This window comes from Pinus tabuliformis, chromosome Q (genome assembly GCF_031772625.1).
Source record: "Pinus tabuliformis cultivar Carrire ecotype Pingquan chromosome Q, CPIR1, whole genome shotgun sequence".
Taxonomy (NCBI): domain Eukaryota; kingdom Viridiplantae; phylum Streptophyta; class Pinopsida; order Pinales; family Pinaceae; genus Pinus; species Pinus tabuliformis.
The window spans coordinates 568,206,407-568,278,495 of NC_142296.1; positions in this window are offsets into that span (position 1 = coordinate 568,206,407).

The window sequence follows — 72,089 nt, forward strand, 5'->3', positions numbered from 1 at the left end:
GGTTGGGGATGTTCGAGTTTCTTATTGGTTTTAAGATTTTGAGTTTTTTTTGAAATAATTTTTTTATAAAAACATTTTGTAATCTCAAGGCTTAAAATTTGAGTAAACATGGAGAGTAAAATAATTTTTTGAAAAATAAGAAAAATGATGATATCCATAATGTAAAGAAAGGAAAATATGGGGAAAAGAGATTAAAACAAAAAGAATTGACCACTGAAGTTGGAAATAATGATTTTGAATTAAAGGTTTTGCATCTTAAAAGTGATGTACATATTGATGAAGGGGGATGAACTCTAGCTTTGATGAGAAAGAACATATATTTGAAGGGAAAATAATAGATGAGGATTATACATCAAGGATTCTAAAACTAAATGGTAGTTGTTGTGGTATCCAAATTGATGATGCTTAGAGTACATTAATCTAACCAAAATGGAAATGGAAGTGTTGGGGTCCAAAATTTGTAGTTGTATTATAGAAAAGCATGTTGGTAGATTTTTAGGATTTTTTTTTTAAATCACTTAGTCATAGAACAAGATCCAAAGTTATTTGGCTTGATAGAGTTCATGAATTTAAGAAAGGCCATCATATTATTGTGTGTTAAAAATTCTAAAAACGAAAAAGTTAAATTGGAATATATCTAAAAACATAACTATGGCAATCAAGTCATTGCAAAGATCATAAACATCCAGTGCCAAGGCTTCATCTATTTCCAGACATGTAGTTGTTGATACACCAACAACTTCAAAAAAATGTTTGTTGACACACATGATAAGAATAGTGGGAACCTCACCCAAGACATTGTACAAACATGAAAATTAAGAATGCCTTTAGATGTGAATGATAAGCTTACTTATTGGTTCAATATTTCTAGGCACCCCTACAAAGAATACTTCCATAAGGTGTCAAGAACTATCGTGCATGAGTATTTGATGGTGGATTCTTCATGAAACACTTCTGAAAAATAAGTGAAACACTACTATAATCTATGTACTCGTGCATTGTAAAAATACCTGTCAAAATTGAATAGTTTGTTAGGATATTCCGACACATAGGAAATAGTTAAGTATAACTTGGTCTAGTGTAGAGTTAGGTAAAGTGTGTTTCTTTACTATGTACTTTTGTAACTTACAATCCGATGATCACGATATGTTCTAGACATGAAGTGATCCGACGGTTCATTCTCTCCTCGGTAGTACCGACACTTGATCCGTGGCTTAACACCCGATTGGTCCATGATCTCTATTTAAAGAGCATGGAGGGTCATTTGTAGGGTAACCGTTCATGAGAGAAGCTTATGTAAATTTTCATTCTTTTATTAATAAATTGTTTGGAGTGGCTACGTTGGCTCAAGTTGTGGATTGTTTCCCTCTTTGAGGGTTTTAACCACGTCAAGAATACTAGTGTATTGATTTGTGATCTGTTTGTGAGCGATGTCCTTTGGTGTTCTGTTTGAGGAACTTACCCTGTAAATTCCTACATGGTATCAGAGCTATTTGAGGGCCGCATCCGTTGGTGATCCAAATCTGAAGCCGATACAACTGCATCCAACTGTCGTTTCCTAGATCTACTGTTTCTGACTACTTTCGGGCTGAGAGGGCTGCTCTATTGTGTTAGGAGCATCTGTTCCAGTCAGGAACCCCTTTCATTTCACGCGAAAAGGTTTCCGGTAGCCCTAGATATGTCATTTTTAAGATCTGGAGGTATACAATCTTTATTTGCAGTTCTAGCTATTCATCTCTCTGTTTATTTCGGTTTATTTAGCTCTCTACTTTTTATTACCGGATCTATACCTTTCATTTATGCGTATGCTCTTTGCCCCGTGACTCTGTGCGATCTGGGCAAATCAGAAACATAAAGGAAGGATTTCTCTCATGCGTATGCTCTTTTCCGCCGCGCCTTAGTGTGTTCTCAGAAAATCAGAAACATTGAGGAAAATATTTAGTTTTTGGCTAAAGCTAACTTCAAGTTGTAAGGTTTGTTTTTTCTTGTCTGTCCGTGTTGGGTTTTGTGGTTTTTGTTTTGTAGGCCAAAAAAGAGCTTTTTCAAGTAAGTATGCACCCAAAGCTTAAGTGACTAAAGAAAAAAAACCCCTCTTCTTTTCAAAAAATTACTAACCTTTTAAGCTAGCTCACTTGGTCCAAAGTTACTTTATGAGAATAGAGGTCTTGAGTTCAAGTCTTTCTTTTTGTTGAGTTACTTTCAAAAAGCACACGTAACTTATGTTTTAAAGTTACTTTATGTAAAAAGAGCTCTGCAACCCTAATGGCCAGGCGGTACTTTGCCCCCAAAAAACTGCAGACTGTTGAGAAGCTCCAGACCCAAGACACTAGGAAACAGAGTGAAATGAAATAGGAGGAGAGGGGGGAGATATCCCATCCTATCGAGACGTAGCGGCAGGAGAATTATGCCAGAATACCATCAACCAAAAATAGGCGGAAGAAATAAATAGAATGTCAGGACCAGTCCTCAGAGCGAGATGGTAGGTAGGTAGCAGAGGTAAATGTTTACCATGTGAGACAGAGAAACCAAGATTCATCATACCATGAACAAACTGGAGTGATACAGAAGTTATATGAAAGACCATTCGCTAATATGCAAGTCCATTGGACTATGGCCGACAGAAAAGGGCCTCACCAAATGGATTCAGCAAAAATGGCAGCCTCGAGGCCATATCGAGCTCAAGATGGGAGCAAGAGGCTTCTTCATGATAATATTCTCGAACCTGTGACAAAGAAAAGGTATTTGAAAATGGTCCTTACTTTCATTATAATGTTTGAATTTTTTATGAGATACTGGAAGAATGTTGTGACCCAAACAAGGAAAAATTTTTGGCAGCCCCGGTGTGGGTTAGGTTATTTGGCCTCCCAATGGACTTCTGGGACCCAGAGATACTAGAGGGCATAGGAAACACGATAAGAAGATTTTTCAAAATAGCAGAAACAACTAAAAAAGGAAGATATACCTCATATGCTAGAATATGTGTTTATATGAATATAGCTTAACCCATCCCAAACACAATAGAACTAGAATACCATGAAGAGGTATGGAAGCAAACCCTAGACTACGAACACATCCCATTCAGATGTAGAAGATTTCATGAGTATGGCCACCTATTTAAGGAGTTCCCACTGAATATAGAAGAGGAAGAGAACAAGCATAAACAATAGAGGAAAATCAAGAAGACAAGGACATATTTCAAGAAGTGAAAAGCAAAAGAACACAAGTAAGGGAGAATACTAGCGGGGGGAAAAAAGAACAACAAGCCCAGCCAAGCAGAACAAACAACTTCGAAGTACTACAAGAAGAAGAAGAAGAAAACAACGAGGTCCAAACAATGGACTATCAGGGGGAAAAAGGAAAGGAAAGCATCTCGAGTTAAGGAAAACTAAAACCTAAGAGGAAAGCCCAAAGCGAGCCAACAGAGAAGGAGGAGAAGGGAGACAGAGAGAAGATGGATAACACTACAATGGAAATAGATACAAGTAGGGGAGAAGAACTAAGCATGGAAGAAGAGGTGCTGAGGAAACTATTGAATGAATGGAGACATCTAGATGAGCGATTCATTCCAAAAGACCAAAAACGACTATACAGAGAAACATTCCAGCAGTATCAAGTTAAACAGGGGCAGGGGAAGGTGGAGATGGCAGAAAAACTGGGGATGCAATAGGACAACACCCAAGACTGCCCCAATAAAACGAAATGTGGAAAGAAAAGAGGCCGAAGAAACCTATAGGAATCTATACAGATTATGAGAGAAATACTAGTGAATACAGGGAGGGTATTATCGCTATCGGCGGTATTTCACCAAATAAACCAAGTAACCCAATGATAATCACATCCTGGAATATAAGAGGCCTTAATAGTAAAGGCAAACAAAGACACTTAGTGGAAAGGCTAAGAAAAGAAAAACCTCAAATCACGTTGCTATAAGAAACAAAAATCACAGGAGGGAGAATGGAGGAAATCCTAAATAAAATAAAACCAAGGTATGAATGCATGACCATAGATGTGAAAGGTAGTGTGGGAGGCATAGCAATACTGTGGAACCCAACAGAGATCACAGTGGATTATTGGATAGGCATGAAAATAATCCTCACAGGGCGATTCCGGCTAATTGAAAACAAAGAATGGTTTCTAGTCTGCAGTTTATGGCCCTCATATTCCAGTGGAAAAAGGAATATTCCTCCATCAAATAAAACAACTAGGAAAACTTCATGAGGAAAAACTATGGCTGATAGCAGGGGACTTCAATTTGATAACATCAACATAGGAGAAAAAAAGAGGTTTGCAAAGAGAAGAGCTGAAAATAGAGAGGTTCAAGGATCTTCAAGAAGAATTAAAATTGGTAGACATCCCAACCATAAATGGAAAATATACGTGGAACAATAGAAGGGGAGGGAGTAGACGGATAACCTCTAGGCAAGATAGATTCTTGGCAACATAACACTTCATTAGAAAATACATATTCTATGAAGCATCAATTCTTCTGTGTTTAGGGTCAGATCACTGGCCTATTAAAATTGAAATCACAATGAATCAAAAGAATCAGAATAGACCCTTTAGGTTTGAGGCATTCTGGCTAAGAGAACCCACCTTTATAGATAAAATGAAAGAATGGTGGATAGGGAATGAGAAAGAGATATGAGGAAGAAACCAAATGCACACCTTTCAGCTCAGACTAAAAGACCTAAATGGGAGGATAAAGAAATGGAATAAAGAATAATTTGGTAACATACATAAGGATCAGGAGACAATTCAGACAAATATGAAGCACATACAATAGCAAATAATCGAGGAGGGTAGAAGTGAAGAGCTTGAAGAAGAGGAGGGGTTGTTGATAAACAAACTGGAGGAAAGGAGACAACAAGACGAAATTACTTGGAAACGAAAATCAAGAATCCAATGGTTAAAAGAAGGAGAAAGAAATACAAATTTCTTCCATAAAGCAATGGTACAACACAGACAACAGAACAGAATCTTCTCCCTATTGGATCAACAAGGAAATTGGCTCACACAAAAGGAAGAAATGGAGAATCTACTAGTTCAACATTTCAAAGGGCTTCTAATAGAACCAAACATTAGAAGGGAGGATAACATTAACAAAATTAGTCAACATATCCCTAAATTGGTGAGCAGAGATCAGAACCTGGCTCTACTAAGAGAAATAACTAAAGCAGAGGTGGAAGAGGTAATTAAAAACATGGCAAAGTACAAGGCACCAGGGCTAGATGGATTCACTGCATAATTCTTCCAAGCAACCTGGGACTTCTTAAGTGAAGACATAGTGAAACTAGTGGAGGAGTCCAGATGCACCAAAATAATGCACCCGACCCTGAATTCAATATTTCTAGCCCTGATCCCTAAGACAGAGCACTCGGAAGAACCACAAGGGTTCCGCCCAATAACACACTACAATGTCATATACAAAATCTTGGCTATAATAATGGTCAACCGACTGAAACCCATACTACCTGGCTTGATATCTCAAGAGCAAATAGGGTTTGTCAAAGGCAGATAAAAAATAGACGGCATAGTGGTGGCACAAGAAGCAATCCACTCCTTACAAAAATAAAAAACCAAAGGAATGCTGGTAAAATTAGATTTGGCCAAATCCTACGATAGACTGAACTGGGAGTATCTACAAAAATAATGAAGGCATTCGTCTTTGATGAAAGATGGATAAGCTGGGTAATGTCAATGGTAACCACTTTAGTTCTGTCAATTTTTCTCAACGGATCCCCTATAGAGGCCTTCAACACTACCAGAGGGCTCAGGCAAGGTGACCAGTTATCGCCCTTCTTGTTTATCCTAGCAACATAAGGTCTAAGAAGATATATAAAAGCAAAAGTCTGTAGTGAACAATATACAAGCCTAAGACTCTTGTGGAATGACCTTCCAATAACCCACCAGCAATTCGTAGACGACGTAATGCTATACAAACAAACATCACTCAAGGAAGCCAAGAAAATTATGGAAATCCTCACAGATTTCACGAGTGCTTCAGGGATGGAGATAAAAAAAAAGAAGTCAGATATCTATTTCTTCAACACCCCAGTACCCTCCCAAGCTTTCCTAGCAAGGTCCATGGGATTCAGAATAGGAAATTTCCCTACGAAGTATCTAGGAATTTAGCTAAATGACCAGCAGAATAGAGTGGCTAATTGGAAAATCTTGTTGGGAAATATCCAAAGGAAAATGCAAAACTGGACATTCAGAATGATGAACATCCAAAGTTGTGTAATACAGCTAAAATCAGTATTACAGTCCATCCTGATATACCAACTGACTAGTCAAGTGACCCCTAAAACAGTTTGCCAGAAAATGGTAGACATGCTCAAAAAATTCTTATGGCAAGGACCCAACATGGTAAAAAATGGGCGCTCCTATCTTGGAGCTAGCTCAAAAAACCCCTAAAAGAAGGAGGACTTGGACTCTGTGACCCTTACATTTTGAATCAGGTAATGGGAGCAAAGCTGTGGTGGAGATGGATACAGGGAGGGGTAAATCTTTGGAAAAAACTATGGGGGAGAAAGTATGACATGCCTAGGTCCCTCGAAGGAAAGATGAGAATCCAAAATGATAAGAAAGGCTCTGCAATATGGAACCTAGCCAGTGCTAATAGGAATCTGATAAAAAACCATAGCTTCTGGGAAATCAGAGGAGGAGACAAAGACAACTTCTGGGAAGAAGCATGGCAACAGAGGGAAAAACTCAACAGCCAGCGGTATCTAGCAAAAATCCACCAATTCATCGATCTCCATGGGGGAAACACAATACAAAAATTCTGGTGCTTAGAACTAGAAGGATATTGGAGAAAGTGGAAACAATAACAGGATTGGCCAGAAACGTCAGAAACACCCCAATGGGAGCTTTATGAAAAGGAAATGGCAACCAGGAAAATAACGATAAAAGAAGGATCAGACATCCTAAGATGGGGCCACAGAATCAAATGAATGTTTACAATAGGAGTTGGTTATCAATTAAAATAAGAACACAATAGATATCTAGAAACAAATAAATTGGTAAGCATATGGAAAGTAAAAACATGGCCGAAGATTGATTTCTTCATTTGGATCCTGAGCCACGAGCGAGCATTAACGTGGGACCAACTGAGAAAAAAAGGAATGCAAGGCCCATCGATATGTGTCCTATGACGAGAACATAAAGAGACAATGGAGCACCTCACCAATGCTTCCAAATACAATGATAACCTGTGGAAACAACAACATCAACTTTTTGAAATCAGTGACAAGAATCCAAATAACATGCAAACAATAATAGAGAACTGGAGGAAAAAACCTTACCAGAACACGATCCTAAACTGAGCTTAGAGACTCTAACTAGGATTTGTCCTGTGGAATATATGGAAAGAACGAAATAGATTGATCTTCAAGGAAGAAGGAAGAGAAAAAGCAGAAAATTGAAACCAGATAATCCAAAACATTAAAGAGATTATTCTGACAGAAAAATGGTTCGAGGAGGACTAGAAAACTACCCGAAGGAAGAAAAGATAATGACCCGCCTGAACCTGAAATCAAGCATGCTGCATACATCTTCTAGGAAGCACCACACCATCAAAGAGGAGGAAGTAAACCAATTCAGAAGATCACAGAAGAAATTCATCAAACTAAACTTTGATGGCGCTGCAAAAGGGAATCCTGGCGAGGCGGGGATAAGAGGGGTATTCAGAGATGACAGGGGGAGGACACTCAGAATCTAAGAGATGGACTGTGAAAACACGAAAAATAATGAAGTAGAGATCCATGCCCTAAAAAAGGGTTGGAAATTGTGATAAGAGAGCAATATAAAAAATTACAGGTAGAAGGCGATTCGAAAATGGCGATTGAAATAGTAAAAAGGCTACAACAAGGAACTCAGTGGGAGAAGATCAGCCAAAGTTGGAGAACTGCTTGGCTGGTATAGGAGATCAACAAATTAACCAGACATATAGAATACATCCTTCCCACACACGTATGAAGGAAAGGCAATGCGGCAACGGACAACCTAGCAAATTGGGGAAGTGGCGAGGTAGGTAGAACTGTATACATAAATGCGGAAGAACTATATCAAATAGAGGAGATGGAAAACTTAGTGAAAATCCTGGAAAAAGACAAGGAAGGGGAGGGGAACCCCCGATCGGGGTGTAACACAAGAGAGGAAGTGGGCTAGGGGAGATGGGACCATGAGGAGGGAGGAAGCGTCCAAGTGAGCGAAATGACAGGCGAGGGAAATGGAGTGAGAAGACAGGGGCAACGACAAATGGATGGACAGGGTAGGGAAAGAACATACCCCGAGAGAAGGATGGTAGAAACAAATAAGGAGGACAACGAGGATGGGAGGGGGGCTAGCAGGAGGGCAGGCAGAGAGATGCTAACAAGTGGCAAGGCGAGGGATGAGATCATACGGCAAGAGTAGCCGGGAGTTAGTGAGTATTAATGAGAGGAAGTGGAAGTCAGGATGGAGGGTCATCATTCCAAGGTGATGACGTAGGGATTAGTTAAGGTCATAATGGTAGACAGGTGTACGAAAAAGGAAAGGACAAAAAGGGGAGGGGAATAAAACATAAGGGAAACCAGTCCATAGACAGACGTATGCAGAGGGAGGAGACGAGAACCAGAGAGAGGAAAGGTAGTTGAAGAACAATGTTGTAGGTTGTAGATGGAAGCGGAACCAATTCTGTGAGTTGGTATGTTGATCCTTTGGCCCTCAGATTCTTAAGGCATAGGATGTCTTTCTGCATTAAACTAGGAAACTTGTTCAGGTTAGGGAATGAGTCTGGTCAGGAGGAACCCAGGAATTCCTAGGACCCTGGTTGGTCAAAAACTGTAGAATGTGTAATGAAAATCTTGGGGAGTAAGTTAGGAGTGGAGGGGATAGCATCCAGGAATGGAGAGGTCTCCAGCAGGGTTACCCCATGAAACGAAATGCGAGAGCGCGAGGCCATAAGGAATCCTATTGGGGACTCCGTGATAAAACCAAAAGGAAAAAACACAAAACCTCAGAGAGCAATTAGAACCGAGAAAAGAGGGAAACATGGAAAAAAAATTCCACTAGGGGCAAAAGAGAACAGGTTCACGCATCTGAGGCCTAGACCCTGGAAAACATCCCCATGACCAAGACTCCCTGAGATGCAAGGAACAATAAACCAACCTACCCTGGAGGTGATCCTAAGTGGATGCCTCTATCGTGTTTCTTGAGTGATGTATGTTGTTGAGAGAGAAAAACGATGACAAGAGATGTAAGAATTATAAGAACCCATAACTATGAGATGAGATGGGAAATTCTAAAAGAAATCTTGAAAAGCACTAGTTCTGGCACTAAAAGGGATAACAAATGTGACACAGGTAAATGGGAATTGTTTTGATGTTTGCTCATTATCAAACTGATAATTGTAATGGTTATGTGATAGGTCTCACCTCACATTACGCCCAACATCATGAGGAGGACAACAAACAGAAAGAAGTAGTCGGTAGTAGGTATGTAGATAAAATGGTGACCAGGAAGAGCAAGAGAAACAAAAAGATGATAGAGGGGGTGAGCAACTCAAACAAAGAGCAAAGAAACAGATGGAAAAACTCTGGATGTGAACATATGAAAACCCTCATCGACGCCTACATGGCAGGGAACCCACCAAACATTAGAGCCCAAATTTCTGGATGGGAGCTAGAACTAAACGACAACATAAGGAACCAAGACATCCCCATGGAGGAATGGGAGAGCATGGTTCCGGACCCAGAGAACTCTCGAGGATGACACTCTCTCCTCAGACAGACAATACAACAGTATTGGGTCATGAAGAACGTGGTGGCATGGGCCATGACTCTTAATCAGGAACAAGCAGCAAGCAGAGGACCAGAGGTAAAGGAGGACACCAAGGAAAAGGATCTCGTCAGGGCAGAACTCCTCAGGGAGATTGCAACAGTCTAGATACAAACTTACAGAAACAACTTGGCATTGGGGAGAATTGAACAAACACTTCAAGACATGAAGAGGAGTGAGATGCTCGGCTCCAGTGCCAAAGCGCCAGCCCCAGTAATATCCTTAGACGAGGATTGAAGCAGAGGTCCAGTACATTTTTGATGAAATTTTATGATGAACAACTTTTACTTGTTTAACTGGAACAATAGTATAGATAGTAAAGATAATGTTTCTATATGGATAGAGAAAGACCTTTTCAAATTTTGGACATGGTTTAATGCAGACAGGTGGCTATCTGGTGTCCTTCGGGCAGGTAAGCCACCTGGAACAAATGGAAGATCTGATTTTGAATAGTTAATATCAATAGAGGAAGCACCATCAAGTTTACAAAAAAAAAAGTTAATTTATGTAAAAGTGTTCTCACCCATTATAAAAAGTGAGTCACTTATAATTTTAAAGTCTCTTTATCTTTTATTTAAGTTACAATTTAGTGGGTAGCTCATAAAGTACCATTGTAAAAGTGAGTCACATAAAATCTTTTTTAAGGTGAGCTAATTAGATTAAGTTTGGAAGGGGGGGGGGTGGATTTTTTTAAATATAAAATTATCATTCATTTCCGCACATTCACGCACTTCGTCGGGACTTCAACAAAATTTCTTCAAAAAGCCATAACTTCTTCATTCAGAAGTCATTTTCAGAGCTGTTTTTTTGAATTAGCCTAATTTTTCGAGATATTTCCATTGGAACACTTAGTTTCAGCATCTACAACTTCAGTTTATGTTAAAATGGAAAGTCCATCCCAAGTTATTATTGACAACACCAACTATTTCCAATGGTGGTCCTACATTGTGGATTTACTTAGAAGTAAAGGTATTTACAGAATAGCCTCAGGCTAAGAAATCAAACCTCAATATGAAGATAAGGCAACCAAATGAGAAAATAGGAAAGATCAAGCAAGTGGGTTGATAGGGATGTTTATTTCTCCAGACCTTAGATTCCATATCGCAAAACTTGATACCCCCAATGAAGCAATGAAACAACTCACTAAATTTTTGGAATTAAAAATGAAATTATAGCCCATCAACTTGAAAATGAGTTGCTTACATTGGACCCCAATAATTTTTCTTCCATTGAAGATTTTTTGTCCAATTTCAAGACCCTTAGATTTCTCTTGGAAGGTGTTAAGGTTAAGAAAGAAGATGGTAGCCTTATCTATTCCATTCTTACTAATTTGGGACCAACCTACTTTGTGTTTGTTTCCACCTTCCATTCTACTAGAGAAGCATTTATTTCCCAAGGACAAGACTACAAGTCCCCCTCTTTTGATGCCTTTTGTGATTCTTTAATAAGAGAACAAGAAAAGCTCTTATATCTTGGTCTTCTTAATCTTGGAAACTCTTCTAAGAAAGCCTTAGCCTCCCAAAAACAACCAAATTCAAAGAATCCTAAGAAGCAGTATCCTACAAAGAATGGTCCTAAACCAAACAAGGGTCCTAAGAAATTTCAGTCTTAAAATGAAAAATCATTTCAACAAAATGATAAGGAAAATAAAAACAAAGGGAAGAAGACTGATAGAAATTGCCACTTTTGTAATTGAGATGACCACTTAGAATCCAAATGCTTTAAGAAGATGGAAGCCTTGGAAACATCAATGAAGAAGCATAACATCCATTTGGAGCACTCTTCAACTTCAACTTCATCTTCAAGAATAAAACTTTCCGCATGTGGTTGTCAAACATATCAATCTGGTTATGCACTAAATGTATCTTCTTCTTCTCATTCTCATGAGTGGCTCATTGATTTTGGAGTTTCTTATCACATGGCCAAAAACAAAGCCATGTTTTCTTCTTTAAATGATTGTAACACCAAAAATATATATGTTGGTGATGATAGATATCTTAGTGTTGTAGGGACTGAAACTATTCATCTAGACAATGGTTAATTTAATGATGTATTATGTGTTCCAACCTTATCCTGCAACCTTCTACCTATGTATTAGATAACTCATTCAGGTGAAGGTAAAATTGTTGAATTTTCACCTCACGATGTTGTAATTAAGGACCTAAGAGATCCTAGACAGATTTTAGCTACTGGCATTTCTGATGATTCTACAAGGTTGTATAAGTTTAACAACTTTGGGTCATCAAATCTTCCCTCGGTATTTGTTGCTCATAATGATGAAGTGAGAAAACTTTGGCATGAGTGATTTGGTCACTTAAACTATTGCTCCCTTTAGAATCTATGTAAAGAAAATATGGTGACAGGTCTTCCAATGGTATCTTGCAGAGATGGTGTTTGTTCCAGATGTGTACTCGAAAAACATCATCGGGATAGTTTTGAAAAATGTGCCTCTTCACACACCTCAGTCCCTTTACAGTGTGTGCATAGTGATTTATGTGGTCCACTTCCAGTTGTTTCATTCTCTGGCTATAATTATTTCTTAACTTTCATTGATGATTTCTCCAGACGCACTTGGGTATACTTCTTAAAACTCAAGAGTGAAGTATTTAACATGTTGGCCTTTGTTGAAAAACAATCTGGATATCAATTTCTTAAGCTAAGATCTGATAATGGCGAAGAATATGTTAACAAAAAATCCATCAACTTTTGCACTGAGAATGGAATCCAAATGCAACATATTGTTCTGTATACTCCACAACAAAATGGTGTAGCTGAAAGGAAGAATCACACCTTAAAGGAAATGGCTAATTGCATGCTTCAATATAAAGGACTTAGTCTTAATTTTTGGGCATAAGCAATTAACTATGCAAATTACATAGTAAATCACACTCCTACTAAGGATTTAAAGAATATCACTCCAGAATAAGCATGGAGCTCAATTAAACCAGATGTAAGTCACTTTCGTGTTTTTGGAAGTGAAGCATGGGCCCATATTCCAGATGAGAAACATAAAGCTTTAGAACCTAAGAGGGAAAAATGTATTTTTGTTGGATATTCTGAAGATGTCAAAGGATATAGACTTATTCCACTTAAGTCCAAAAATTTTATCATTAGAAGAGATGTAAAGTTTGATGAAAATATATCAGCCTACAAGCCTAGTTCAGCGGATGTGCCACCTCTCTCTATCCCTTCTACTTCTGAAAATATTTCTTCTTCAGATGATGACAACGAGGATGACAATCCATCCCCACCTTCTCAGGATCCTCCTTCAGCTCCTCAGCTTCCAAAATGGGTCCATGCTACTTGGGATGCAGAGGTTCTCTTTCCAGTGATCCTATAGATCAACGACGTACATGTTCTCAGTTCGATAGAGCCTCTTCTTTACTGGCTCAAGCTTCAACGAATTATGATCCTGACACTTTTGCAGAAGCTTTAGGGCATCCAGATTGGGATGCAACTATGAATGAAGAATATCGTTCATTATTGGAAAATGATACATGGGATCTTGTTCCTCTTCCAAAGGGACGAAAACCTGTTAGATGCAAAGGCGTTTACCGAACCAAGTATGGACCAGATGGAAAAGTTGATAAACATAAAGCTCATCTTGTTGCTAAGGGTTTTTCATAAGTTGAAGGCATTGACTATACTGAAACCTTCTCCCCTGTTGCCAAAAATGAACTCTATCCTCCTTGTTCTTTCCCTTGCTGCCTCTTTCAAATGGGAAGTCCATCAAATGGATGTTAAATCTGCCTTCTTGCATGGGGACTTGCATGAAGAAATCTATATGGAACAACCTACTAGCTTTATACAAACAGACTCCAGCCTTGTATTTCGGCTTAAGAAATCCCTTTATGGTCTCAAGCAAGCCCCTCGAGCTTGGTATGCTAAAATGGATATCTTTCTTTTAGAAACTGGCTTCTCTAAGTGTCATTCTGACAATACTGTCTACACCAAGAAAGTGGGCAAGTCTCTTATCATTCTTGTTCTTTATGTTGATGATCTTATCCTTACTGGTAGTGATACCAACCTTATAAACCATGTGAAGTCCAGCCTTAAAAATAAGTTTGAAATGACAGACTTAGGACACTTGCATTATATTCTTGGTCTTCAAGTCTTGCAATCCAAGGAAGGTATTTCCCTTTCCCAGTCCAAGTATGCCTGTGATCTTCTACGCCATTTTCACATGGAAGACTATAATCCAACCCTTTCTCCCTTTCAGTCTGGAGCCAAACTTTCAGTCACTTGTACTTCCTTGTACTAGTATAAGGTAGCATCAACTTGTGTATAAGGTAGCTACTTGTGTATGACCCATACTCGTCTTGACGTTTCCTTTTCTATTGGACTTATTGCTCGATTTATGCAAAACCCATGTGAAAGTCATTGGAAAGTAGCTAAAAAAATACTTCATTATGTTCGAGGTACAGTTCAGTTTTGGATTCATTACAGTGCAGAAGCATCTCCTCTATTGGTTGGTTTCATTGATTCCGATTGGGCTGGTGACCCCGATGATCGGAAGTCTACTGCAGGTTATGTGTTCACTCTTGGTTCTGGACTTATTACATGGGATTGCAAGAAACAAAGTTCCATCTCTCTTTCTTCAGCAGAAGTAGAGTATCGTGGCGCCGTAGAAGCTAGTAAGGAAGCCTTGTGGCTTTGTTAGGACCCGTCAGAGTTTGGTTTTCAACAACAAAAGCTGACTACACTTTGGTGTGATAATCAAAGTGCCATTCAACTATGCAAATATCTAGTCCAACATCAGCGCAACAAACAAATTGCACTACACATGCACTTCATCATAAAGCTCATTCATGAACATGTTCTTGAAGTGCAATATTGTTCAACAGATGATCAATTTGCAGACATCTTTACAAAAGTTCTCACAAAGGCGAAGTTTACTAAACTTCGATTTATGGTTGGAGTTCAAGAACTTGTCACTAAGGGGGGATAGGCTCTAATGCCTCCTTCGTTCTCCTATTGTGTCATATTTGTACATCCTTCAATCCTATCCCAAGTTGTTCTTAAGGGGGATGTTAGGATATTCCAACACATAGGAAATAGTTAAGTATAACTTGGTCCAGTGTAGAGTTAGGTAAAGTGTGTTTCTTTACTATGTACTTTTGTAACTTACAATCCGACGGTCATGATATGTTCTAGACATGAAGTGATCCAACGGTTCATTCTCTCCTTGGTATTAACGACACTTGATCCGTGGCTTAAAACCTGATTGGTCCATGATCTCTATTTAAAGAGCATGGAGGGTCATTTGTAGGGTAACCATTCATGAGAGAAGCTTATGTAAATTTTCATTCTTTTGTTAATAAATTGCCTGAAGTCGCTGCATTGTCTCAGGCCATGGAATGTTTCCCTCTTTTAGGGTTTTAACCACTTCAAGAATACTAGTGTATTGATCTGTGATCTATTTTTGAGCGGTGTCCTTTGGTGTTCTGTCTGAGGAACTTACCCTGTAAATTCCTACATAGCTAACAATGAAAAAATTAGATTTACCTAGCAAGATTGTTTTAAATTTTTTCTTTAAAAATAAGAAAAATATTATTGATTATCGTATACATGATACACATCTTTTTCAACAAATTTTTGATGTAATTTATAAATCATTTAATCAACGTTGGTTCAAATTCAATTAATGTTGGATATCATAAACTAGTTGGGGTGGTTGGTTTAAATCCTTGCAATCATTCTATTGGTTGAGATGCTTTTATAAGAGAATAAATAATTGACATTTGAATTTTTTTTGACACTGAACATGGAAAGGAAGAGCATGATAGGGGCATGTGTAAGACAAGCATTCCATAGATTCCAAAAGGGCCACTCCAATGAGTGATTTATGGCATACAATGATGTCACTCTCTTGGGAGAATCAAATTTAAGCCATGAAAATAATCAAAGGTCTAGTGATTTGTGTCGATATATTTTGTTTATATATTTATTTTGAACTTGACCCTTTTAAGTTTGTATATGTTTAAATATAAGGTATTTTGGAATATCCAAGTAAAAAATGTCAGTATAATTATTGCATATGATGCTAGCACTTTATATTAGATTAGGAATTTGCATAATATTAAGACAAATAATTTTCAAGATGTCTTTACATTTGATAGGACGAAGCAATTGTGCTTTTTTCAAATTGTAAATATGAGGTAAAATCCATCAAGGTGTACAAAAGAATAATTGGAAATTATGTTAAACCTTGTAAACATATAAATTTGAATTGATGTAGGAGCACCTTTGGGGATTGAGAAATTTCATATCTACTAAAAATGTTTCCATTTCAACATCAATTAGAAAAATAATTATCTACTTGATAAGAACCCTTCAACGTTTTCATTTTTTTGGAAGTTGCATTAGTGGCCATTTTAAGCTTCACTTCAAAAAATGGTTGTACTAGCAGTACCCTTTTTTTAGGGTTAAAATTAGAGTGTTATAACTATGCATTGTAATGTTGCTAACAAAAACCTTAAAATCAGTCCCTAAATAAAAAATTGGTGCTACTAGTATACCACCCTTACTTTTAGAGGTTAAAATTAAAATTTGTTTGGAATGATGACCTTAGGAATTAGTATTGTGAAAAAAAATATTAAAATCAACCTTTGAATTGAAAAGTAGGATTACTAGTTTCCTGATGGGGGTGTCAGGCTATGGAAGACACCTTGTCATGTGACAAATTCCAGATATGCAATGTTTAAGGTTGGGATAGAAGGACATCAACCCCTCCACCACGCCAAAGTTAATACCACTTCACTTTGCTTGTGTGAACTGCTCAACTTCACCTGTGTACAATCGCTTCGACGTGATGGAACTGCTCCTCCTCTCATTATATTCCATCAATTGTAAAACTCTCTAGTTGTCTAATGTCTCTCTGTGTAGGGTGCCCCCCTTGTTTTGGGAAGTTTTAGTGTCTATGGATAAGCTCTTAAACCCCTAGACTAGTAGCTAAGTCTAGAACAACAGTTTAAATAGTTCTCTACTTTTCCTATGATCAACAGATTAAATAAGAGGCAAAGAAGCCTACTTGTAGCCTTCACTTTCTCCTTATCCCCCTTGACTGATTCTGTCGCTCCTGTCTGTACTTAATCCACTTGAAGATTACCTGCACACAGACAGAAGACAACAACCAATCAAAGCATATGATAATGATCTATTGATTAAACATAGCATGGAATCAAGTACATGATATACATATGCAAGCATAAATGAATAACGCAAGCATATGGAAAAACCTTTGAACACTTTATTAGTAAAAGGAAGAGTTACAACCCATTGCTTGATTCAACATCACTCCTCCAGTTCAATCCCATCCTCTCCTCATAACAAGCAAGAAATTTTGACATCAATACAATACTTGAAATCAACTCAAGTCTCATACTAACATCATCTCCCTATAATTCAATAATTTCCAACCCCTGATCACTTAGATGAGTGGTACTTTTATAGGTGAATGAAGGAAGTTATGCCATAAATGGTGATAATGAATGCCCTCCCAAACTTAGAATTTAGTTCCATGGAGGAAGGGATAAGGGATTGATGTTCCTTAACTCCCTTCCTCATCCAAATACGAGCTCAAAGGAGTAGATAGGTTTGAGAAACTTCTAGAGGCATCCAATGGATAAGGAATCTTTCAAACCTCAATGGAAATTCGCTCAAATTTGCCCAGCACAGGCCAAAGAGGGACCAAGTGCGCTGCATAGCATCTTGTCAGTGTATCGTTTGCATTGTAGCGCACCCTAATGAAGGCCTACCTGTGTTGATCTTCTTAGAGGTAGTTTCTAGATGATTTTGGTCATGAAACTTCTTGGGAAGCTGGGCATTCTGATGGTTGACTTCTTTAGGGCATGTAACAACTGAATTAGGGTTTGCTGGGCCCTAATAGTACTGATCTGTAGGTTGGGGTTGATGTGCCCAAAGTGAGAAACCTGCCATTGATGTATGCAAGCCTCAAGGTATTGAAGGGGTGTTTCTAAGTCAACTTCTTGGATAATGTGCTGATGTTGATAAGAAGCAACTCGTCGTAGGAGGGCCTTGATATATCCCACATCAACGAAACAAAACGAGGTAAATGATTTTGGAGATAAAAAATCGACTGACGAATGACGGTCATGAAAATGAAGGTTTACGGTATTACAAAGGATGAAGTTTGAACTGAATGACTTCTCTTGAACATGTCGACGACACTAAGATGAATTGGTAGCATTGATCCAAAACAAAGTAATGGATGGTATGATAGACCATCGGTGTGATAACCATCAAGCTGAATGACCCAACCCACATAGTCACGGTGATGAGGTGAAAGTGTCATGTTCAAGAGCGAATTTATACCATAAAGTGTTCTCCCCTTTTTCCAATTTTCCCCAGTCATTGCTGACCAATACCTGTTTATTTTTAATCAATCTTGAGGAGGATAACATATGGTTGTTGTATAATTTCACCCTTCGGGTGAATCCATCGCTATTTGATGTTTTAACGAGTCTAGCAAAGGTGAAACTCGGTCTTGTCTACATGGACAAGTTTGTCGCTACTTGATGTTTTTAACGAGTTTAACGACAAAGATAACTCGGTCCTTTTCATGTTTAGGGAGTTTGAAAAGGGACGAAAAGGAAACTTGACAAGTTCTTTTTCATAAATTAATCTCTCAAGTCTGAAAAAGCGTAAAATAATACAAGAGAGATACCATTTCCAATCCGTTAACGAGCTGGAAAGGACAAGCACTCGACAATCTTTTCATATTTAGAGAGTCTAAAAAGAGATTAAAGAAGACTCCACTTTAAGGAACAAGTGGTGTCTAGGGTAGCAACTGGTTCCGGTGATGTTGGAACTTCTCAAAACATGTTGATTGATGTGAAGAGGCTGGCTAATAAGACCACTCATTGCAACTGTTCCTCAAAAAAGGTAAAACAACCAAATGAAAGCGTATGATCGGCCAAAGAGATGGTGGTGATGGAATGAAACAACCAAGGCTCAAAAGGCTGATAGAATGGCAATCACAAGGGTTAAAATGGAAATGGGTTCATTTTTACACAAGCTTGAACCATAGGGAACTATGCTTGGATTCAGTTTCATGTTTATACAAGCTTGAAATGAAAAACTATGCTTGAATTCAGTTTCATGTTTACACAAGCTTGAAATGAAAAAAACTATGCTTGAGATTGGTTTACATGCCCCTAGCATGATGAAAGGGAGAGTCTCCTGTAACTAGATGGAAGTCGTTGTGGTGAAGCAGGACAGTTATCCAACACCTTTTTGGCTTCGTCCAGATAGGGACAAAGGTGAATGGGGTGATTCCCTTCACATAACCTACAGGGAAACTTAACTTTACCACTAGGTGCATGCCCCCCAAGCTTCATTACATTCACCTAAGTAGACTACTCATGGCTATGAGGTGGATGGAATGAAGGTTCATATACGAGATCAAGTGAAAGGCTCGACTGGGATTTTACGAGATCTAATCAAAGACTTGACTTGGAACTTGGGACCTTGTTTCATTCTTTAATGAGCTTGACACAAGACAAGGAACTTTGCTCTGGGAGTTGTTTCATTTTTTTAATGAGGTTGACACAATAAAAGAACTATCCTCATATTCCTTGGTTTCATTTTTTAATGAGGTTGACACAAGACAAGGAACTATCCTTGTAGACCCGTTTCATTTTTTAACGAAGTTGACACAGTAAAATAACTATCCTCATACTCCTTGTTTCATTTTTTAACGAGGTTGACACAAGACCAAGAACTATCCTCATGGGAGCTGTTTCATTTTTTAACGAGGTTGACACAGTAAAAGAACCATCCTCATATCCTTGGTTTCATTTTTAACGAGGTTGACACAAGACAAGGAACTATCCTCATACCCTTTGTTTCATTTTTTAACGAGGTTGACACAAGACCAGGAACTATCCTCATGCTCAATCACAACTCATAAGAGGTCATGAAGGAGAGATCTGGTTCCAATGCCCCCAGTACATGATGTACAACATCACTGAATTGATTGTCATTTGATGCAAGTATGGAACATGTTGCCACATAATTAACCCATGGTGGGGATGATACCATTGGTACAAAAGGACCATTTAGGGAAGATGGTTGACTAGGAGCCATAATTGGACTGGGAAATGAAAGCTGGTCAATAGTGACAATTCTGCCTTCATGCGGGAAACAAATTACTCGAAAGAGTGTTGAAACAATAGCTCCCATTCCATAAACATAGTCGTGCCCAAGTAGTAAGTTATAATCTAAAGGGCTTGGGACTACCATCACATTCAAATAAATGATTTTTCCTCCCAAAGTAATGGGTAACCGAGGGAGGATCCCTAATGGTTGACTGGTTCCTCTGTTAAAAGCCAACAGATTTTGGGTAACTGGCGCAAGCGACGACAAACCGAGCGCTTGCCAAGAAGTTGAGGAAAGGATGCTCACTGATGCACCTTCATCTATAATAGTGTCGAGTACAATCATATTACAAACTTGTACTATGATCTAGAAAGGCACATAAGAAGGAAGACGAAATCCTGCCAGTCGGTTCCAATCAAAGGAAGTGACTAGACTACTTAGAGGGGGTGCGGTAGAAACGGGAGGATTAACCCCTTGAGTTAAGAGAGTGGGAGGATTTTCTTCATATCTTGATGGAACAGGAGGACTACCCCCAAGCTCATTATAATCTGAAGAAACAAAAAGAACCTGAGTGGTATCATTTTCACTCTCTTCGGGAAAGGTACGATTCGCTGAAGGTGAAATCGGGTCAACTATTACCTCGACCTATTGATTTGGGTAGGGTACAGACTCAGAGGATTCACTTTCAGAGAGAGTGGGTTTGACCGACGGTTGATTTGAGTAAGTCAATTCATCAACTAGTGAAGGATTAAGGGATAGTCTCCTGTAACCAGATGGAAATCGTTGCGGTGAAGCAGGATGATTATCCAACACTTTTTTGGCTTCATCAAGATAAGGACAAAGGTGAATGGGGTGATTCCCTTCACATAACATACATGGAAACTTAACTTTACCCTTCTTTCCATGAACTTTACTACCACTAGTTGATGGTGTGTCACCAACATGATCTCCAGAAGTTGATGACACAGGATGATTTGAACGAGAAGACCATTCTTCTAAGATCCAAGGAATATCAGGACAATTTCAAGAAGATGGTCTCACGCACAAAGTTTGCATGAATATCAAACTTTGTGAGGCTTGATGGACAGTTTCTCAGCAGATGTTGCATTCAAAGCAGTGGTTGCTTGGTTGCCCCTCTACTGAATTTGCTTCTTCTTCTTCTTCTTCCCTTTCTTCTTCTTTTTAGCCACCTAGTTACTAGTACCAGTACTTTCACCAGGAAAAGAGGAAGAAGGGGAGGAAGAAACAACCAAGGAAGAAGGCAAAGGGTCAACTTTAGGATCAACCGGAGTTTGATTTTGTCCAGTTGGAGGTGTACTCGATTGCGAAGAAATCACGAAATTTTGAATCAAGGAGGTTGAAAACAACCATACTGGCAAGCCAATGGTAAATCCCAGGAGGGAAAATGTAGCCATATAAGGAGCACCAATATTTTCAAAAGGAGGAAAAGGACTAGGATTACCATCAAAAGGAATTCCTTGATCAGTGGATTCTGGATTTGTCGCCATATGTTTCAACCTAAGATCAACTAAGGACCGAGCGTGGAGGATGTTATCCGTGGTCAATTAATTTTATTTTAATCAAAGTAACATAACAAAACAAAAGAGGGATAATCTAGGCAAAATGTTTACCAAACAACTGTGAACTACAGAATACCTCCCAGTGAACCGAGAAGTACAGGCAGGCAATCTCCCCGAATGCTATGTTCGGTGTATCACAGTGTACAACGCAGCCAACTTGGTTACCTAAGGATGGATAGCAACCTAGAGTTGTCCTCCCATGTATACCCGAAGGTACGTGGAGGTCCAGTCTGTATAAGCGTTGTCTAATGCAAAACCGCACAGTGAGAGCATTCCCATATACTTTACGTACTGTAACACCGCCCTATATACCCAAAGGTACATGGAAGAGATACGATATACTCATGTACGTGGAATGAGGTATCACATTCGGGATGTATTGCAGACAAGTTAGCGACAACTGCTTTGTTTTACGACGTCGGAACACGTCTCTAGCCTAGACCTCTAAATGTTTTTCATTTGGTGACAATGCTCCATTAGGTAAATTTAGATAAATTTTAAGTTGATCTTCTTTAGAATTTTCCTTTCAAGGTTCACCATGTGATGTATGTTTTCAATTCCTAAAATGCAACTAATATGATAAGCATTCTTTCCATTCAATTTAACAATGAAAATCCTAGCTACTAGGGATAGAGCAAACAAGTACTTTTTGATCAATCAACAAAGAGCACAAACTAGATGCAATTCCCTAAACCATTCCTTTCAAGCATTCACAAACTTCAACATGCACAATGCATGTTTTTCTTTTCAAATCCCTTAAATTTATGATAAACAAAAAGGAAATATGCACAATCGATCAAAAATCTCTTTTCATAAAAATGACGATTTTGCGACAATTTCTTTTCAGGGAAAGGAAGAATTTACGACACTTTCGATTTCAAAGAAATGAGGAATTACGACACTTTCAATGAAAATACAAACCATATGCACATATAAATCAATCGATCTTTTATGAATGAAGACTTTACGACAATTCAGTTTTCGAAGGAAAAGACGACTTTACGACACTTTCTTTCGAACAAAGATTAATCATATGCACACATCAGTCAATCAATATTTTATGAATGAAGAATTTATGACAATTCAATTTTTGAAGGAAAAGACGACTTTACGACACTTTCTTTCGAACAAAGATTAATCATATGCACACATAAGTCAATCAATCTTTTATGAATGAATAATTTACAACATTTCAATTTTCGAAGGAAAAGCTGACTTTACGACACTTTCTTTCGACAAAGATCAATCGACCAAAAACTAACTTTGACTATTGACTGATAATGACAATGAAAACATTAAAGAAACATTAATCAATCTAATCAAAGTAGGGCCGGCTAAGGAGATGAAAATATTGTTTTCAAAGATAAGACATCATTGATATTCAACAAGCAAGCAATCAGAAGAATTTTAGCAAAAACTCAATCCAAAGGTGGGAATTTAACCTAAGGTTGATCAGCATAGGTCAAAGAGGGGCTAACTGCACTGTAGAGCACTGTCTCTCACTAAGGCCTGTGCTGATTTCACTGTTTTCAAGATTGATCAACACAGGTCAAAGAGGGCCTATCTGCACTGATTAGCGCAGGCCAAAGAGGGCTAAACTCTCTACCGGGTTGAACTCTCTGGTTGACTAGCATGAAGGTTGATCGATTTGCTTGCAGGCAGTGCAACTTAAAATGGCTTGCTTGGTGCTTCTGTGTTGTTCTAGGTGGCATTCGATTGAATCGATGGCGAGGTGATGGTCTGGCTGTCAGAGGGGAATTCGGTCATCAGAACTTCAACAAAGCGACTAAGTGTGTGAATGAGTGAAAGATGCATACGTGATCTTGCAAACACACACTTACATGACTTGATGATGAGATGACTCAAACCATCCAGACACACATACTCAACATCACTCACCGACGATGTGAGAGATAAGCGTGACAGTTTTGATTGATCATTGGTCGAACATGATGACACTTGCACGATAGTGAATTTGACCTTCTGTCGCTCCTCTCCGTACTTAATTCGCTTGAAGAGTACCTGCACACAGACAGAAGACAAAAACCAATCAAAGCATATGATAATGATCTATTGATTAAACATAGCATGGAATCAAGTACATGATATACATATGAAAGCATAAATGAATAACACAAGCATATGGGAAAAACTTTGAACACTTTATTAGTAAAAGGAAGAGTTACAACTCATTGCTTGATTCAACATCACTCCTCCAGTTCAATCCCATCCTCTCCACATAATAAACAAGACATTTTGACATCATTACAATACTTGAAATCAACTCAAGTCTCATACTGACAACATCTCCCTATAATTCAATAATTTCTAGCCCCTGATCACTTAGATGAGTGGTCTTTTTATAGGTTAATGAAGGAAGTTATGCCATAAATGGTGATAATGAATTCCATCCCAAACTTAGAATTTAGTTCCATGGAGGAAGGGATAAGGGATTGATGTTCCTTAACTCCCTTCCTCATCCAAATACGAGCTCAAAGGAGTGAATATGTTTGAGAAACTTCTAGAGGCATCCAATTGATAAGGAATCTTTCAAACCCCAATGGAAATTCGCTCAAATTCGCCTAGCGCAGGCCAAAGAGGGACCAAGTGCGCTGCATAACACCCTGTCAGTGTATGGTTTGCATTGCAGCGCACCCTAATGAAGGCCTACCTGCACTAATCTTCTTAGAGGTAGTTTCTAGATGATTCTGGTCATGAAACTTCCTGGGAAGCTAGGCATTCTGATGGTTGACTTCTTTAGGGCATGTAACAATTGAATTAGGGTTTGATGGGCCCTAATAGTATTGATCTGTAGGCTAGGGTTGATGTGTCCAAATGGATCTGTAACACCCCTCTCCTCTTGCATCTTCTTCGGCTCCTGGCCTAAGGCAATCGTCCGTTTTGTGTGCCTTGGGCATTCTTCAAGCGACGTTCTCTCGCCTGCTCCTGCTGATTGAGAAAATTTCCCTCTTAGCTCTTCTTTGGAGGATGCGTCTTCTTTGGTTCTGGCTTGCTTTAGATTCATTTCCTTTTGCTCCCAGGGTTTCTCTCCTTAGCCTCTTGGGGGATGCTTCCAGAGTGCTTTGTGTCAGACTTTTGATTCTTGTCTTCTTAGTTCTGGTTTATGGGTGGTGTTGTAGCTCTCAGGGTGGAGGTTTTGGTTTCAAGGTGGCGCTGGACTTCAGGGCTTCTCGCATCCTGGCTCTTACTTTCCTGGATTTCTGGACTCAATTCACTCTCCGGTGCTTTGTTACGGCTTTGGTGTCGGTATCGAATTCAAGGCCTTGCCTTTCAATTTCATCTTGGGTATCTGCTATTTTCTATCTGGCTCTCTCCCCTTAAATATCTTACTTCAACTCTGGTCCAACTTGTCTCTAATCGGGCGGTAAATTCTCAGTGGTGGTAATTTTTTTGTTCGTTTCCTCTTCCCTTCGATCTGTAGTAGGGTCTGTTTGGTTGTGGGTGGTAGGTGGTAGCATTATGGGTGTCTCTTTTTTTTCAGATCTATGACTTCCCTTTGAGCTCCATCAAGAATCCCAATCCTCGCTCCTCGCTTGTCCTTGCTACGAAAAATCTTAAAGGATCTTTCACCCTCATTGGGTCTCGGGGTGGTTTCATATTTGTTCAGGGTGGGAGCTCCAGGCGGTTTGTGGGTCCTTCGAGAGGCATTGGTTGTGGGGGTCATGTAACCTGTGGGGGTCACATTTCTTCCATTGCATCTATGATGGGTAACCGTCGTCAGATGGTTTCACAGTTTGGTCGTGGTGCAAGCGCATGTGTCCATGGGTAGGGACATCAACGTGTTACGATACCTCGATGTTGCATCAACCAAGGACGTTCGGGGTCTTTGGGTCGGGCACCTTCCAGGAGGCCAAGACTCTCCTCAATGATCCTTGAACTGGTGCAATTTGTCTCTACTTTTTTGGACGCCCTTGATCAATCTCGTAGGGAGGAGCATGAGGCCATCATGGCCAAACTTGAGTAGCTTCAGTACTTCTAGTGCCATGTTCGTGAAAGGGTGGTAGTGGTTTGGCACGGGCATAATTTGCTGATGGAAAAGGTTGAAAAACTGGAAACTTGGCTTGCTCACTTTGAGCACCATGTCAATTGCATGTATCACCCTCCACCTCCCCTAGGTATTGGGCCAGAAAACCCTGGTTCAATTACCTCTGATGGCTGAATATGTTCACTGATGTGTTTCTTGTTCTTTTAGTTTTCTGGAATGTTATACCTCTCACGCTCTAGACCTCTCAACTGGAAATTTTTCTTTTTGTATGTTTTATGTTATCACATTGGTCAACAAACCTAGTCGAGGTGAGATCATATGCATTTTGACATCCTTGTATATGCCTTTTCATTAATAGAAGCTCTTCGACTTACAAAAAAAAAGTAGGATTTCTGTAACACCTTTTATTTTCTAGAGGTTAAGATTACACTTTATTTGAAATGATGACATTAACAATTAGTATTATTCAATAAAAAATATTAAAATCAACCTCTGAATTGAAAAGTAGCATTACTAGCAATTCCATTTCTTTTTTCGAGCTTAAGATTACAATTTTTTTGAAACCATGGTATTAACAATCAATATTATCACAACCAAACCTTAAAATCAATCTCATATTAAAAAGATATGGGGTTAAAATTACAACTTATCTGAAACCATGACCTTAACAATCAATATCATTACAAATGAAATCATAAAATCAATTGTCAAATAAAAAATGTGTTACTAATAACACTTTTTTTTTTTTTTTAAATTGCATCATTTTTGAAATAATGGTCTAAAAAAACAATATTATTAGAAACAGAATCCTGGAAAATGAAGATGGTGGGTTATGGGGAAAGGATGGTTGGTTGAGATGTGAGGGGAGGGGAGAAAGGAAGGGTGGAGGTTGGGGGGGCGGGGGGGGGGGAAGATAAATGAAGAGTAGAGGGGTACTTTTCGGAATCTCTACCCCTTGTTCACCAACTTTAGTTCATTTATTTTTGTTTATTTTTTAATTATTTTTAGAAGTTTATTTTTATTTTGTCCATGTGTGTGCGCATGTATGGACAAATGAGAGTTTTAGATTGGAAGTTATAGTGGATCCTTTATAGGAGCTGATGGGTATTTCATAGGATCCTCTTGAAGAAGTTGATTTTTAGAGGTCCTTGATGGTATGTTGAGGCTCAAGGACAACCATGCATGGAGTTATTGATTCTAGTCCCTTGGTTAACTTTCATGAGTGTAGTTAAACTTTATGATTCAATGTCAAAGTGGGTCCTTCTACTAGTGATAGGGAATGTTACAAGGTTGTCATATAATTTTTTTATTTGCTTTAGGATTCATATGTATTTGCGAGGAGCTCTTATACAAGATCAACTGCTACTTATGGTTGTAATCTCCTTCCATTTATATTAATGCAAATAATTCGTTGTTTTCCTATATGTGATGTTGTTATTTCACTTATTTCAATACTATGATGAATCCTACTTTCCTTCTTTCAGAAGCACTACAAAATGCATTCTCCAATTTCCTTTTCCTGCTCATGGCCTACACTCAAACTTACGGTTGTTAGTGCTAGTCTAGTGCATGTCACATGAAGCAGAGAACCATATTTTCCACTCCCTCTCAACCACACATATACATACACACACGTATACATATACCATTTATTCCTCCCTAACTAGGTCATCACTATGGCTATCCATATTTTGATCACTTGGAGGTTCCAACTCAACTGAGGTTACTTCTACATATGAATTGTAGGAGGTATAATCCATATTCTAGTTTAAGGACATACTAAGCTCTCTCTCTCTCTCTCACACACACACATAATTATATAGCTTTTCACAAAACCATCCATTAGACATATGGTCTTCAAATACATGTCCCAAGTTTCCTTTTGAGTTTATGTTGTGGTAGAGTGTTAACCAAGTTAGGCTATTTATAAAAAAGTGACACTTTATGTTTATATATATATATATATATATATATATATATATATATATATATATAAGAAAGAAAAGGTAACTGGAAGGCGAATCACTCTCGTAGCTTTAAAATAGAGGAAATATTAAAAAATCCTTTCGTATTCAATGTGTATATCATGACTTAAAAAAAAATGGCAATATCATTTGAGGACAATGGTGTTTTTTTATTTTTTAATTTCAAAACAACTTCAAATAATCAAATGGTTAACACTTGTGGTCACTGTCCATTTAATCAAAACTAGACATCCTTTTAACCAATGAATGAAACCCCCAATTGTTTATGTGCATTTTTTATTACAATGACCTATGATATTTGTAATTCCACAATCATGAGTTCTAGGTCATAGAACATGAAACCAAGTCAATAACAATTTTGGGCCATTACCATACCAATTTACCATGACTAGAACTTGATCAAGATTCCAAGAATAATCCAAAAAATTTGTGGATATGTAAGTATCAGTGTTGCAATGATATGCAATGAAACATTAATTTAGATTCATAAAAATACTAGAAAAAATGCATATTCTATTATTAATCTATAATTTCACACAACTCACATAATCTATATATTCACATAATAGAAGATAGAGCTTGACTACATACTCAATATAAAATAATAAGTCAAAGAAGATCTATTTCTTTAGTTACGATACACACATAATCATTATAAATAGAGATAATATTTATCTTTTAACTGAATAAACTGGCTATGTACAATAAGTTTTTCACCTAACCATAAGAATATACTACATAATATATCTTAAATATGGCCACTAGGGTGAAAGAATCAATCTACAAACTCTAAGGATCAAAAAGTATGTTCACTATAGAGCACTCTAGTTAATTCATCCAACCATCAATATGTCATACCATTCCCATCCACATCCCTACACACCAAAAATAATCTTCCTTCTCTACTCAACATCCCTCATGAATATTTTTCCCTTCAAATGATCTTCAATGTAGGTAGGAAGAATCCATTTTTCTTATTTCCTTATGAGGAAAACTTGGAAAATTAATGCTTTTGGTCTAATACATTCAATAAGGAAGGCATGGTTTCCTAAGGAACCCAACCTTTCTGCTCCTCTACAAACATCCATATTTGAGTTTAGGTCTATAAGTTACTCTTCACATGGATGATTATTTCATTTTAAGGTTTTGGATATTGGTCCCAATAGGAGAAGACACATCATGCCAAAGTTGGGTAGAGCTATCAAATAAGAATGATTGATCATGAAAATGGAAAAAGTCTGCCATTGCAGATGAAAGAAAGTGCAAATTCCAATGAGTATAGATGCATGACTTTTTATGAGTATGGATGATTCTAACACTTGCCTATGATGACTATACCTGACCCAATCCCTACATAACTATGTGAGGCGTTATTACTCACCCACCTCCACATGCATTTAATGATTAGATTCTACGTCAAAGGTGGTAGATGAAATTGATTAAGGCACACGATGGAAATATATGAGTGCTTAGGTTGACACTTGGAAAGATAATATTTTTCCTTTGGACCCTTTTTCCTAACCCCTTTTCGCGAAAACACATATTCTCTCATGCTCTCCACAACCATATTATACCTTTATATCATTTTCGACATAAATATTTACATATATTTGAGCATACTATGGAAAATGTACTTACGGAATATTTATTCGTGTCCAATCAATAATTTGGCATTGGCCATAAGCTTTACACTAAGAATCCACTCAATAATATTTACGTCTTATACACATGAGTTCATTTATTTCGATTCACAAAAATAAATTGTAGTCATTATAGCCATGCAAGTACAACTCATACATATTACGGTCTAATACATCCCGAGGGTAAAAAATGAAGCCCCACATTCTCGTCTCCCTTAGAATAGCACCAACTTGTTGATGGCCAAAAATGAAGTCATCAACATTTGGGAAGACCATTCGGTTAGAGCCCCAAATCAGACTCTTATCTATTTAAATGATGGCTCCAAATTGTTCTATTGGCTCTAGTTACCCCCTTCTCTCCTCATTGACTTGTGATGTATCGAATACTTACGAACAAGAAGAGAGGTATTAGATCTACTCTCTTGTAGAGCTCTTGCAAGAAAGTGACCCTTAAGCTTAATTGAGGGCTCAACCAAGCCACACCTAAGATTTGTCCCTATGTGAGGGGACTCCTAAGAATAAAATCAATTAATCCAAGTGTGAATCTAATTCTAAATATGTTGAAAAGAAAAAGCAACTAACCTCACTCATTATCTAGGAGATAACTCCCAAATATCAAGTGCAAGACTTTAAATAAATTGGGGATTTGCACACTTTTAATAATGAATATCAACTTGTTGAAGGAGTTATAACAACTAATATTATTACTAACATACATGCTTTGTTTGGAGATTTAGAATAGTGAATGATCAACCACTAAAACTAGGAAATAGTTCACTTAATTTTAATGACAATTAAATCATTTTTTGTAGCAAATTTCTGAGTAAATAGTTACTTATAAATTTGATTTAAGCACATGAAAAAAGCACATATCAACAACATATCCATGAGACTAATAGATCATATAACTGATATAAGGAAACAATACTCATATTTAACAAAAGTGCGCAACATGAAGTAATTGACACAACTATGACAATCAAAAAATGAAATTTGCATTACAAATAAAAGTATTTAAATACAAATTGGTAAACTTGGATCTCTTTGTTATGTTTCCAATGGATCTCCAACAATCTCCTCAAAATGATAAGCTCTACTAGTAGAGGGAAGAATGACAAAAGTGCAAGTTATGCCCCATTAACAAAGATTGAATTTTGAAAAAAAAACCCCCAATATCCTCAAATCTGATTTTTCTTCATTATATACAACTTAAATTCTCTTTACAAAAGTGCTTAGAGCCTTTAAGCTGCAGAGAAGAGGAACCCTTTCTCATTTCTCAAAAGTCTTATTAATAATTTACAAAAATCTGCCAAAAATGGAGAGCTGTTGGAAGTGGTTCAAATCCATCTATTTGGAGCTACAAATCCTCTTTCTTTCCTCTACTGGTGCAATAACATTGCTCCAAGATCTATTTTCCTCATCCTCTTCCGCAAATCCCTTGCAAAAACCAATAAGAATTCAAATTGACATCAATAAATTTGCATATCAAATTGAAAATTGAAAATTGGGTTAAATAATTTTCTCAAATTGAAATCTAATCAAATAAAAAAAATAAAAGAAAATTGTGCTTCCCATTGATCCTTGTAATGATGTATTTGGCCCAAGGAGGTAGTGTTTGAATTAATTTGCAATAACAAAAGTTTCAACCAATTAAAGTTTCTAAAACAAATTTAGAAATTGGTTTTTTTTGTGCAAATTCAGAGCTCTTTTTTTTCCTGCTAAATTTTAAGCATAGTTAATGACCAAATCTAGTTATGCAACCACTTTCAAAATATTCTCCATGGTTTATCTTTCTAACGAGCCATCCTGGGCCTCATTTGACCAAAAAAACTCAAAATGTTAACTTTTAAATTCAAGTACCAAAATACTAAAGTGCTGAAAAAAATGCACATGAGTGCATGATCTGGCGGTCGACGTTGTCGGCTGTCTCGCTCCCCGACCGCGTTCGATTCCCCCTGCTGCCGCTGTATGCTGGTTCCATGGTGAATGTTCGATGTGATCCATTGCGAATGTAATTTATGATGTGATGGTTGTCAGCGCGCCTGACAAAATATAAATGTAATAAAAGAGGGCCCCATTCCACTTCTCCGAGGAACTAGCCCCTCCCTTTCAAAAAAAAAAAAGTGCTGAAAAATGCACAAATTGAAAATTTTTATTAAATTTTACGCTATTTGTTAATTTTAAAAATTAAATAAAAATGATTTGAATTAAAATTATTTAATGTTTAAAAATTAAATAATACAAACAAACCAACAAAATAAAATTATTAAATAACATTATATTACAAAATAAGTAAATAAATTGAAAACAATATATAAAAGTTAAAATTCAAAGTCATATAACACAATAGTATGAGGGTCATATGGTGAACCCGGTGGAGAAGAAATAGGGAGGAACCCGAGAGATTATAGTAATAAATCCCGGGAGGTTAATTAATGAATGAGGGGAGGAGCCCGGGCTTCACATGGAGTGGGACTCTCCCCCATATCTATTATTTAAAATTTTATAACAAGCTTCTCGTTACTCTTTTCCGGGTGCAAGGCACCAGTCGTTTAATTAATTTTGTTTTGTTTTCTTATATATTAATATTATTTATATATTATAATATGTACAATGTAATTTGATTTATATATGTACATTAAACTTTTGAATCCGTTGGTTTTTTTAGATTAGTTAAAATTAATAACTAAAATAAATAAATTAAAAATTAATAATATTTACAGATTAATTATAATTAATTTAGATTAATTACAGTTAATTAATAAAAATTAATATCTATGAGTTTATTAACTTAATTAACTAGAATTAATTAATCAAACTAATTAAATAATTATATTCACATATTAAAATTAATTAAATTTACAAGAATATAAGTAATATAAATTTTTAAGTTCAAGTGGTCAAAATCGCTGAAACTTTAAATAAGCGTCGATTGCAAACCGTATGTCTAATCTCAGCAAAATCAGAGCTGTTGGGAAGTTGGTAAAAAACCACACTTAATAAAATGATCAAAATGCAAATCCAAATAAAGTGAAAATCTTGCAGAGTAACCAGACCAAAGCATTAAAAGAGTGATATGACCAAAATTCATATAGATGGTCCCCATTATTAGTATGAAGATAATACAATAAAAATGAGGGGTTGTTGTTTTTCCACAAAAATGACGACACATGGGAAAGAAACATTTATCTTTGCTTAAAAAGATAACGAGTTCAAATTTACCAAAAGGTAAAAATGATGAATTCCACCAAGTCTTCAAACAATAAAACATTTCCCATAGGTCATGTTGTCCTGTGAGATAATTCCAGGTTAATTAATCATGCTAGAGCATCTAAAATGTTTTGTTGTTTTAAGGTTTTTTGGATGACCAATGTTATGAACAGTTAAAGACAGGTGCTTAAACCTTAACAATGTTGAATTTAATGAAAGGGTTGTTTGTTTGTCTCTAAACAGTTAATTGATTTTTAGTTGAATGAATAACAGAGTTGAAAGAGATATATCTTACTAAATATTCAAACTGAGTATTTAGTTAATTATAAGATATAGTGCAAGTGAAAAATGTTCACATGCTCAACAAAATGTATTTAATTTTATGAAGATGGGTGTAACAATTTATAGATATAGAAGAGTTTACAATAACAAACAATTCTATAAACTAATCTCTAATTATTGATTATGACTTCAACGGGGATTTCAAATAAACTGACATTCAGTTTAATTTTACCCAAGGTTCTCCATTAAAGTTTAAATACATGAAGAATAACATAATGAAATGAAAACATGAGAAAAACTCACAAGGAGACAAACTATTTGAGGCAAATCCAGAATCCTTTCATTAATTTGAAGCAAATCTCCAGTTTGATTACAATTCTGCTTTGAAAAGCTCATCCAAGGGTTCAACCCATAATAACTCGAAGGAAGAGTTATTTATACAAAATATTGATTTTCTAGAAAGATCCTTTAACAAAATAAAAAAATAGTAAAAAAATATAGGAATCCAAAAACTGCTAAGCTGTTGGCACTATCTTCAAGGAAGTTGTTGATGATCTGGCCTCCAAAATGTGCTGCCTCGCTGTTTGTCAGTTTGTGATGAAAGTTACTCAATGATTTCACACAAGTGATCCCATCTATGTTCACTTGGAAAGATTAATTAATTTCCTGTAGACTTAATCCACTTCGGTATACTTTTCAAAAGTAGGCTTATTGACAAAGATATGTTTAATTTCATGTTTGATCATTAAATCAAAATTCAAAGCTTCCAAGAAAGCCTTCCCTATAAGATGATCTTTGATACCTGCAAATTTAGATTTATTAGTTGCAATTGTGTAAAGCTTTTGGTAATACTTCTCCAAACTGATCAATTTTTCATTTGGTGCTACTAGTCCTGGAAATCCTCTTTGGTTGAACAAGTTGAACTTAAAATGAAACCTCTGGACAACAATTTTCAAAGTCTGACACTTTGTCTCCAACTGAGTCATGAGATTTTTCTTTTGCAAAACTTTCTTAATCTCAAGAATGGTTTTTGTTCTGTCCGCAATCTGAATTTCATCTAATTCAACTCTCGTTTTTGAATTGAGCAACTTAATCATATCTGTGGCCTCACTTGGTTTATATTTAAGGGCTTCTCTGACCTCTTCAATAGTTGTCTGCCATCAAGTAATAAGCTCTTCCCGTTCAAAAATAATTTGTATAGATGACCAAACTTCAGTTATAACTTGACTTATATCTACCAAAATGTTTTCCTTGGCTTGGGCCAAGGTCTAAGCCATTAATGGCTCATCTTCCAACTCTTGAATCTTCTTGGTCAGTATGTGGGTCTTCTGCATCTCTTCGACATAAAGAGTATCATTCTTTGTCTTTTGTGTCTCCATATTTTTGAATTTCTTCTGAAGCTTTTCATTTTCTTGTCTCTTAAGAGATAACTCCTGTATAACTCTATTTAGATCACCGGTAGTTGATTGAAGAATCTGCTATTGTTGATGTCGATTCCCCTGCTGTCCCGACCACTGTGATTGGTATAGTTGTGATTGGAGCTATGGACACTTGTGTAGACTGTTCCTTTTCCTTGAGAAAAGTTTCTATCTGTTCCTCCATCTTCTTTATTTGTATATTCTGCTCAATGATTAGTTTGAGCATTTCTTCTTTATGTTGCTCACTTTCTTCAATCTCCTTGGTTTGAGGATCCTTTGTAGAAGGTAATTTGAGCTGCTTCCTTAGTGCTGTGATGTCTGCATTCTTCTTCTTAATGATGTCCTTTGCAGCTTTAACATTAGTAGGATCATATCCAATATTGATCACTCAATCTTCTAATGATTTGACCCTGTTATCCTTTTCCAAGGAGGATATCTTCTCAATCTTCAACTGTGACTACACATTTGAAAGATCTGTTCTCAACTTTGACAGTGCCATGGCAGTGTTAGTCATGATAGAGAAAAACATCTCCCCAGACTGTCTATGCATGTCCATTTGGTCAATAGGACGTATTTGATTTGCATCAAAATAAAATATGATTTTCTTATAGTTTGAAGAAGCCTTTGGAAAATTAACTTCAGCCTATAAGAATGCCATTTGCATCCTTCCCTTTTCACTGTCAAATGTTGTCAACAATCTATGCTGTGAAGTAGATGTCTTCTTCTAGAATTGATTATAGACATTGGCCTTCAAAGATTCATTCTTTTGCTTAATTTCAAGAAAATTAATGAAAATGTTTGGTTCCTCTTGTTCACTTGCTCCCGCTGACTGTGTAATTTCCAATAAATTTTGTGAAACTGAAGAGGAAGATGGAGTGTTAAGGACAATTTCCTCTAATCCTGTAGAAACCCGTGAATCATTCAGATTAATAACTATGGGCTCTTTCTAACCATGAACAATGGTAACTTTATATTCAGTCTTATGTTTCTTTTGATAAATGAGAAACTCCTTTGCACCCTTTGCTAAGGATGATGATTCTTCTCTTGGCCTATTTTCCTACTTACTTTGAGAAGTGGGAGTTTGGAGGGTAGAAGGAGGTAGAATTTTCTCTTCTTCTTCTTGAAGTGTGTTCTCCTCCCACTATTCTTGATTCCTATATTTATCAATCTCTGGTTTTGGAGTGTGATTATAAGGTGTGGTTTTAAGTTCCACCCTTAGATTAGAGATTATGTTGAATGGGTCATAAGACCAGGTAAAATTTGGTTGAAATCCCATTTGCTTGAGAATTGAATATGCTTCAATTCTTGCTGCTATGGTATTACAAATAAAGGGTCCCACTTTGGACTTGATCTTGAAATGATATTTTCTTTTCCCTAAAACAAAATGTAGCTCGTCCATGTTGATCATTTGCCTTATATATTCTAGAGAGAATTCTCATTGGAACATATTTAGGCAATTTGTATGGACCTAATTCACAACCATATACCCTAATCTCTGTGTAATTTTGGTAAAGATAACAGTCTCCAGTTTCAGCTTGGTCAATTAGGTCCAGGATTCTTTTTATCTCCGGGCCGATTCTTGGTTCACTCTGGCTGCTAAGAATATGTGAAACTGGATAAATGAAACCATCAATGAAATCTGAAAATTTAAACTCAGTTGAGTTTCTCTTGACCAATGAGGTATACTGTGTAACTGATTGATTTATTTTCTGATCATCCTGCTTGTGTGGGGTTATTGGTAGCATGTCTCCTTGTTGAAAAAGACACATATGAAGTAGCACATAAGAATACTTGAATACACCCCCAGTAGTTATTTTCATTAACTGTTCATGCATATTTTCAGTGAAAAATTGACTGTAATTATACATGAATGATGGCTTGTGTTCTTTGGAGAAGATGGATAGATAACCCATAATAGATTCATCTACCCATTGGTTTGTCTGGTAATCTAACAGGAAAGAAAATAGAGAGATAATGTGTTTAGCTCTTTCTGGGAACATTGAAGCTAGATATGGAAGGTTCTTTTTGGGAAGCTCAACATCTTCTGGAAGAAAGATCTCAAAAATTTGAGCTCTTTGGGGGAATGTAAGATTATGACATAGATCCATGAGGACAACAAGAGAAAAATGGCTAAGGGAATCATTCTCAGGAATCAGAAGATTTATTTATTTATTTATTTATTTATGGTTTTAGGTGTGATAGATATTAGAATGTCTCCATTTTGAGCTACCACAGTTCTCTGCAGGGGATTATACCTAGCCTGACACCACATAATTAAATTAGGGAATGTATGAGTTTGAGGAAACATGAACATGGGAAATAGTGATTCCCATAGGTTAATTTCATCATCTGAATTCTGATAGGTTTGTTTTAACCAATGGTGCAATTCAAAAATATTGAATTCGCACTCTGTGTCCACAATCTTAAAAAATTGGTCAGCTAAGGGGATGTGGTCAAGATCTAGGGTATCAGTGGCTTTTGGATTTTCTTGAGTTGGGGTTTTGCTACCAGAGGGCTGGTCCTTTCTTTTTGGTTCCATATTCTAATAGATAAGGAAGAAGAGTAACATGATGCTAATGAAATGGGTACCTGAACAGAGAGCAGTCCTTGTAAAAAACTGGTGAGTGCACTGTCAGCTTGAAATATAGGCGCAATCTGTGACAAAATTTAACCAAAGCTAAGCTTAAAAACATGCAATTCAAATAGTGGTGATGAAATCAAGGGAGTTGTGCGAAAGGGATGGAGGGTTTATTTATGACAGTGCAGTGATTACCATTAAGATCCCACTGTTATCCTACGAGATTGATGTGAATTAATGGACAACGAGAGGCGGGTAACAGGTAGGAGGAACGAGTATGAGGAGCAGGGATGGAGGAATGTGTATGAGTGTAACATATAGGAGACTGGGTAGGAATACGTGGATGAAAATGATTAGCGGGAGGAAGGCACGGGAAACGGCGATAACTGTTGGTGGAGTGACGTATAGATGAGATGGGATGAGCGGATTTCAGAGGGGGGGTGCGAAGTGATGAGGAGATGACACGTTGCAATGGGCCCATTGAAAAGGAAACCACTTTTAGACACCGACACACCCCCCCCGCCCCCCTTGCCGTTAATGTGCAACGGTAGAAGGGGGTGCCAAATGGCTTCCTCGTCGTTGATCTGGGCGGGGAAGAGGATCACGGTCGAAAAGTATCCACTTCATAATGATTCACGACAAAATGCTTTTGTCTTTTTATGAATTTAATCTAAACTTTATAAATCTTTGTTTATACAATATTAATCACCTATAAAAGGTAATTAACCATAATTAAAGAAAAAATTACATGAATTGGCGCATTTGATCTAGGGGCCATTTATTTTCCCTAATCCAATTCTAACCCTATTCAAATACATCATTTGGCCAAGTTTTGAGGATATCAGGCCTAATTTTATTCTATTCTATCTTATCTAATCATGTTCTACCAAGATTAAACAATTTGGTGAACTTATTCACTAATCTAGAGACATAAATTTAAATGATTTGATCATGGTTAAACTATATGATTCAAATCAAAACACCAGATTGTGGCATTTTAAACAAGATCCACACAAAACCCTAGTTTATTTGTAATGTAATTTTACTCTTTTCAAGTGGAATTTAAATTTGCTCACTTATACAATTTTTTTTCTTTTTATGGGGTTTCATTTCTTCATTTTTATTATATTTTTTATACCCTCTTTTATAAACAAAAACTAGCTTATCAAAACCAAATATGTTATAACATCGGCTCCAACTGGGGGTTGCTTCCTCCTGCAGGATGCAGAGAACTTGAAGATCCATGTGCCTTCTCCTCAAGCTAATGGAGTCTTTGTTGAAAACAATTCCACACTGCATGTAAAATAAAACACTCCGGTGATGTACAAATGATGAATGAATGAGGAACTTCTTAGTACTGAATATAATGCTTCATGTATTTCCCATTGACAGGCAATGGGGAATACTGTCCTTCCAAGTTCTACAATATAAAAGTATTGTTTTCTTTAACCTCTGCAATGCTAAAAGGTCTGCACCAGAGATTATCAAAGTTTGAATGTTTCCCTTTATCCTCTCTCCTAACATCCCATCTTAACACTAAATTTTCTTATTTAAAATCTCTTTCTCTAGCCTTTCTATCAAACAAACTTTTCATTTTTGTTATGATATTTCTGAAACTTATAATGAAATTCATCTTTGCTTTCATTGAGTTTTATAATCTGATTTATTCTTCTGGAAAGATCATCAGGCTCTTTATTTGCTTCTTGGAAAAACCTCATGAAGATGAAGGTTCTTGTGGATTCTTCTCTATCAAAGATGAAGGTTATTATGGATTCTTCTTTGCTAGAATTTCAAAAACAGAATTAATTCCCAAGACTTTACAATTTGACTCAGCTAAGAGTTTAGCGAAGCCTTAACCTTTTGCTAATTTTGTAGTTTGGATAATAAGATCAAACTCCAATATCTTGGTAATCCATCTCCCTCTCCTTCTATTAGTATCAGGTTGAGTTAACACAATTTTAACAACACTATTAGGAACATAGGTAATAATGGAAGAGTGAAGGACATAGAATCTAAAAGCTTTCAGAGCTTGGACTAAGGAATAGGCTTGTTTTTCAATGATATCATATTTAAGTTCAACATCTCTCATGACTTTACTGAAAAAGGCAATAGGTTGGTCATCTCCATCCTCATTCTTTTGCAAAAGAACAACAGCTAAGGTAGTTTCAGAGGCAAAGGAAAAGATGCTAAATGGTTCAGAATAGTTTGGATTGGCCAGTATGGGGGCTTCTAAAATGGCCTTTTTAATATGATCAAAAGCATATCTTGCTAGAATGGTCCATTTAACTTCATGATTATTTCTTAACATTTCAGTGATATCCTTAACAATTTCAGCATAATTAGGTATAAACCTTCTTAAAAAATTTATTTTCCCAAGAAAAGCGTAAATTTCCTTTTTATTTCTTGGTAATGAAAGTGCTTGTATAGCTGAAACTCTTTTAAGATCAATGATTACTCCCTCCTTGGAAATAATATGGTCAATTAATTTTCCTTCCTTGAGTGCAAACAAGGACTGTTTGGGATGAAGACAAATCCCAAATTTCTTACACCTATCAAAAACTTTCCTCAAGTGCTTTAAATGTTTTTTATCAGAATTAGAAAAAGCAGTCAAATCATCAAGATAAATGACAATATTTTTTTTATTATCTTACCTACAAATGTTAAATCCATAACTCTTTGAAAGGTAGCTCCAACACTGGTTAATTCAAAAGGCATCCTTGCATACATAAATGTACCCCAAGGAGTTGTGAATGTTGTATTTTCTCTATCTTCTGGGCTCACCATGATCTGATTATATCCAGAAAAACCATCTAACATAGAAATTCTATTAACACTTGAAATCTTTTGGAGAAATTAGTCCATCTTGGGTAATGGATAATTATCTTTCAAAGAAGGTTTATTCAAGTTCCTGAAATCCAAACATAGTCTAATTTCACCAATTTTCTTTCTTATTGGAACTAAATTAGCTACCTTTTGATGCCTCTAAAATCGTTGCACCAACATTGGGGGATAACCAACCGGTCCGGACCTTAAAGCAGCTCCTTTTCTGTTTGGTATGGTGGCTTTGACTGGATAGTATGGGACTAGTTTCCCAATAAAGTGTGATTTGATGAATGGGTGTCTAAAATATATAACAAGATGATAGATGGTTTGATTTGTAAACTGTATATAACCCGAGTAACCCAATATCAATACGATTTACAATGATTTCTGGTAATCAAATGCTAATAAAGATCAATCACTTGACTACAGAAAGTTAAGCATGAATGATGATCACTTTGAACAAAGTGATATAAAACATATCTCATATCATAATAACATCAATTGTTAGCATATGTGTTTAAGAATATCAATTCCAACTTACTCAAAAGTGATATAATGCAGAATTGTATGAACATTCACATATAACAACAATATCGAATCAAAAGACTGTTTCATTGCATAACATGAAACAAAAAGACATTGATAAAAGTACCATATGTATTTGAATCGTCTTACAGAAGTAACAGGCTGGTTCGCTCTTCCCAAACTTCAAAAAGATACAGAAATGCAAGTCTTCTTGAAATCTCCTTTACAACAAGTTTGAACCTTAATCCTTGTCTTCTACAAAAGTAAATTAAGAAGTGCATAAATGCTATCTTCTTAAATCTAATTTAATACAATTTCAGGAACCTTTCTAAAATGACATGAAAGGGTCTTTATAGTAAAAATAAAAACAAACTATTTGTAAAAAGCTCTTAAAGTGGTTGGAACAACCTTTCCCAAAATATGGTATTTCATGTTAAAAGTAGAATTGCGATAGCTCTTGAAAAGATGCATTGCATCTATCATTCATCCTACAGCTTTAACTGAAAAATATTGAGCATAGTTTGGATCTCTGGCAGATGACTCATCCTGGCATGCAACTGACCTGTGTATACTGCATTCAAGAGTTTTGGCATCATGCGATTTGCTGCATCAACAAGACATTTGATTGTCATTTGTTGGCTATGTGGTTTGACTAAATATCATCAATGTGTATCCCAATTGAGGCTTTTTAATTTTTTGAGTTGCTCCTCTCTAGTATTCAAATCTTGCTTCCATTTATTTTCCAACACTTTTTCTTTTGGAAGGTTTTCTAGGGAACACTCAAAAATTAAATTGGTGCTATGTAAGTTATCGTTTATCAGCTCATTGATATTGTTCCTCACTGCCTAGCCCTTGAAGTTGCTCTTTTTGCTTTGATTAGCTATGTCTCCCATTTTGAAAATAATATCTCCTTATGAGATTCTTCAGTTATTGGCAATTTAGTATCCATTCTCTTTTCTGTGTTTTTCCAAAAGATGTAACCTGCAATTTTGTCATCTGCATATTCGAATTCCAACCTGGAATTGACCGCTTGATCTATCAGTGCATTGGTTTTGATACATAGTGGATGAATGAGAGATATCTTTTAGTAGAGTTGGGTTAGCTGTTGAGATAAGAAATTATTTATATCTAAGGCTTCCTTTATAAACTCTTCAACTTTGGGATTGTCTTTGAATTGCTCCATCAAGAGTTGTATCTACTTTATTTGCTCATCCTTAGATTTGATCTCTTCATGATGTGCCAGCTTTAGCTGTTCAAACTCTTGAGATAGCTGTTGTTGTCTTTCAATAGCCTGCTGATCAATCCTCTATTTTTCCACCCTTAACTGTTCTTCAAGTTGTTTAATCTTTTGATCTTTTTCCTTGATTAATTGATTAACTTCGGTTGCTTTATCAATCGTGGCAGTTGCATATGCTCTTACAAAATGAGATAATTTGGTCAAGTCCTCAGAGGGATTAACTTCTGAATCTCTCCAGATGACATTCATGGATTCATTTTGAGGAACTGTTGCTAATTCTTGGTCTTTCTTTCTCTTTTTCCTTTTCCTTTTGACTACAACTCTGTGTTTAGGGCTATAAAACACATCCAAAGGCAGAATTTTCTCAATGCTTAGTGTAATCTCTGATGAAAGATACTCATGGATTATCTCGATTTCTTTTAGAGCTGAGTCCTTGCTAGATGGTTTTTCAATCCCAGGATCATGAATCATGGGCTGTTGTCATAAGGGGGATCCTAGTGTGATAACATTTTGGGTATCACTTTGACCTTTGATCTATTGATCAAACTATTCCCATTCTTTGATCAATATTGGATCAATGTGAACATATGTGTCCAACTATTCACTTGCCTTGTCGCTTGTCTCAGCTGCACCAGAAGTTTTCTTTATATCCTGCTCCATACTTTGCTCTGTTTGCTAGATGACCGGTGCAATATTCAATAGGTCCAGTGGTACTGTCTGAAGCCTTTGCATCCTATATTGGATGAATTGGTCCATTTTTTCTGGTTCTAGCTTGATTTTTGCTAGGTGTCTCACTTGTGTGAATGTCTCTACTGATCTAAATAAGTCATCGAATTCATCTTTCTCATGGACGAATTGTTTAACCTTTACATGAGTAGTAAAATTATAAGCAACTTTATTCGGGTTATACTGTCTTTTGGGAATAACAGCTAGGTTCAAACCACTTATTTTCTCGACTTCAATTTGGGCATGTTTATAGTCATGCAATGAATAGATGCCGCAGCAAACAGGAAAGCCAGGCCATAACTGTTTCTTGGCTTCTTTGAGATTTTTCATAAGCCCTTTTTCAACTGTCTGGCAGGCTATTTCCCTAGCCAATAGTTTATCTCGAACATATAGAGGAAGGACATGCATGTCAGTAATGCTACCAAAAACCCTAATGTATGTGAACAGTTCTTCCCTAAACCAACCGCCAATTGAAGTTAAATCAATACTAGCCTCCTCGGACAGTCGAGGAGCTGGTCTATTACAAATGGCCAGATGAATGGGTAGGATGAAGCCATGACAAATTTTGTAGAAATGTTTCTTATATTGGGTCTTCCACAGGTATTTATGGTAAACATGGATAGAGGTTGGGTCCTGGATATTCCATTTCCACCCCATGATGGGAAAATCAGAATTGAAACAAATGGAATCGACTATATAGGCACTCATATAAAATGGGGGAACAACTTGGGTGGTAACAAACCTATTTTTCCTATAATCAAGTATTTGGATGGCTAGTTTATCTGATAGGATATTAGCCCAATCCATCACAAAAGAGTTCAATGCTGCTTCTATTAATGGAACCATTTCAATGGAAAACTTAGCAGAATTAGAGCTTCCAAATAGTCTACACATCATTACAGCAACATAACAATATGGAGACTCCAGGGAGTCCACAGAATACATACCGGATGATTTGTGCTTGTGTTTGTTAGGGAAGTGCCTCCATTGTTTGATGGGGTCCGACTCTATTTGATTTTCCTTCGAGAAAGCTTCAAGGAATGATTTATTGTAGTACTTCTGAGGCTCTGGTAAATGATACATTTTCTTCAAGTCTTCAGGCTTGAAGGATCCAAACATTCTTTTGTTAGCTGTGAAGAGCGTCCTGTCCGTTATATTGATGCTTTCAATTACCCATTTTACCATGTCATTATATGGCAAAATCTTTGGGCAGGCTGCTATTCGATGAAGAAAAGAGTCAGCTAAATCACCAAGTGTGTTTTCTGACTCTACAGGTCCATCAGCTATTGCATGTCCTTCAGTTACCTTTGGCTTTTCCATTTCTAACATATCATATATGCCTTCCCATGAAATTTTCCCACAATCTTGACATGTCGTATCCGAGATAAACACAATTTTTTCTGGTCCTTCCGCCACTGCAGGGGGAACTTTCATCTTTCGAGCTTTCTTTGACATTTTAGCTGGCTGCATAATTCTAGATTCAAACTACGAAAATGAAACAGAGGACAGTAATAGGCTAAAACTTTCAGAGCAACTAAATGCTTGTAAAGATAGTATAGAAAGAAGTATATATGAAAATCGGAACAGGAGCATTTGATGCAAAAGATTTCGTATTATAACTTGATATTAACACGAAGGATGAAATCTTGAAGGACCACAGTCATAACTATTTTTTAATGTTTTGTCGTAACCAACGACGTGAAACTTTAATGCTCAATGAATAGATCGCATCGCAGATTTCCAAAGGTCTTATTAGAATGTGTGCCATAAACTTTCCTATTTTGCGATGAGCGATTTCAATATATTATTTTAATATTTAAAGAGCAATCGCATATCACAAGTTAGGAGTTATAAGTGCCATGTTCTAAGAGTCTTTTGAATTTCCGCGATTGCGATAAGTGATGACCTGGCATATAGAGTTGGAAAATTCCTCATGTTTCTCACACGAATCATGTTTTCCATTTATTATTATTGAACCACTTTATTATATTTTAACATCGCATCGCGCGTCCCTGAGGTAAGTATCACTTGTTTCCGCTAAGATTGTGATATGCCATCAATGTATATCACATCACAAGTTTGCGGGGCTAGCTTCCTTTGGTTTTCAACGATATGCGAAATGCGAGAATCATATCGCATCGCAAAGTTTCAACGAACCATTAAAACTTATTTATTGGAATCGGCGATATGCGATATGCAATAGTTTTATCGCATTGCATGTTTGTCAATGGATTGTTTTAAGAAGCTCTACGATTGAGATTTTTGCAGTAACTTCGCATCGCAACATGAATATTTGGATTGAATGTTCCTTAGCCTTAAGTGAATGCGATTTGCGATGTTTGATTTTTTAGAGGGTTTTTTGAAACACTTTTTTATTTGAAAAGCAAGAAACAAAGAAATTTATTTCTATGTAAAGGTTTTATTGCTTTTCACAAACTAAAGGGACCCTCTTTCCAACTTAGCATCTTAGAATAAGATTAAGAAAAATTAAAAAGGGGGGGGGGTGGTTGTTGTATAGCACAACAATTGCTGATTCATTGAAAGAACTAGTTATCTCTGAATAAAATGATGAAATTTCTAACACTTTCTCAAGTACAAATAATTGAGGAAAAGGAAACTATCTTGAAATTAGTTAGATAAACAAAATTACTTTGAATAAGAAAAATTGATCAATTTTGCAATTTCTTTTACAAACCCTTATTATAAATGAAAACATTTATGGTTTCTTCAAGCCTTGATTGGTTGTTAAAGATAAAGTAGGGGGCTCCTCCAACTTAGCTTTTGAATTTACTCTTTTGTCACAGGTAGTGCCACTGCTGCCAACAAACGTCTATAGTCTCGACAGGGTTACCTTTTAACCATCAATTATTCATTATCCCATCCATCTAAGAGTATAATCTTTTAAAGATAAATTCAGAAATATATATCTATATATATTTTTCATTTTTCATTTTTTCTTTTTTCTTTTTCTTTTCCAGATAAAAGCCATTGCCCTAGTTTGGGAGCCAGAAGATGACAATGCCATTCACTGGTTGTAATTGAACTGAACAAGCTGGCTCGTAATGAGACCCATTGTCTTATGATTATAAGCCATTACCCTGTTTTGGTATGTAGTATTGGTAATGTCAGTTTAATTATTTCCCTATGATCATGGTAAGCAGGCTCATAATGAGACCTCTTATCTTTTAAATCATATATAATTTAGAATTACACTCTAAAAAATCATATACCTAGTGGATGGGGTGAATCTTTGACTCCTTAAGAGTTATTGGATGACAATTATAGAGATGTAGATGCTTAGTTGTAGAAAGTATTTACTTTTTAAAAATAACCTTTCTCAACTGATAAAACTCAACATGATTTACTATGTTTTCCAGGTTTGAAGGATTTCATAATTTCAAAGAACATCTCAAATTTTTATGATGTTTATCTAATTTCCAAGACTGTAATTATTTCCTTGAAAGTTTCTACTTTTTAAAAGTGGATATTCACAATATATTTTCAAATATATTTCAATAGTAAAAAGCCAATGGTATACTATTTACAACATTATTTATGAAAGAAATCAAAATTTGCATAAAAATATGTACATATAAGAAGGGGTTACCTCCTTAGGGAAAGAATTTCTTTAAGATAAGCCCATTCACAGGAAGAGAATCTCTCTTTCATGTTAAGTCTTGCAGTAGAAATGTTGATGAGCCTATCTTTTCGACAATATAGAATGGTCCAAGCCACATCTTCTAAAATTTGGTATGCTTACCTTTTTCTTCATGTGCTTTGTCCCATTTCAAAACGAGATCACCAATCTGTAATGTTTTTGAGCTGGCTGAACTTGCATCAAAAGAGGATTTAATGACTTGTTGATGTTTAGCATGAGTAATCTTGGCCTTTTCTCTTTCCTCATCTAATTTAAGAATTTGATCAAACCTTAATTAAATAGGGGAAGAAAAAGTTTCTTCAATGAATTATACTAGGGCTAGTGATGGGAGGGCTAGATTTGGTGGAATAACAACTTCTTTCCCATATACTAAGTTAAAAGGAGAAGTACCTATTGAGGCCTTCTGAGTTATACGATCTGCCCATAGTGTGAATATTAAAGATTTATGCCAATTAGTTTTGCTTTGATCAACAGTTATTTTAATAATCTTTATGAGATTTTTGTTAGTTGACTCTGCTAAGCCATTTCCTTGGGGATAGTAATTTGCAAAGTATTTTAACTTAAAACCTCTCTTAAGAGAAAATTCAACTATACTATTTCCATAAAAATAAGATGCATTGTCAAAGATAAGTGCATTAGGTAAACCAAACCCGGTGATGATGAAATGATCAATAAATTCAATAATCGCATCAGAATTTTCTACCTTTAGTGGAATTTCTTCTACCCACTTAGTGAAGTAGTCCGTGGCTATAAGGATGTATATGTGCTGCTTGGAAGAATGAGGAACAATCTCTCATATAATATCAAGCCCCCACTGCTCAAATGGTTGCTCAATATTAGCTGGTTGTAAAGGAAAGGCTGGTTTCCTTTGCCTTCGACTAATAGTTTGGCATATCTTACATTTCCTCACATAGTCATGGGTATCTTTGAACAAAGTTGGCCAATAATACCCAGCATGCAGTATCTTGTGTGCTGTAGTGTCTCCTCCAAAGTGTCCACCAGCTGGGCCATCATGGAGTTCCTGTAAAACTGTTTGTGCTTTAGATTTTTCAAGGCATCTTAACAAAATAGAATCATAGTTTCTCCTCAATAACACATTATCAATGATTTCATAGTGTTTGGCTTTTAACCTTAGGGCACGTTTGTTTTTGTAGCTGAATTCAGGGGGGGCATATAAATTTTTCAAATAAAAAATCAGATCAACATATTGAGATTCATAATCAATCATACTTATCTCATTTACTTGTGTAGTACTACCTGAATCTTCATGATCTGGTATATTGGAAGCTCCTGCTAGCAATGCAAAAAAACCTTGTCCTCTAACAATTTTCACTGGTTTAATATCAATGTCATATTCTTGTAAAGATGTTACTCAGTTGGCTCTTTTCTCTCCTACTTCTCTTTGAATTAGCAATTTCCTCACTGCAGAGAATGGGACTATCACTTTTGTATGTGTTTTCCGGAGGAAAGGTATAAAATGTTTAATAGACTTAAATACAGTGAAGGCTTGTTTCTTGACTTTTGAATAATTAAGCTCAACACCCTGCAAATTGGAACTAAAGAAATATATGGGTGCTTCCACCTGTTGATCATTCATTTGTGTTAAAACAACAACATAGGATGATTGAGTGGCCAAAGTATACAAAATAAAATGACTAGAAAAAATCAGAGTATTCAATCCAGGAGCATTAATGATTGCTTGTTTGATTGAGTCAAAAGCTTCTTTTTCGTTATGTCCCCAGTTGAAGACTAAATTTTTCTTAATCATGGATTGCAAGGGTAGAACAATATGAGAATAATCAAGAACGAATCTTTTTACAAAATTTATTTGTCCCAAGAATGATTGCATAGATTTATTATTATGTGGTAAAGGGATATTAGAAATCTCCTTTATCCTATGAGGATCAATGTATATGCCATTTTTGAATAAAATAAACCCTAAGAGTTTACCTTCATTAAGAGCAAAGAATGTTTTTTTAGGATTTAGGGAGATCCCATACTTTTTGCAACGTTCAAAGATTTGCTTTAAATCATGCAAATGGTTTCTCTTTTTCTTAGAATAGACAGTTATGTCATCCAAGTAAACAACGACCGTTTTATTGATCAAACCTTTGAAAGCTATGTCCATGGCTCGTTGGAAAGTAGCTCCAACATTTATCAAACCAAAATGCATTTTCTGATAAGCATATGTTCCCCATTTGGTTATGAATGTAGTCTTTAATCTATCATCTGGATGAACCAGGATTTGATTATATCCTTAAAAGCCATCAAGAAAAGACATTAATTCTGAGCCAACTACTGATTGAAGTATCTGCTCCATTGTTTGTAATGGGAAATTATCTTTTTGACATGCTTTGTTGAGATTTCTAAAATCTATGCAAATCCTAATATCACCATTGTTTTTCTTGATAGGTACCAAATTTGAGACCCATTTCGAATGTCTGACAGGAAAAATTATTTTGGCTTTAAGGAGTTTATTCAACTCTACTTTTATTTGACTGTCAAGATTGGGGTGAATTTTCCTTAATTTTTTCTGTAAAGGTTTCTCATCAGAAATCATTGGAATTGTATGTTGAATAATAGAGGTATCATAAGTCTTCAAATCCTCATAATTCCAAGCAAAAACATTTTTATATTTTTTCAATAATCAGATGAAAGAAAAGCTTTCATCAAGTGAAAGTGCAAGTCCTAGATTGATATTTTGTGGTTTGGCATCGGTACCAAGATTTACTAATTCAAACCTTAAAGTTGAACTTTGAAGCTTTGAATTAGTGAACTTTTTGAATCTATCCTTAATATCATAAATATCTTCCAGTTTAACCACAGATTTAGGAATAGGATTTTCATTGAGTTTTTGCTTTAACTGAAGATCATGATTGCTTTCATTAATGATTTGGCCGTCATAAGATCCTTTAGATGTCAAGAAATTTAAGATATCCTCATCATGATTGAACACATGCCAATTGGTGACATTATTTGGGATGGATGGTCTAAAAATTAACTCAATAGAAAATCTATCTAGACTATAATCCTCAGATGGAAGGACCTTAGAAGCTACATTAGCTAGGAGATTTGCTGCTGCATTCTGTGATCTGGGAATAGGAGAGATATCAAATGCCAGAAAATGAGATATAAGATCTTGAACAAGTGATTGTTAAAGTTTCAGATGTCCCAAAAGACAGTGAATAGCATTTCTCAATTGTTTAATGACAATTTCAGAATCACCAAATACTTTCAGATATTGGACATTCAGACCTATTGCTTTATATAGATCTTGAATCAATGCTTCATATTCTACAGTATTATTGGTACACTCAAATTATAACCTACATGATAACATTGTCTTTTCTCCTTCAGGACTGACTAAAATACATCTTTCTCCTGCATCTTCATTAGATTTAGATCCATCAAAATGCAAGGACCAAAATAATGGTTTATCTACAAGTTTATCTACAATATTAACACACTTAGAAGTATCGGTTTGTGAAAAATTCTCAACTTTCGATGTGACATTACTAACTGAAAAAGGTGATTGCTGTGCATTGAAGTTCCTGAAAAATGATTCAGGCAAACAGTTTCCAAGAATATTATTATTGAAGGCTATTGGTTCATTTTCTTCTTCAAATTCAGTTACTGTGTGAGTCAGGTGTTTTTTGCAGTCGATTCTAATTTGATTTGTCTTCCCATTATAAGGAAGCCATATGTGAGACCAGTGAGTTGAAATATAACCATGAAGTTTTTCAAACCAATCTCTGCTAAGAATTAAACCATAAAACTCAGGGATGTCATCAATTAATATATCAATTATTTGAACAACCCTTGGATCAACAGATAGTCTAATAGTAACTGAACTTATTTCTCCTAAAACTTGAACTTTAGTTCCATTTAATTGGACAATATGAACTGCAGACTTCTGAGGTTCAATATTTAATTTGGAGCAAACTGATGCTGGCGTTATATTTGATGAAGCCCCTGAATCAATCAAGTAGTTATGCAAGTTTCTATTGTATATACCATAAGTCAAAAGAAAAGGAGGGGTATGAGAATTTGATCTATCCCCAATTAAAACGACATTGGTAGAATCCACCTTATCAGATGGTGGCCTACCCGATCCTCTAGTAGCCTTGGATAATACACTAGTTGGAAGAGGAGAAGAAGGTACTGCATTTAATTCCCTAAGCAACAAATTTTGTTGATGTTTGAGCTTGCTAATTTCATGCAGAGAAATATTTGCTCGAGTCTTCTTCATATCTTCAATTATGTTATAATCCATGGAATCTGAAACTACTAGAGTTTTTGATGATGATTGAGGATTGGATGAAGATGGTTTTGTTTGGGGAGATGAAATTGGAGTTTTCTTTCCAAGAATTTTCTCTTTAGTAACAGGATTTGAGTTTTTTCTCTTTTGATTTCACTGATTAGGCTCTATGATACTTTTACTTTTGGTGTTTACTAGTAGAGCTTCCTGTTCACTTTCGTTATCAGAGTTGGGAAGAATAATTTCCCACATTCCATGACATTCAGCTATTTCTTCTTCCTCTGTTTCTTCAGCTGATAAAACTATATCTTCTTCTTCATCATCTAAATTATATTCTGCATTTGATATAGCATTTGGAGGTTTAGGATTGGTTGGCTGATTTCTTTTAAAATTCCTAAATGGTTTTTTTGATGAAGTTTCAGCTACCTACTTTTTAATCTCTATCATTTCATTGGACATAGTTTTAAGAAATTTTTGCAGGCCTTCCATGTCATATGGATCTTTGGTTACTTTCTTCTTTGATTCATCTCTAAAAGTTACTTTCTTGGATTTTCTTTCCTCTAATGCGTTTTTCTTTTCTAGGGCCAAGATACATTTTTCAACAGTTATTGCTTCTTTCATATTTTCTGCTAATGTTGGTTTGACAATTTTATCAACAAAGATGGTTATGTTTGAAGGTAGAGCAGAAATGTACCATTCATTTCGGACCTCCTCACTAGGCTTGGACGCCGTGGGTATTTTATTCAATAACTTATTGAAACGTGAGTTGGAGTCCTTAATGGGTTCTTTTGGTTCGGCTTTCAAATTGGAGAGGTCATTTATCAAAGTTGTTGTAGACCTATCATCTCCAAATTTAGTTAAAAATTGCTCTTGAAAAGCATCCCAACTATTAATTGACCCTAATGGTAACAAAAAGTACCATGATCTAGCTGCTCCTTGTAGAGTATATGGGAATAATCTTACAACTGCATCTTCTTCTACTACTCCATTCAAATTAATGGACAACATGAAATTATTTATATGTTCTTTAGCTAACAGACCACTATCAGGGTTAAATTTAGGTAACCATTTTTCTGGATGTGCTGGAAATTGGGTCAAAGGTGCAGGCATTCTAACAACTCCTGGGTTGGTCCATGGCCTTGGTTGAGGTTGATTATGTGCCATTGTTGGGCTATTAGTAGAAGAGGGTGAAGCAGTGGTTGAAAGTGATTGGGTAGAGGATGGTGAAGCTCCTGTACCTGTGTAAACCATGATTTGGAGTTGGGAAGCGGGTGTGTGACCTTGTAATGATATGGATGGAATGGATGATGATGATGAAAGAACCTCGCTGTTAGATTATGATAGTGTCTTCCTAGCTCTCTTATGACTTGGTAGAGGGAATTGAACTGGTGGGATTCCAAGTTTTTCACTCTTTGCTCTAGTTAGTGGTTGCAATGGGATATATTGAGAAGTGACACTACCTTGGGATAACTCAAACTCTTCTTGAGAAATTGAAATCCCTTGCAATTTGTGAATCAAAGATTGTACTTTAGGGGGTTCAGAAGAAGAACTGTTTGGCTTGTTTAGGATTTCAGCAGTGGGTTCTGTATTTTTTTTTCAACTTTTCATTTGGGAATAGGAGATTTGGAATGTGAATGAGAAGTTGGAGGTGATGGTGAGGGAGTTTTACTCTTAGAATGACCTGTAGATTTAGATTTACTCGCCATTCATAGTCAGGCCCTCCTTCTAGCGCCAAAAATATTGATGCCTTTAAAATCATTGCACCAACATTGGGGGATAACCACCCAGTCTGGACCTTAAAGCAACTCCTTTTCCGTTTGGTATGGTGGCTCCGACTGGATAGTATGGGACCAGTTTCCCAATAAAGTGTGATTTGATGAATGGGTGTCTAAAATATATAACAAGATGATAGATGGTTTGAGTTGTAAACTTATGAAAATATACAAATAGATCTATATATAACCCGGGTAATCCAATATCAATGCGATTTATAATGATTTATGGTAATCAAATGCTAATAAAGATCAATCACTTGGCTACAGAAAGTTAAGCATGAATGATGATCACTTTAAACAAAGTGATATAAAACATATCACATATCATAATAACATCAATTGTCAGCATATGTGTTTAAGAATATCAATTCCAACTTACTCAAAAGTGATATAATGCAGAATTGTATGAACATTCACATATAACAACAATATCGAATCAAAAGATTGTTTAATTGCATAACATGAAACAAAAAAACATTGATAAAATTACCATATGTATTTGAATAATCTTACGGAAGTAACAGTCTGGTTTGCTCTTCCTATTCTGAAAACTTTAAAAAGATACAGAAGTGCACGTCCTCTTGAAATCCCCTTTACAACAAGTTTGAACCTTGATCCTTGTCTTCTATAAAAGTAAATTAAGAAGTGCAGAAATGCTATCTTCTTAAATCTAATTTAATACAATTTCAGGACCCTTTCTAAAATGACATGAAAGGGTCTTTATAATGAAAATAAAAACAAAATGTTCATAAAAAGTGCTTAAAGTGGTTGGAACAACCTTTCCCAAAATATGGTATTTCACATTAAAAATAGAATTGTGAGAGCTCTTGAAAAGATGCATTGCATCTATCATTCCTCCTACGGCTTTAACTAAAAAATCTCGAGCATAGTTTGGATCTCTGGCGGATGACTCATCCTGGCATGCAACTGACCTCGTATACTGCATCCGAGAGTTCTAGCATCATGCGATCTACTGCATCAGCAAGACATTTGATTGTCATTTGTTGGCTATGTGGTTTGACTAAATAGAACCAATGTGTATCCCAATTGAGGCTTTTTAATTTTTTGAGTTGCTCCTCTCTGGTATTCAAATCTTGCTTCCATTGTTTTTCCAACAGTTTTGCTTTTGGAAGATTTTCTGGGGAACACTAAAAAATTAAATCGGTGCTGTGTAAGTTATCGTTTATCAACTCAATGATATTATTACTCACTTCCCTAGCCTTTGAAGTTTCTATTTCTGCTTTGATTAGCTGTGTCTCCCATTCTGAAAATAACATCTCCTTATGAGATTCTTCAATTACTGGCAATTTAGTATCCCTTCCCTTCTCTGTGTTTTGCCAAGAGATGTAACCTGTAATTTTGTCATCTGCATCTTCGAATTCCAACCTGGAATTGACCGCTTGATCTATCAATGCGTTGGTTTTGATACATAGTGGATGAATGAGAGACATCTTTTGGCAGGGTTGGGTTAGCTGTTGAGATAAGAAATTATTTATTTCTAAGGCTTCCTTTATAAACTCTTAAACTTTGGGATTATATTTGAGTTGCTCCATTGATATTTGTTGCTTCTTTATTTTCTCGTCCTTAGATTTGATCTCTTCATGATGTGCCAGTTTTAGCTGTTCGAACTCTTGAGATAGTTGTTGTTGTCTTTCAATAGCCTGCTGATCAATCCTCTGTTTTTCCACCCTTAACTGTTCTTCAAGTTGTTTAATCTTTTGATCTTTTTCCTTGATCAATTGATTAACTTTGGTTGCTTTATCAATCGTGGAAACTGTATATGATCCTGCAAACTGAGATAATTTGGTCAAGTCCTCAGAGGGATTAACTTCTGAGTCTCTCCAAATGAAATTCATGGATTCATTTTGAGGAACTGTTGCAGATGCTTGGTCTATCTTTCTCTTTTTCCATTGCCTTTTGACTATAATTATGTGTTTAGGGCTATAAAACACCTCCAAAGGTGGAATTTCCTCAATTCTTAGTGTAATCTCTGATGAAGGATACTCAGGGATTATCTTGATTTCTTTTAGAGCTGAGTCCTTGCTGTATGGTTTTTCCATCACAGGATCATGAATCATGGGCTGTTGTCTTAAGGGGGATCTTGGTGTGATAACATTTTGGGTATTACTTTGACCTTTGATTTGTTGATCAAACTATTCCCATTATTTGATCAATATCGGATCAATGTGAACATCTATGTCCAACTGTTCACTTGCCTTGTTGCCTGTCTTGGCTGCACCAGAAGTTTTCTCTATATCCTGTTCCATGCTTTGCTCTATTTTCTGGATGACCGGTGCAATATTCAAGAGGTCCAGTGGTATTGTCTGAAGCCATTGCGTCCTGTATTGGATGAATTGGTCCATTTTTCTGGTTCCATTTTGATTTTTGCCAGGTGGCTCACTTGTGTGAATGTCTCTGCTGATCTAAATAAGTCATCGAATTCATCTTTCTAATGGACAAATTGTTTAACCTTTACCTGAGTAGTAAAATTATAAGCAACTTTATTAAGGTCATACTGTCTTTTGGGAATAACAGCTAGGTTCAAACCCCTTATTTTCTTGGCTTCAATTTGGGCGTGTTTATAGTCATGCAATGAATAGATTCCGCAACGAACAAGAAAGGCATGCCATAACAGTTTCTTGGCTTCTTTGAGATTTTTCGTAAGTCCTTTTTAAATTATCTGACAGGCTATTTCCCTAGCCAATAGTTTATCTGGGACATATAGAGGAAGGACATGTGGTTCGGTAATGCTACCAAAAACCCTAATGTATGTGAATAGTTCTTCCCCAAACCAACTGCCAATTGAAGTTAAATCAATACTAGCCTCCTTAGACAGTCGAGGAGCTGGTCTATTAAAAATGGCCAGATGAATGGGTGGGATGAAGCCATGAATTTTTTTATAGAAATTTTTCTTATATTGGGTCTTCCACAAGTATTTATGGTAAACATGGATAGGGGTTGGGTCCTGTATAGTCCATTTCCATCCCATGATGGGAAAATCAGAATTGAAACAAATGGTATCGACTATATAGGCACTCATATAAAATGGGGGAACAACTCGAGTGGTAACAAACCTATTTTTCCTATAATCAAGTATTTGGATGGCCAATTTATTTGATAGGATATCAGCCCAATCCATCACAAGAGAGTTCAATGCTGCTTCTATTAATGGAACCATTTCAATGGAAAACTTAGCAGAATTAGAGCTTCCAAATAGTATACACATCATTGCGGCAACATAACAATATGGATACCCCATGGAGTCCATAGAATACATACCGAATGATTCATGCTTGTGTTTGTTAGGGAAGTTCCTCCATTGTTTGATGAGGTCCGATTCTATTTGATTTTCCTTCGAGAAAGCTTCAAGGAATGGTTTATTGTAGTAATTCTGAGGCTCTGGTAAATGATACATTTTCTTCAAGTATTCAGGCTTGAAGGATCCAAACATTCTTCCATCAGCTGTGAAGAGCGTCCTGTCCGTTATATTGATGCTTTCAATTACCCATTTTACCATGTCATTATATGGCAAAATCTTTGGGCAGACCGCTATTCGATGAAGAAAAGAGTCGGCTAAATCACCAAGTGTGTTTTCTGACTCTGCAGGTCCATCAACTATTGCATGTCCTTCACTTACCTTTGGATTTTCCATTTCTAACATATCATATATGCCTTCCCATGAAATTTTCTCACAATCTTGACATGTCGTATCCGAGATCAACACAATTTTTTTCGGTCCTTCCGCCACTGCAGGGGGAACTTTCGTCTTTCGATCTTTCTTTGACATTTTAGCTAGCTTCATACTTCCAGATTTAAACTGTGAAAACGAAACAGAGGACAATAATAGGCTTAAACTTTCAGAGTAGCTAAATTCTTGTAAAGATAGTGATGAAAGAAGTACAGACGAAAAGTAGAACAGGAGCATTTGATGCGAAAGATTCCGTATTATAACTTGATATTAACACGAAGGATGAAATCTTGAAGGACCGCAATCATAACTGTTTTTTAATGTTTTACCATAACCAATGACATGACACTTTAATGCTCAATGAATAGATCACATCATAGATTTCCAAAGGTCTTATTATAATGTGTGCCATAAACTTTCCGGTTTTGCGATGAGCGATTTCAATATATTATTTTAATATTTAAAGAGCAATCGCATATCGTAGCTCGGGAATTATAAGTGCCATGTTCTAAGAGTCTTTTGAATTTCCGCGATTGCGATAAGTGATGACCTGACATATAGAGTTGGCAAGTTCCTCATGTTTCTCACTCGAATCATGTTTTCCCTTTATTATTATTGAACCACTTTATTATATTTTAACATTGCATCGCGCGTCCGCAAGGTAAGTATCACTTGTTTCCTCTGGGATTGTGATATGTGATCAATGTATATCGCATTGCACGTTTTCGGGGCTAGCTTGGTTTTCAACGATATGCGAAATGCGAGAATCATATCGCATCGTAGAGTTTCAACGAACCGTTAAAACTTATTTATTGGAATCGACGATATGTGATATGCGATAGTTTTATCGCATTGCATGTTTGTCAATGGATTGTTTTAAGAAGCTCAACGATTGAGATTTTTGCGGTAACTTCGCATTGAAACATGAATATTTGATTGAATGTTCCTTAGCTTTAAGCGAATGCAATTTGTGATGTTTGATTTTTTAGAGGGTTTTTTGAAGCACTTTTTTATTTAAAAAGCAAGAAACAAAGAAATTTATTTCTATGTAAAGGTTTTATTGCTTTTCACAAACTAAAGGGACCCTATTTCCTATTTAGCATCTTAGAATAAGATTAAGAAAAATTTAAAATGGGGGGGTGGGGGAGGGGGGTTGTTGTATAGCACAACACTACCCAATCAAAATATCTCAATGGAACTATAATCTTGGCATCAAGTAACTTTTTAATTTTTTTTTTCAATGGTAGGAAGAAGGACAAGATTAATTCTCCTTCACTTTTGCTTAAAAGGTTTAACTTCTGGTTTTAAAGGGATTTTATGCTCAATGAGACATGTATCATATGCCTTCAAATCACTATAAGGCCAAGAAAAAACATCTTTATAATATTTAAGGAGAGCTAAATATTTATCTTTGACTTCCACTGGCAAAGATGCAGAGATTTTAATATTTTCGATTTCTTCTAAAGTTCCAATATTACATTCTTGAATATATTCTTTTGGTGAATTTGATAATGGATTTTTAGGGACATCATTTTGGTCAAACAACTTTTCAAGAGGGACGAAACCCTTAGGAATGAAATTATTGGATAACTGAATAATATTGTGATCACCAATTTTTGAGTCAAATTGAGAAGTTTGACTTTCCTTATTCGACTCATTGTTATCCAGTTGTTCTTCTTCAATTTGCAAAGCTGAAAATTCATCAATTACTTGCAAAAAGGATTTTAACTGCTCATCATCATCAAATATTTGCCAATATTTAAGATTGTCAGGAATTGATGGTCTATACTTAACTTGAATTTGATATTGGACAAGCATTTGATTAGGAATTTTAAAAGAACTAGCTGAAACAACTAAAGAATCTGCATGAATATTTTCATCCCTAGGAATAGCAATGATGTTAAATGCTTGAAAGAAATTATCCACTGAATCCCACACTTCATTCCTATAAGATCTAAGTCTAGGATGCTTGGTTTGATAAAGATTCCTTACTTGTTTGACAATGAGTTCTGAGTCACTGAATACACTTAGATTCTGCACTTTAAGACTTTTGGCTAATTCCAATCCTAGTAGGAAGGCTTCATACTCTGCAACATTATTTGTCACATCAAATTCAAGTTTATAGGATTGAGTAATATTCTCTTTTTCTGGTGAAATTAATACAATTCTAGCTCCAACTCCTTCCTTTGAGAAAGAACCATCAAAGTATAATCTCCAAATATCAGTCTTGATGGTTTTTGGCTTGTCTACAATGTTTTCAATACTAAGCTGAGTGTTTTGTGAATTATTTGATGATAATTCAAAACATCCAAAGTCTTGATCCACTACATAAATGGGATGATTCCTTGCTTGATCATATTTACAAACAATATTCATGAATCTTACTTCTCTGTATAATCTGAGATGTTCACCCCCATATACAGGAATAGTAGCATAAGACATGTCCATTTGAAGACTTCCTCCTAATTTGGCACAACAGGATCTTGATAATAACATGCCAAATTTAGGAGGGATATCAGTGACTACAATGTCTAAAACCACACTCTTAACAAGGATTTGAGCTAAAGTGACCACTAGATCTTTTATAAGTCCAAGACAAGGTACTTTCTTGGAGTCAAAAGTGTAAAGATCATGATAAGTTCTGGTAACCTCTAATTGAAGCTGGTCCATGATAACCTTTGGCATCAGATTATGGGAGGCTCTAGAATCTAACATGCAATTATATAACAAGAAATCATGAACCTTTAGAGTCACATAGAAAGGTGGTACATTTTCATCAATCATATCTGAGCTGGGACCAAAGACTACTGAAGGTTTTTCATCTTGTAAACTTATTACATCTCCTTCAACATCAACACTAGATGAATGGATCCATTTAGAAACTTGGTTTTTGTATCCTGGATTCTTTGAAAGTTTAGATAAAGGAATGGGTATTTTGACTCTTTCTAATTCCTTTTCAACATTGAAAGTGATTAAAGAAGTTTTATCAATTGAAGTTACTTCACTTGATTGATTCAATGGTTGAATTGTTGTTGTTTGAGATTCAATAGTTTTGATTTGTGGTTCATTTACAATGGAATTTTTGGGAGGTACACCAGGCCCTGACCTAGGTCTTAGGTCATATCTCCTATTCATTTTTGCAATTAAAAAATCATAAAAGGCCTAATACTTTGAAACTTGTGAGTCTTCTTGATCTTGTTGAGAAGACTGATTTAAAGGAACAAAGACAATAACATTTTGTACAGATGAATGATCAAGATTATTTATATCCTCAGTAATCAAAGGGCTAGTGTCTTCAAGTTGTTGATCATCAATCATCAATGGAGGTTGAATTTGTTGATCCGTATTTGGTCTTTGTAAGATTTGGGTTTGAGGAGCTCTTCTGAATTGAGTTTGAGGTCTAGCAGCAATTTGTTAAATTATTCTAGGTTGAGTTTCTATTTTTGAAATTCTATTTGAAAGGTTTCTAAGTAATGAAGTGATTTCATCTATCTTTTGATCTTCATTTTTAGTTTTTTAGGAAGAATCTTCTTCCTTAGCTTTTGTTTTCCTTTTAGCTTTTTCTGCCTTAGCTTTAAGTTTAGCATATGCTGACCTATTGGCTTCAACTTCTATAACATTTGTTTGCATGTATTCTAGGGTATGAGATGTCCTTTCCCTAAGCATACTTGCAAAATCATCTTCAAATGCCTTATAAAATATAACTTTGGGTGTTGCTACTGGTGGTTTACATTCAGGTGGCATCTTATGATAAAGTTTATTGAATCTTTTTATGAAATCTGCCACTGGCTCACCATGGTTTCTTTTCAATTCTTCAAATTCCGTGAGATAGTAAACAAGATCCTTCTTAACCCCCCACTGATTCTTAAATATGGTAGTTAATTCATTCCAAGAACGAATTGAATTAGCTCTCAATTGTCTAAACCAAATCCTAACATTCCCTTCTAGTGATTGAACAAACAATCTCATATATACATCTTCATGTTCTATGTTCATGTTATCAACAAAATCCAAGAAGGCAACTAAATGATCTTCAGCAGACAAACCAGTTTCTCCATTAAACCTTGGTAGGTGTTTTAAATACCCATCAGGAAAATTATTGAGTACATTAGGAAGTTGTAAAGCATCATACCTAACTTGAATAATAGGTTGAAAAGCAACCATAGTTGAAGATGTAGATGAATCAGTAGAAGATGTGGTAGATGATGAGGTATAGGATAATGAAGTTGTAGGTGAAGATGGAGGTGTAAAAGTATGAGGAGGAAAAGAAGGTGGAGGATCTCTAAAAGTTTTCAAAGGTGTTTTGATAACTAACTCCTGAACCTCTGTTTCAACTTCTTTATTTTCAAACAAAGGATTTGAATATACAAAAAAAATTTCCTCATGTTGGGCAAAACTACATGGAAATGTATAACGAGCGGGGGAGATAAAATCAATAGGTTTTAACTTCGGTAAATGTACATCCAATTCTTCTTGAGACTTGGGTGAATTTGAAAATATTTCTGGGATTTTATATGATTCCAAAGAATGGACTAAAAGAGTTGAATGTAGATTAAATCCTTTGTATAGTAGTTCTAAAACCCTAGGTGTTAAATCAACCAAATCTAATGGAGATGGAACAGACCTAAAGGGACCAAAAGCTAAAATATCTTTAGGTTGTAAAGGCAAATAAGAAGAGGTATAAGCCTCAAGTCTCCTTATTAAAGATGCTTCTCTTACCAGTCTCTCCGAATCAGATAATGGAGAGATAATTTCATAGTCAAAATGAGACCTGGTCTATCTTGAAGGAGCCAATTTGGGTTTGTGAAGTCATCAGGTGAAATATTTTAACCCACTATTCCCTTAATCACCTTAAAGGAAAAGTTTTATTGTTGTCCCAGGGAAAAATACTTCAGATTTCGTTATCCAGTGAAGTTGCCAATCTGATGTTGTCCTATGAGATAATTCTAAGTTAATTAATCATGCCAGAGCATCTAAAAAGTTTTGTTGTTTTAAGGTTTTTTGGATGACCAATGTTATGAACAATTAAAGACAAGTGCTTAATCCTTAATAATTTTGAATTTAATGTTTGTCTCTGAACTGTTAATTGATTTTTTGTTGAATGAATAACATAGTTGAAAGGGTTATATCTTACTAAATATTCAAACTGAGTATTTAGTTAATTATAATATATAGTGCAGGTGAACAATGTTTAACTGCTCAACAAAATGTATTTAATTTTATGAAGATGAGTGTGACAATTTATAGATATAAAGGTGTTTATAATATCAAACAATTCTATAAACTAATCTCTAATTATTTATTATAACTTCAACGGGGATTTAAGATAAGCTAACTTTCAGTTTAATCTTACCCAAGGTTCTCCATTAAAGTTTAAATACATTAAGAATAACATAATGAAATGAAAACATGAGAAAAACTCACAAGGAGACAAACTATTTGAGGCAAATCCAGAATCCTTTCATTAATTCGAAGAAAATCTCTAGTTTGATTACAATTCTGCTTTGAAAAGCTCATCCAAGGGTTCAACCCATAATAACTCGAAGGAAGAGTTATTTATACAAAATATTGATTTTCTAGAAAGATCCTTTAACAAAATATAAAAATAGTACAAAAATATAGGAATCCAAAAACTGCTAAGCTACTGGCACTATCTTCAAGGAAGTTGTTGATGATCTGGCCCCCAAAATGTGTTGCCTCGCTGTCTGTCAGTTGGTGATGAAAGTTACTCAATGATTTCACACAAGTGATCCCATCTATCTTCACTTGGTATAGAAATATTAATTAATTTCCTGTAGACTTCATCCACCTCGGTATACTTTTCAAAAGTAGGCTTATTGACAAAGATATGTTTAATTTCATGTTTGATCATTAAATCAAAATTCAAAGCTTCTAAGAAAGCCTTCCCTGTAAGATGACCTTTGATACCTGCAAATTTAGCTTTATCAGTTGCAATTGTGTAAAGCTTTTGGCAATACTCCTCCAAACTGATCAATCTGTCATTTGGTGCTACTAGTCCTGGAAATCCTCTTTGGTTGAGCAATTTGAACTTAAAATGAAACCTCTGGACAACAGTTTTCAAAGTCTGGCACTTTGTCTCCAACTGAGTCATGAGATTTTTCTTCTGCAAAACTTTCTTAATCTCAAGAATGGTTTTTGTCCTGTCTGCAATCTGAATTTCTTCTAATTTAGCTCTGGTTTTTGAATTGAGCACCTTAATCATATCTGTGGCCTCACTTGGTTTATCTTTAAGGGCTTCTCTAACCTCTTCAATAGTTGTTTGGCATCTAGTAATAAGCTCTTCCTGTTCAAAAATAATTTGTATAGAGGGCCAAAATTCAGTTATAGCTTGACTTATATCTGCCCAAATGTTTTCCTTGGCTTGGGCCAAGGTCTGAGCCATTAATGACTCATCTTACAACTCTTGAATCTTCTTGGTTAGTTTGTGGGTATTCTACATCTCTTCAACATAAAGAGTATCATTCTTTATCTTTTGTGTCTCCAGATTTTTGAATTTCTTCTGAAGCTTTTCATTTTCCTGTCTCTGGAGAGACAACTCCTATATAACTTTATTTAGATCACCTATAGTTGATGTAGACTCTGTTGTTGCTGATGTCGATTCCCCTGCTGTCCCTACCACTGTGATTGGTATAGCTATGATTGGAGCTATGGACACTTGTGTAGACTGTTCCTTTTCCTTGAGAAAAGTTTCTATCTGTTCCTCCATCTTCTTTATTTATATATTCTTCTCAATGATTAGTTTGAGCATTTCTTCTTTATGTTGCTCAGTTTCTTCAATCTCCTTGGTTTGAGGATCCTCTGTAGAAGGTAATTTGAGCTTCTTCCTTAGTGCTATGATGTATGCATTCTTCTTCTTAATGATGTCCTCTGCAAATTTAACATTAGTAGGATCATATCCAATCTTGATCACTAAATATTCTAATGATTTAACCATGTTATCCTTTACCAAGGAGAATATCTTCTCAATCTTCAACTGTGGGTTCACATTTGAAAAACTTGTTCTCCACTTTGACAGTGCCATGGAAATTTTAGTCATGGTAGAGAAAAGCATCTCCCCAGACTATCTATTCATGTCCATTTGGTCAATAGGAAGTATTTGATTCACATCAAAATAAAATATGGTTTTCTTATAGTATAAAGAAGCCTTTGGAAAAGGCACTTGAGCCTGTAAGAATGCCATTTTCATCCTTCCCTTTTCACTGTCAAATGTTGTCAACAATCTATGTTGTGAAGTAGATGTCTGCTTCCAAAATTGAGCATAGACATTGGCCTTCAAAGATTCATTCTTTTGCTTAATTTCAAGAAAATTAGTGAAAATGTTTGGTTCCTCTTGTTCACCTGCTCCTGCTGACTATGTAATTTTCAATCAATTCTGTGAAACTGAAGAGGAAGATGGAGTGTTAAGGAAAATTTCTTTTGATCTTGTAGAAACATGTGAATCATCCAGATTAATAACTATGGGCTCTTTCTGACACTGAACAATGGTAACTTTAGAGTCATCCTTCTGTTTCTTCTGATAAATGACAAACTCCTTTGCACCCTTTGCTGAAGATGTTGATTCTTCTCTCGGCCTCTTTTCCTGCTTACTTTGAGAAGTGGGACTCTGGAGGGTAGAAGGAGGTAGAGTTTTCTCTTATGCTTCCTGAAGTGCGTTCTCCTCCATCTATTCTTGATTCTTATATTTCTCAATCTCTGGTCTTGGAGTGTGATTATAAGGCATGGTTTTAAGTTCCACCCTTAAATTAGAGAATATGTTGAATGTGTCATAAGGCCAAGTAAAACTTGGTTGAAATCCCATCTGCTTGAGAATTGAATCTGCTGCAATTCCGGCTGCTTTGGTATTACAAATAAAGGGTCCCACTTGGGACTTGATCTTGAACTGAGATTTTATTTTCCCTGAAACAAAATGTAGCTCGTCCATGTTGATCATTTGCCTTATATATTCTAGAGAGAAAATTCTCATTGGAACATATTTAGGCAATTTGTATGGAGCTAACTCACAACCATATACCCTAATCTATATGTAATTCTTGTTGAAAATGCAACAAGATGATGGAGCTTAGTGGAAAGGAGTCGCCTTCACTAAGTTTGCCCGCAGGCTATTTTTGGCGCAAAGTCTATTTTTAGACTATGTCTATTTTTAGACATATGGATCATGGTCTATGAGTTGCAGGATGCTATCTGTGGATGATTGGTCATGTTGGTAAAAATAAATGGACTTCTACATTTAGACATATGGGCGGTTTCTATTTTTAGACTGCCAGGCTAAAAATAGAACAGTCGAATATTATTAGCTCATAATAATATTTGGACTATAAACATTATCTTATCCTCTTGGAGCACTTCAGTTCGAGCTACGGATGTGGCACATGCAACTGTTAGAAGGAAATACAATTTTCTTATGGGTTAGTTGAGCTATTGCATGGTGGACTTCAATTAGAACTCATGTGGTTGAGTTTAGTGGAGTTGATTGAGGAGTTGATGGAGTTGTGTTCAGTTTGACTTGGTTAAACTAGTTGTATTTAGTCTAACTGCAGAATACACTAGTGATGAGTGATGTGAATTAATTATTAATTAATTCACAAATTATTAAATCATAAAGCAACTGAAGAATACATCAGTTAACTCAGTGCATGGACAGTTCAGTGGAGACAGGTGTTAGAGGTTGAGATTGCTATCAGTTGGACTATAGTTGTGCATGAGATCTTGCACAATCAATGTGATTGAGTTATGCCAATGAGGACTGCGTAGTGTGGGCCAATACCAAAGTAATTGTAGCCTGTTCTCACGTGATTTTCACTTGGGATTGTGCAGTGGAGGCAGGCAAAGCAACGGTGGAGATTTGAACCTGTGACTTGTTCGGATCTGAGCTAGTTTTGTGTGTAACAGGTGGAGATAGTACTGAGTACTTGTGAAGAGTATTGTACTATGTATTGTTACATGTTCTCAATCATTATAATATACAGATAGTGTGGGGTTTTTAGTTGTATGCTTTCCCCGAGTTACATACTGTGTTAATGCGTGCATGCGATTGATGTTTCATTGTTTTTTATGCTGCTAAATTGATGATCAACGTAGAGGAGATTATGTATTGTGCATGTATTCCATAATAGTGTATAATCAGGATAATCTCTGTGAATAAGTGATTAATTATTCAAAATTTCTACATTTCTGGTAAAGATACTAGTCTCCAGTTTTAGCTTGGTCACTTAGGTGGAAGATTCTTTTTTATCTTTGGGCTGATTCTTGGTTCACTCTGAATACTAAGAATCTGTGCATCTGGATAAATGAAACAGTCAATGAATTCTGAAAATTTAAACTCAGTTGAGTTTCTCCTGACCAATGAGGTCCATTGTGTAACTGATTGCTATATTTGCTGATCATCCTGCTTGTGTCAGGTTATTGGTAGCATGTCTCCTTGTTGAAAAAGGAACATATGAACTAGCACATAAGAATACTTGAATACACCCTCATTAGTGATTTTCATTAATTGTTCATGCATATTTTCAGCCAAAAATTGACTGTAGCTATACATGAATTCTCGCTTGTGTTCTTTGGAGAAGATGGATAGATAACCCATAATAGGTCCATCTATCCATTGGTCTGTCTGGTAACCTAACATGAAAGAAACTAGAGAGATAATGTGTTTAGATCTTTCTGGGAACATTAAGGCTGGATATGGAGGGTTGTTTTTGGGAAGCTCAACATCTTCTAGAAGAAAGATCTCAAAAATTTGAGCTCTTTGGGGGAATGTAAGCTTATGATATAGATCCATGAGGAAAACAAGAGAAAAATGGCTAAGGGAATCATTCTCTGGAATCAGAAGCATTTGGTTTATGGTTTCAGGTGTGATAGATATCATAATGTCTCCATTCCGAGCTACCACAATTCTCTGCAAGGGATGAGTTTGAGGAAACATGAACATGGGAAATAATGATTCCCTTAGGTTAATTTCATCCTCTGAGTCCTGATAGGTCTATTTTAACCAATGGTGCAATTCGAAAATATCGAATTCACACTCTGTGTCCACAAACTTAAAAAAATGGTCGGTTAAGGGGATGTGGTCAAGATCTAGGGTATCAATGGCTTTTGGATTTTCCTGAGTTGGGGTTTTTCTACGAGAGGGTTGGTCCTTTATTTTTGGTTCCATGTTCTAATAGATAAGGAAGAAGAGTAATAGGATGCTGATGAAATAGACCTGAACAGAGAGCAGTCCATGTAAAAAACTGTTGAGTGCACTGTTAGCTTGAAATATAGGCGCAATATGTGACATAATTTAACCAAATCCAAGCTTAAAAACCTACAATTCAAATAGTGGAAATGAAAACAAGGGATTTGCATGAAAGAAATGGAGGGTTTATTTATAATAACGTAGCGATTAACGTTAAGATCAAACTGTTACCCTACGAGATTGGTGTGCATTAATGGACAATGAGAGGCGGGTAACATGTAGGAGGAACGAGTATGAGGAGCAGGGATGGAGGAACAAGTGTTAGTGTAACAGATAGGAGAAGGGGTAGGGATACATGGAGGAAAACGATTAGTGGGAGGAAGGCATGGGAAATGGTGATAGCCATTGGTGGAGTGATGTATAAATGAGATAGGATGAGAGGATTTTGGAGGGGGGGTAGTGGTAAATGGTATTACATGGGGGGGTAGTGGTAAATGGTATTACATGGGGGGGTGTGAAGTGATGAGGAGATGACACATTGAAATGGGCTTGCCAAAAAAGAAACCATTTTTCGGACCCCCCCCTTTGTCGTTAACATGAAATAGTAGAAGTGGGTGCGAAATGGTTTCCCCGCCATTGATCTGGGCGGGGAAGAGGATCACCGTCGAAAAGTATCCACTTGATAACACTTCACGACAAAATTCTTTTGTCATTTTATGACTTTAATATAAACTTTATAAAGCTTTGTTTATACAATATTAATCACCTATAAAAGGTAATTAACCCTAATTAAAGAAAAATTATCTATGAATTGGCGCATTTGATCTAGCAACCATTTATTTTCCGTAATCCTATTCTAACCCTAGTCAAATACATCATTTGGCCAAGTTTTGAGCATATCAAGGCAAATTTTGTTCTATTATATCCTATATAATCATGTTCTACCAAGATTAAACAATTTGGTGAACTTATTCACTAATATAGAAAAATAAATTTAAATGATTTGATCATGGTTAAACCATATGATTCAAATTAAAACATCAGGCCATGGCATTTTAAACAAGCTGCACACAAAACCCTTGTTTATTTGCAATGTAATTTTACTCTTTTCTAGTGGCATTTAAATTTTCTCACTTAATACAATTTTTTTCTTTTGACTGGGTTTCATTTCATCATTTTTTTTACTGCATTTTCATTTTTATTCTATTTTTTATACCCTCTTTTATAAACAAAAACTAACTTATCAAAACCAAATATGTTACAACAGGTCCCATATTAATTGATCGACCAATATGAGTTTTGAAAAGATAAGTACTTGAAACAAACCGAGTCTAAAACCATGAATCCAAGTTTTTAATGAAATTTTAAATTTTAAATTTACCTCTGAGTGACAATAGAGGTATAGATAGGAATTTTTAAAGAAAGTATACAACCATTAATATAAATGACCTCTTTTACTCGATGTCGCTTCATTTCCATTCAACATCCATAGCCCCGACGAAGATGTCTTAGTACCACACAAGCATAGCCTCGTTGCTAGCGAGCCTGTTTAGTACCCCAATAAGTTTACTTGTGCTTCCCACACATGTGCTTTCAACCCTCTTTTACCACCCTTTTGATAGACTTTATTTAGAGAATTGATTTTTGCAATTAGGTGAAGAGGACAGGGTGGTATAAGAGATCTTAAAGAAAATGGATATATTACTCATAAAAGTTTTACTCCCTTATCTTTCCCTACAATTATCAGTCTAGATGCTTTTTATGTGAGGTGGGGGGAATACATAAGATTCATTGAGTTAGACTCAAGTCAATTATTTCATTGGAAAGATGAACTATATCACTTGGAAAAGATAAATGTTCCCCCATGGGAGAATAATTAAGGTAAGAGGACTTATAATTCAATAAAGATGTCCCTTTAAGTTAAATGAAAACCCATGAAATTGACAGAGTAAAAATTCCCATGCATGATGACCAATGTTGGGTACGAAAAAGTATTCCATATAAATCTTGGTAATATCATCAAATCCGATCCAAACCGAAAGTGAAATCAACACTCCAAAAATTACCAAAAAGAAGAAAGGAGATGCAAACTAAAAGCCAAAATCGAACTAAACTTTAACAAGATGATTTATGAAGAATATCTCAACCAAAGAACAAGTATGAGGGACAAAATGCAATTTTTTCTTAAGTTGAGATCTTTTTAAGTTGTCTTGCAAAGTTGAAATTGATTAGAATTTTATTCAAACAAAAAATTCTAACTCTAGATACCGTTATGAGAGAAAATAAAGTCAAATAAGGTGTCTCTCCCTTGCAAATTTTTCTTGTTTCAAAATTTAGCTTGCATGGAAACATCGTAATGATTTTTTAATAAAAATAAGGCTTATGAAATAAACTAGAGGTTTAGAGACTCCTTGATTTAGTTTATTTGCAATTTGATCACATCATAGCTATTTTTCAAAAGCTCGAAAGCAACCAAAATGAAGAAAGTGAATTCCAAATATGAACAACCAAGGGTGTAATGTTTTGAAAGTAATTCTGGAAGACCTGCAAAAACAAAGCTTTAGATTAGCAAACACTAAAACAATTTTGAAACAAAAAAATGTAAAAAAAATGAAAATAGATGACAATGGGCATATGAGATTTACCTTGAAGAATTTCGCTAAGGTTTACCTGAAAGATGCCAAATTTCTCCAAAAAGTAACTTCTTCTTTTAATTAAGATAAGAAGTATTAAGAAGTTGCATTCTATGAAGCTTTTATTTTCCCAAAAATCATCACTTATTGAATCAAGCTAGAAGAATGATGACTCATGTTCAAGGAGTTAAAAATAAACAAATCATCAGAAACAAAAATGAAACTGTGCTTCATTATGAATTGCAGCAACAATTATTCCTCTTGTCATTTTTGCTTCCTCTGATTTTATATCAACCCTAAAGTATTTATAAGATCCCATGGAATCAATCCCAAAGTTTGAACCAATGCAATAATGGTTTATGAGTATTTATATGAAGGGGGCTAGGATTATTGCATGATCATTGAAGTGGAGTGGTATATCAAAAAAAGGAAAACCACAAGAGAATTGGAAAATGACCATGATGCATTACCTTTGCGTATTCCATATTTGCTTATAAATCTGCCGCATTATCATACTGGCTACTTAGAAGTTCCCCAAAAAGATAAAGGGTGGACACCAAAAATATGACCAAGATGATGAGATCCAGGATGGCATGAAAAGGAAAAAGGGATGGGAATCCAGTATTAAATGGAGGAAAAAAAACATTAATGAGTCACGTGTTATGCTATCCCAAAGGTTAGAGCCCAGGAGGCATATCAAGCTTATTAGAGTGTTCCAGCTGCAATAGCCTAGAGGAAGTTATGCCTGACTTGTTCACAGAGGTGAATTATAAATATTTTTGGGCTCAAAAAAAGAAAACATATCACTAATGCAAGGCAGGACCCATCCTAGCTTATGGAATTGAAGTGCCTTGAAGAGAATTGAAATGCAATTTTATTAATTAGCCAGGCTTTTGGGCTTGTAGGTGGTAGAAGAGAGAGTGAATGTAATAGCCTGGAAGGGAGACCCCAGATACAATTAGAAAAGGCTTTAGGCATGAGAGGCACAGGGTGCATAGAATGGAAAAAGGGGAACCTAGAGCTTGGATGTCTGGAAGGTATTATGAATTAGCATTTGGAAAAACTTACGAGCTTATAGTACCAAGGGTAACGTGAAATATGTGGAAGGATGGAGTGAAGGTAAAGGGGCTCATCGATATATATTCTCCTAAAGGAAATGATGGTAAGGAATAACTATGGCTTCAGGATCAAGGAATGAATGCCCAATGAAAACCTGACAATAGCGAGCCATGTGTATTCAATATGCGGGCTAGATGACCATGTAGGCTCTCAGTCATCCTGAGATTTATAAAAGGAGAGAAACTAAAAAGGGATACATAGAACAAATAATTTGGAAAAAAGGGTTGATTTAGTTCAGTCCCATTACATGTAAAATCCCAGAAAGAACAAAGGTAAAGCCATAGAAAAGAGTATTTTTACAACTTCCGTAAGATTCATTGCAATTTTCCTTTGCTTTCAGGGCCTTTCTTCTAATCTTCCATTTAAAACATGAGATGCTAAAAGCCCGCGACAAATTAGATTTGGCAGGAGTCAAGGACTTGATTTAAATTGCATCAATAAAAAGGGAAATATGGTCATGCATCATATCACACATCTACACAACAAAGGGAATAAAAAACAAAACATCTTTACAGAGCATAAAAATAAAAATTATGATGATAAAATAAATACTTCCCTAAACATTTTGTGAATTCGAAAAGGCTAGTTTCTTGTTTTATTCTAAGGCTAATTAATTTACTCACAAAATCAAGTCTTTGAAACAAGCCAATGAAGACCCGCAAAAGAAAGTACAAATGAGAAATAAAGTCACTCAAAGGAAAACAAAGGTGAAATGAAAACTAATGGCAAATGAGGATGGACGTGTACACGCATACCTAGAAGAATCTGATTGCAGGTTTATCTTGTAAATCTTAACATTCTCCCATGGATTTTCATATGTTCAAAATCACCTACTTATTAAATAGAAATTAAATGCGAAGTAATGAGCTATTAATTTGCATCCATATTTACATTAAGGGACAAGAATAGCGAAATCCATCACTTAGAAATGCTTGTGAATTGGCAAATTAGCATTTTCTAAAGTGCCTAGCTGTAACAATTATTTGGAATTTCACAATTTATGATTTTCTTTACAAACAACAATTTCAACATAGTTACCGATCAAACGAGAAAGTGAATTGGTACCCGTTTTTTTGAGGTAGCAAAAAATCACCCGATTTTGAAAAGTGGTGATGCCAGAATACACTTTTTTTTAGCATATTTTTTGCACTTTAAATTTTCCTATGTATTAAGTATGAACTTTTTTTTCGATGTTAGTGATTTTCATGCTGATTTTGAAAAGTGTTTATGTAGCATCAACACATTTTTTAAAATGTTAGTGATTTTCATGCTGATTTTGAAAAGTGTTGATGCAGCATCAACACATTTTTTTAGAGGGCTTATTTTTGACACTCTAAATTTTTTTATGTATTAGGTGTGACCATTTTTTTTTGTTAGTGATTTTCATCTTGATTTTGAAATGCGCTGATGAACATCAACCCTTTTCATTTAGAGGACTTAGTTTTTACACTTCAAATTTTCTAATGAATTAAGTGTGTATAACTTTTTTGAAATGTTGGTGATTTTTATGTTAGTAATAATAATAATAATAATATGACAAAAAAAAATCAAATACATAAATATATTAAAAAAAACAAAAAAAAAACCTATAAAAATGTTAAAAAACCATAAAACATAAAACATAAAGCATGACAAAAATAAAAATAATAAAAACATGTTAGTAATAAAACATAAAAATATATCAAAAATAAAAAATCATAACAAAAATAAAAACCATTAAAATAAAATTAAAAATAAAAAAACATGGCCAAAAAAAACATAAAACATAAATCATCTTAGTAAAAAAAAAAAAAATCATGACAAAAAAAAAAAATGTAAAAAAAAACCACAATTAACTCGTAACAATAAAAAATTTGAACAAAAATTAATGAATTTTTTTTTTTTTTTCAAAAAAAAAAATTAAAGAAAAACAAATTGATCCACAAAAAAAATCTAAAAACATTTTTTTTAAGTTAAAAAAAAAAACCTCATTACAATTCTTTTTTTTTTAAATTAAAAAAAAAAAAAAAAAAAAAAAAAGAAAAGAAAAAAAGAAGAAGAAGAAGTTAAATTAAAAATAATTCTATATATATATATATATATATATATAGATAAACAAAATAAAAAATAAAAAAACAAAATAAACTAAAAATTTAAGGATATATTTTTTAAATTAAAATTATAAAGATAAAGAAATAACATAATAATAAAAAAAAACATTAAAAAATAAAAACAATTTTAAAAACACAATTTAAAAAATAAAAACAATATAAAAAAACAATTAAAAAAATAAAAATAAAAACAATAAAAAAATCATTTAAAAAGACAATTAATTCAAAAAAAACAATTCAAAAAAATTAAAAAAGCACAATTAAAAAAAAATTCCGCCCCACACTCGCTCACGCCCTTCCCAACGCCTCCTCTCTCTCCTCCCTCACCCCAGTCCCTACTCACCCTCTTCCCTCACCTCCCTCGTCTCCCCATCCTCAAGCCTCCCTTCTCCTCCCTCACCCATCCCCTCTCGCATGCCTCTTACACAAGTCAAAATAAATAAATATATAATTAAATAAGTAGAAATAAATAAATAAAAATATAAACATATATATATATATATATATATATATATATCCAAAGAAAATTGATCAATAAATAAAATGTGGTCGACAATAAAATATGGGGCTTGGGCCCATTAAACAAATAACAAAATTACTAAAAGGAGTTAAGAACAAATAAAAAAAAAAAATGAAGGAAAAATTCTAATGAAGAATAAATCGACAACAAATACTATAAAAAGGATGCCAATACAAATCTGGATTTTCTAAAACAATGTAGAGACTCT